The 72089-nt window shown below is 34.8% G+C and overlaps 1 pseudogene; it reads right to left on the bottom strand.

The window, feature by feature from the left end:
- Nucleotides 1-24905: 24905 nt before the first annotated feature.
- On the bottom strand, nt 24906-50927 carry LOC115291207 (annotated as a pseudogene).
- Nucleotides 50928-72089: the final 21162 nt, after the last annotated feature.

Genomic DNA, 72089 nt, shown 5'->3' with positions numbered 1-72089 from the left:
GACAGCTCAGAGCGTGGAGCCTGCTTCAGATTCTGTGTCTCCCTCTCTCTCTCTGCCTCTCCCCTGATCTTGATCTTAAAAATAAATAAAAACATTAAAAAATATGAAAAATCACATGTCCTTGAAGGTATAATCATGTTTGCCAAAACTCTGTAAAGATCGAGAAAAAAAAGTCCAAGAGATTTGTAATTAAATGAAACTAAAGGGCTTACTCCAATGAGATTCAACAGTGGATTTTGATCAAGTTAATAAAGTCCATTAAGTAAATGAGGTCCTTCAGTGTTCAGTAATGAAAAAAATTGGGCAAAAGGAAATCTGTTTGCTTTATAGAAATATTAATACATGACAGCATAGTGGTTTTGTATAATGTGTGTAGTAATACCCCTAAATATTCAAACATGTTTAGCACCAGGCACTAAGGATTCAGAATTGGGTAACCATCCCAATTACTAGACAAGAAAAATAAAGTAAATGAATGAGAGGTAGCACTGGGAAGAACAAGAGCACAAATTTCACTTGTCTGCTGTGAAAAGGAATTATTTTTGGAAAAGGTATTGAGAAATAGAGGGGTCCAAGCTTTATTTATTTATTTTTAAAATTTTAAAATGTTTTATTTATTTTTGAGAGAAGAAGAGAGAGAGCGAGAGCAAGAGTGTGAAATAGAGCGAGCCCGGGAGGGTCAGAGAGAGAGAGAGAGTGAGAGAGGGAGATGTAGAATCTGAAGCAGGCTCCAGGCTCTGAGCTAGCTGTTAGCACAGAGCCCGATGCGGGGCTTGAACCCACAAACCATGAGATCATGACCTGAGCCGAAGTTGGATGTTTAGCCAGCTGAGCCACCCAGGCGCCTGGAGGAGTTCAAGTTTTAAAATTGAATATACAAATATTCAAGGGAGAATTTTACTGAAAAACGATATTGATAAAAAATACAAAATACATTTATAATTAAGGCTTGTATGATAAAATTTAAGTGGAAGCAATATTTAGATTTTAATTCTATAATTCTTTATTATAGAATTTCTTTAAGCGTAGATTTTTTTTTACAACACAACATTAAATGTTTAAAATTTAATATGCTGAGAGCAAATATTTGTTATATCTGGGAATAATGGGAAGTTTTATGTATTCTGCTGGCTCTGTATCTCTTAATAAAGTAAATTGACAATGTTTTTTTTTTTTTTAAATAAGATTAGGGTGCCAGAGTGGCTCAGTCAGTTAAACATCTGACTTTCGATTTTGGCTCATGTCATGACCTCCCGGTCCTGAGATTGAGCCTTGCATCTGGCTCTTTGCTGACAGTGTGCAGGCAGCTTGGAATTCTTTCTCCCTCTCTCTTCCTGCTTCTTCCCTGCACTCACTCACTTTGTCTATCAAAGTAAATAAATAAACTTAAAAAAATATAACATTGGCTTTGATTAAGTTGTCGTTAGCACAGATGAATTAGACAGAAATAACCCCAAGCCTCAGGATGTATTCTGTGCCCGCATTCTAACTTTCACTCTAACACTCAACAATTTTTAATTGTGTATCTAAGTCACTGTTACTATTTACAGTTTCTTTCCCTACCTATTAATCTAAGTACTTTAATTTTTTTTAGAAATATACTTTAAAGATCACTCTTTGTAATATTAAAGCTTTAATAACAAAGTAATGCTTGATGTACATGTGGCCTTTACGGCTTATGAAGCTTCTTCATGTATAATCTCATTTACTCCTCACAGCCATCCTGTGATGTGGCAGGGGATTACTTTCACAGCTTTATAGGTGATGAAATTGAAACTCCATGAGGATAAATTACTTGCTCAAGGTTGCATTGCCAGTAATTATCAAAATTGAGACTTGGACGCACTATTAAAACTAGTGTGTGTGTAACGGAGTTTAAAAAATCAGATGCCTGCAGTGAACCAGGCATGAAAGCAAATGGGTAAAGCTAAGCAAAAGAGACTGGGGAGTGGTGTAGTTAAATGGGAAACATATGCCCCGTCTGAAGGGCGCAACAGCGTGTTTGGTGTAACTTTGGTTGCCTTCGTCAACTCTGGATGTGGGGTTGCCAGACTTCTTCTTCTTCTTTCTTCTTTCTTCTTTTTCTTCTTCCTTTAATGTTTATTTATTTTTGAGAGAGAGACAGAGACAGAGCATGAGTAGGGGAGGGGCAAAGAGAAAGGGAGACACCGAATCCAAAACAGGCTTCAGGCTCTGAGCTGTCAGCACAGAGCCCTGTGTGGCTTGAACTCACCAACTAGGAGATCATGACCTGAGCTGAAGCTGGATGCTCAACTGACTGAGCCATGCAGACAGACTTCTAACTTAAGAGAAGCTCACAATCCAAATTTTGTGTGAAATGCTTTGTTTTAAATATAGGCAACCAATTCAAAAGAGAAAAATGAAAAAATGTTCCAAGCAAGACAAATTAGAAGGCTGATCTCATAGTCAATTTACATTACATGTCCTTCATTCTTAAAGGGAGCATGCGTAGGGGGAACCCATTATTCATGTGGCTATTGTAAGATGTTAGAGATATCACCTTAAATCCCATTCGCAAGTAGTGACCCAGCATTTATGACTAAAGAGGTATTAAGTGAGAATCTTGATTTTTTTGGTAGACTATTTTTTCATTTGTATTCTTTCATTTATTTAACCCAAATATACTTCATACCAACCATGTGCCTGCCACTGTGATGCATAGAAGAAAATTATATAGTATTTGCCTTCAAGTCTCAGCCCATAACCTTGTAGCACTCAATATGTTTCTGTAAACAGGAGGTGTTGGAAGCAAAATGGAAAGCTTCACTGTCAAGACGGAATTTGGAAATAGGTTTCCTACACAAAACCATAGTCTTTTTTACACGGGAGCTAAAGGGTGCTATATGGGTATGCACCTATACATGTGTGAATAAACAAAAATTTATTCTAAACAAATGATTCCCGTATAATTCTTCTTCATATAGGCAACCATAAATTAAAATTTTGCCTTATTTAAAAATATAATCTTGTATAGTGCCTTCTTATTCCTGGGGAGGTAGAATAATACCATATTGAACATTTAATAATCACAGCCAGGATTTTCAGAATCTGTGTTTTCTAACCATGCTTTCAATATTTTCTTTTTTGATGCCACAAGAAGGCTTTCACATGCATACTTTTATCCAAAGATAAATTAGCTTTTTGAAAATTATGAAATGTAGAATTAAAAATTAAGATTGTGTATGTTAACTCTTTCATGTTTGTAGAGGTAACAGACACATGTATAGATTCAGAGTGGGAAGATGAATTGCACTGAGTCCAGTAATGAAAACCTGTGATTGTATTTCTCTGTTCCGCTTCTGTCAGAGAGTTCAGGGCCTAATTTGAAACATGGCCTTAGTGATTAGATTATGGTTTTCTTCCCTTCAGTCTTGATTTTCTAAGCATGTATATATACATATATATATATATATGTATATATACACCTTATATACCTTTCCATTATGTGCATATGCATACCAGACATAGAAAATCTTATAGTTTCTCATTGCTCTGATTATTTGAGTCTTATTTTAATACCTTGAGAAATCATGTATATCTTCGTTTCAAGTTACGTTTTATTTTTATTTGAAATAAGCTAGAGGGGTAAGAGGGAAAGGACAGTTGAGAAAAGAAATATGCCATTCTCTAACACACACACACACACACACACACACACACACACACGGTTAAGTGGAGTACAAACTGGTCTGTTTTCTGTCTCTCTCCTTTTTTTTTAATGTTTAGTGTGTGTGTGTGTGTGTGTGTGTGTGTGTGAGAGAGAGACAGAGAGAGAGAGAGAGAGAGAGAGAGAGAGAGAGAAAGAATATTCCAACAAGCAGGCTCCGTGCTATGAGTGCGGAGCCTGACACGGGCTTGATCTCATGAACTGTGAGATCATGACCTGAGCCAAAATCAAGAATTGGATGCTTAACTGACTGAGTCACCCAGGTGCCCTTAAAGTAGTCTGTTTTTTCTTAAGCAGTAGAGTGAGTTCACATGGGAACTGAAGAAGATAGGACTTAGGGTTCCCATTTCTCATCTTTTAGCTTAAAGAGGACATTGTTTTAGACTGAATATCAAAACTTGTTTTTCTGAGAAGGCACTATCCATATCCATGCAAAAAACATTTTTTGCATTTTCTGATAGTTAAAGACAAGTTATAAAGCATGCACATGAAGGGAAACTTATGAATCCAATGTGTTAAAGCTGATTGTTTCAATGTAAGTAATAAGTCAGTTGTATTAGCCAGGATATCAAACATTTGTAAACTGCTCTTTCTGTTCAATGAACTGGACCATCTGGATGTGGTGGAATATGGTCCAGGGATTAGGAAGGGGGATTTTCTCCTGATAAGATTCTGTGTGTGTACTTAAAAATTTAAAATTTCTGTGAGGGACTTTTGATGTCTATTGTTTCTCAATCTCATTCTTTAAGATGCTTTATTAAAAAAAGGTGATCAAGTAAGTGTACAAAACACTATTACCCATTTCCTCTTGGAAGTGAAAACATTTTAAAGTCTTATGATAGTATACCTACCATTAAGAAGGTGTTGAATTTAGTTCAACCCAGTGTTTCCCCACATTATTTGACTGTTGGCCCCTTTCCTCCTAATAGTTGTGTTAATATTTCATTGAATTAGTGTTCTGAAGAAAACTCTAGGTAAAAATAGCTTTGAAGGTGTGGAATTTTATTTAAACTTATTTCATATTTCAATATGATTATAACAGCAAATGGGCAGTTATGGTTGTAATTGCCAACTGTTGTTGAAAAATAAATTCATGTGAGTGAAGAGTCTCAGTTATTTGTAGAAACAAACAATGGAAAATATAGGAAAATATAAGAGGAAATACAAAGCTTTGATGAAGTTATGTTTTTCTTTTCAGGTGTAGCCATTGATTGTTTTATCATGCCTTATAAAAATAATTTACTGTGTTTAGCCTAATTGTTTTATTTCTACATTTCATTCCATTCACTTATTCCACTCCTTACTAGGAAAACACTGATCAGATTTTTTAGTAAAGTCTTTGGTATTCCCATACCTTCTTTAGGAGAAACAAAAACAAAAAACTCTTCTACGTCACATAAATTTTGATTTTTTTAATCATTCTGGAATTGTGCTACCATTTAGAACATGAGTTAAGAACTATTCATGAAACTTTATATGTCCATGTGGCATCATTGAACCAAAAAATCTTGCTCAGTTTTTATCAGTGCTTATAAGTAAGCTCTTTTGTAGCCAACAAACAATTGCTGCTTAATGCTAGTTTTAGCTTCATGTAGGCTATTGGCATTTAGCAAGTTAACTGAGGAGACAACTCAGTTTATCCTGTAGTCTATCGTAGGGACAAGTTAGACCCTCAGATGGATATATGCAGTCTGTAGTAAAATCCATACTGCATATGAACAAACAGTGATAGGAATAGGTATCAGAGAAAAGTTGAAAAATAATTTTTGAGTGTCTCCTACTAATAGTTTTTTGATTTGTATAGCATTCTTTAAAATCTATTTATATAACAGATTTTTTTCAATCAAAGAAATCAGGCATTATTCCCATTGTTGAGAGGAAAAAACTTGGGACAGTAATAATGTTAAGTGATTTACCAAATATCAGGTGGCTATTAAAGGGTTAGAGCTCACACAAACATTTTCCCCCTAACCTCTTGATTGTACTTTTTCTAAAGTTAGACCTTATTGCCCTTAAAATCATGTACAAAGAATATATTCTATTTTTCCAATCTCTGCTTATTAAATGTTTGAATAAGTGATGACTTCCTCCTTTAGTTTAAAATTTCATTCAAAACCTTATTTTTTTTTAACCTATGCCCCACATATCTATGGAAAAGCAAACAAATAATATGTTTACCACCCAACGAAATTTAATAGTGAGCACAAGCAGGTAATCCAGTGTACTACCAGTACCCCAGAAGTCCTTCAAATACCCATCCCAGTTACCAGTCCTTTCTTCCTAAAAATAATCAGTATCCTGAATTTCAACATCATATGTTTTTCCTTTATAACTTTACATAAATAAAATTATGTTGAACTCTTGTTTCTGGATTACTTTATGTACATGTTCATCCATGTTGATGCAGGTCGTGAATCAAGAAACATTCATGTTTATAAAGATATGTGATTTATGGAAAAGAAGATGGTGAAGAATAGTAGAAAATTGGTAAATTTTCTTCAATAAATAGTGCCATAACAACTGAATCTTCATATGGGAAAATATATTTTGACTCTTTATACCAGGCACAGAATAATTCCAGATAGTTTATAGACTTAAATACAAATACAAGGTTTTGGGGTGCCTGGGTGGCTCAGTCATTTGAGCATCTGACTCTTGATTTCTGCTCAGCTCATGATTGCAGGGTTGTGGGATTGAGCCCTGATCAGTCTCTGTGCTGAGGGTGGAATCTGCTTAAGATTTTCTCTTCCTTCCTCAGCCCCTTCCTCCCATTCGTTCATGTACACTTTCTCTCAATAAATGAATGAATGAATACATGAGTAAATAAACACAAATATTTTTAAACACATTTTGACATCTCTGAAATTAGGCCATACTCTAAAGCCAAGGGTGTTTCAAAATTGCTAGTTTTTAGGCTGGGACTGTGCACTCATGACACTGCCTGTACATGCACCAACTTGTCATAGGTATTCATATTAGCATCACTTCAACTGAGTTATATGTATTAGTGGTATTTTAAATTTGTTGCATTTGTTATTTAAAATATCTTCAGAAATATTACACTATGAGTGGACATTGAAATGAAGCTATTGGGCACATGGAAAGAACACAGTTGAGTGTACATTCAATATCAATGAAGCCAGTACGCATCATTGGAGGAATAAATACAAGTTTATATTTCCTTGCAAAGTGACAATAAATTGCTTTGCATGGACCAAGAAAGGAGAATACCCTGAAGTAGATGGTCTATTACATTTTGTTACTAAGATTTATGTAAAGGATTGCCCATCATGCACAGAGAGTTGGAATTGAAGGAAAAAGAAATTGCCAAATCTCTCAGAATAGATAAAAGGAATTTCAAAGTAGACAGTCTATTATGACTGATTTATGTATTGTGAAAGTTATTGAATTTATTTTAACAAACTTCCTACTGCCTTAGAACAGAAGCTGCTTAACTTCCAGCAAGATAGAATTCTGTTAAAAAAATGAAAATATAAGTTGCAAAAATAGGGGAACATCACCAAAACTCACAGAATTGGTGTTAGCTGCTTGGAAGAAAATTCTACACATAAAAATGGAGCACTCTTCTAAGAAATACTACATCATTGTTTTTGATGTGTAAAGACATTGTGTGGAAAATTAGAAATGTTTACAACTCTGGGTCAAAAAAGATGCAGAAGATTTGGACTCTAAAAGTGAGAAATTTGGGGAATACCTTTATAAATTTATAACCCTTATATTTTATTTGCTTACGTATGGAAAGACTGACACATTATAAAAGTATGTATAATAGAATATTATCTAATTTTATATTCAAATAAGTGTATATGTTTATAATAGAATAATGTTTTAGCTATTTTCAAAAAGATTAATAGAAGGAAAACTATTTTATTGATGTTTATTAATTTAGATAAGCTATTAGTCAAATACTTTAAATTCCTCAATGTTTTTGGTATCTTTTCTGACTGACAGAATGCAATTTTCACTGAATAAGGTTAACTTATTCAGTGTTAATATATGCATTTTGTTTCCCACAGAATCATAAGATACCCTATGATTGTTCATTTTTACATTGGGAAGTTATTTATGTTCAATAGATATGGAAAACTGAGTACCAAGATACAGTGATTTCTTCAAAATCATAATATTTGTTAAAAATTTGTAGGTTGATTTTTAATATCGGCTTAGGAAGATCTTTATTCTCTTTTTATTATAACAATATTCATGTCTGAGGATGTGAAAGAATGATTTATCCATACTGTCATACAACTTTAACAGTTCATTAATGGACATATTTTATTCTTTCTGCCTTCATTATGGGAAATTCATCTGAAATAAATAGTCATTTCCCTCTGCACAATGCTATTAAGAAAACACATTGTATTTTTGTAGTAAACAAGAGGAATGTTATTTTGCCTTACCAATACTAAGAAAGTGTATTCATTTTTTTGGAGCAAGAGCAATAATATCCTGTGTTAAATAAAAAGCTATTGACCCAGAAACCTTTGTATAAATATAATTAGTTTATCTTAAAAGAAATATTGTGTTTGATTCTGTAATTCCTTCTAGGTTATTAATATGAAAGCATTATTTAGAACTGTCAGGAAAAATCAATATTGAAACACTTAGGTACAGGGTAAAAATGGTATATCATTATCGATGATTATTTGATGGGGAAAAGTGTAGCTTCTACATGTATAGAAGTCTTACTTTCAATTAAGTATGCTTAAATTAAAAAATTCAGCTTCATTAAGGTCTTTGGCACATAAAGTGTTCATTTGTTTGTGGTTGGGACATAATCTATAATTATTTTATGAGAAAAAATCTTGACCTTGCTCATAGTTTTTTCCTCAAGTGGCATCTATTCAGGATGGGTTTAGATTAAAAGTCTTAAATGTCAACCCCAGAGTCCACTTACTTGGTTTTTATTAATAATATAGAATATTATATTCCATTCTTAGAAAACATTGCTGAACTCATAACTACCCACCTATTGTGAATAAGTTACCTAATAATATTAAATGACAGTTGTTTGAAGAATATGCAGTTTAATTCTTTTGGGTTATTGACGATGATTTTAGCTTTTCTTTTTTTCCTTAGCTGATGACTGATGGATAGAACTTTTTTTAAATTTTTTTTTCATGTTTTATTTATTTTTGAGAGAGAGAGATAGCATGAGCAGGGGAGGGTCAGAGAGAGAGGGAGACACAGAATCCGAAGACACCCTCCAGGCTCTGAGCTAGGTGTCAGCACAGCGCTGGACACGGGGCTCGAACCCACAAACCGTGAGATCATGACCTGAGCTGAAGCTGGATGCTCAACCAACTGTGCCACCCAGGTGCCCCAGGACTTTTTTTTTTAAATAAGGTTTATTTATTTTGAGAGTGAAAGAGTGTGAGTATGAGTGGGAGGGGCAGAGATGAGAGAGAGAGAGGTAGAGAATCCCAAGCATGCTCCACTCTGTCAATGCAGAGCTTGAATTCACAATCATGAGATCATGACATCAGCCAAAATCAAGAGTTGAATGCTTAACTGACTCAGCTGCCCAGGTGCCCCAGAACTTTTTCTATTTAGTAACTGTTTACCACAGTGACTTAGAACTAGGAAGAACTGCACCTGGACAGGACATATCTAAAGGTTGGGGACATGTACAGTTTCTGCAAGTAGCCCTGATACATTTAGGTAAAACTTGTATTTCTTCTCCTCAAGGTGAGAAGTGAAGACATAGCAATTAGGATGACACAAGCTCTTGCTCCGTTTCTTTATCTCTACTGTAGGAATAAAAATAAAACAAAATTAGAGTTACTTTGAAGTTTAAAGAACTCATTTGTCTAAAGCTTCTAGCTCAGTACCTTATGTATGGTAAACAATATGTACTATCAATTGTGATTATTTTATAGTTAATATTATTTTAAACTTTAGCTCAGATAAAACTATATTTTTAGAAGTACTTCTATGTCATTATAAAAAAGTTATTGAGGATAGTATCAAAACTAGCTTCTCATTTGTGAGGACTCACAGGAAAAACTTGGAACAACTTTATCATTCATTTTCTTTTCTTATTAATCAGAAAGCTTAAAACATAATTTAACCTTTTCTAGGTGACTCATAGTTATTAAAAATATCAATTAAGTGCAGAAATGGGGTTGTATACTGAGGTCTATTGAGTTGCAAAGGAATATTTGTCCCAACAGAGATGAGTGAGGCAATATAACTTGAATAGAGTTAATAAAAGCGTTCCTGTTCAGAGAAAACTTGGGAATAGATTAAGTGTGAGATTTTATGCAGTGGGATGGTTTTTAGGGAAATAATCAAAATCTTAACTTATAAGTGTGCAGAGATTCCTTTCATAAAATTTTAGTTTGGTTGTTTTTTTTAAATTTTAACATTTATTTATTTTTAAGAAACAGAGACAAAGCATGAACAGGGAAGGGGCAGAAGGAGAGGGAGACACAGAATCCAAAACAGGCTCCAGGCTCTGACTGTCAACACAGAGCCAGACACGGAGCCTGAACCCACATACCCCAAAATCATGACCTGAACTGAAGTCGGAAGCTCAGCTGACTGAGCCACCCTCGTGCCCCAAGCTTGGCTGTATTTTTATTATATTTGAATTATTTACTTCAATAAAAAAATTGCTTATTTAGGGCCACAGTGTATGACCATGTTGTGTGTGCTCTGTGCAATTACAGTTGAGCCATTCACAGAAGCCAGGAAATAAGTGGTATTCCTTGAAACTGTTCAGTGCACAATCTCTGTGATCTTGGAAGTGGTTCTGCATTTATTATGTACTGATATCTATGTGTTTTACATAGACTATCTACATAAAACGAGATTTTTTTAATGTTTATTTTTGAGAGAGAGAGTGAGACAGAGACAGAGACAGCGAGACAGAGTGTAAACGCTAGAGGGGCAAAGGGAGAGAGAGACACAGATTCTGAAAGAGGCTCCAAGTTCCATGTTGTCGCACAGAGCCCGACATAGGACTCTAATTCATGAACCATGAGGTCATGACCTGAGCTGAAGTTGGACACAAAGCAAAAAATAATTTTTAGTTAAAGCTATATTGCTATTATGTAGTTACTTTTCTATAACAAAAATTTCAATATTAAATAACATAAAAATTGCTTACAAATTTTATGTTAATTAACATGGCTTAATTATATATTCCATTGCCCTTAACTAACATAAATTTACTTTGTAGAAAAAAAGAAAATTAAATGTTTATCTAAATATAATAGTGCACCATGGGAGAAAGCCATGCTTTTGCATTGAAGTTGACTCCTTTTGAACAGTGAGTGAAGAACAAATAAGATGAAATGGATTTAAATCTTTATAGATATTGCCTTCCAAACATACATATTTATCCAGTTGTGCAAAGAACACTGAAAAGTATTAGAGACCTTTGTTTATAATATTTATCATATTTCCTGGCCAAATGCAATTCAGCCAATACCTCTGAAATGTGACCAAAATATATCACCATTGAGAAAATAACATTACATCAAAAATAGTAATTGTAATTAAATGGAAAAATATATGTAAAATCTAAGTTTAATGCAATTAATAAAATGACATTTTTTCTTCATATCTCTGCAAAATTTTAGTACCAAAAAAATTCAATTTTGTTCTACATATTCCTGTGACCACTTGACATATTTCATATAAGATCACCAGATTGTGGTTAAGCAAATGGTCTCACATGGACTCTAACACTTTATCAATGCATAAATCATGAACTATGAGAATCTTTTAATGGGGTTTTAGAAACACAATCTCATACCAATAAGCAGTTAATGAATTTTTAATGACTATTTTCAAATACTAGCATCAATTGACATGGGCATAAATATTTCATTCTTAGATGTTAACAACATAAAGTGCCTTTTTGGTGACATCAGTTAAATATGGTTATGTGTTTTTAAATGTATATACCTATATGTTTTATGTGTTATTCATTTAGTGTGTCATGGTGGACAGTTTAACGAGCTGTATGTTTAGTTTCTGATATTTGGGTTGAATAATAATGCTGTTTGGTGCTCATATCTCTGGCAGTTGCTGTGCTCCTGTGCCTGCTGCATTGTCTCATAATTTAAGGGGAATTATTGATTTACTATCTCACTGGGTTGAATGTATTTGGCATTATATATGCCAAATGATGCAAATGTTTTCTGTTCTTGAAGTCATTGATAGATTACTGGAACCAACAAAGTCCCCTAGGTCTTCATTCTGTCTTTCAGAGCTTAAGATGGAGGAATTTATAACATACAAAGGAACGTGTGCCATTGTGGTGATCCACAAGGCTAGCTCACTATTTTCATTTTGTAAATATCAGCACCATTTTTCATTTAAGATAGACTCTAAACACAGTCTTGTGGAAATTGTGTCCATGTCTTGAACATTTATGCAGTAGTTCTCAATAGGCTTGGAAGAAAGAGGAAATTAAAGTAACTGACCCACAAATTAAGGGAAAGATATTTCCCTTTTAATTATGACAATTATGTAGAAAATTTTTGTTCAACCCTAAGAAAATAAAACAAACCAATAGCTCTGTGGTTATGAAACGAAATTGCTGGATTTCCAACCTAGAAGAAACTCACTGGGCATGGAGTCATGAACCTAGGTTCTATGCCTTGTTGTGCATCTAGGTATTGACTGAATTTAGGGAAGATAGGTCATTTAGGCTTCAATTTCTTTTCTGGATCCTCTAGCCCTCAGTCCTGGGTGTGGAGCAGATAGCTTCTATGCTTCCTTTAGGCTCTAATATTCTGTATTTCTATAAGGAACACTGCATAAGGAATTTAAATGTCTTTACTAACCTCTTTTGGGATTAGATGAGCAAGTATAGAAATCATTTTCTGGACCTTTATATATATTCTTATTTCATAGATAGCAGAATAACTATTTAAAAATCTAAACATTGTATTGACTTATATATGAAGTATGTTAATTAAAATTAACTAAAATTAATTAAAAATGTTAAGCTTCGGATGCCTGGGTGGTTCAGTTGGTTGTGCATCTGGCTCTTCATTTAAGATGGTATCATGATCTCAAGGTTCATGACAGCTGTTAGAGCTGAGCCCACTTGGGATTCTCTGTCTGCTTTTTTCTCTGCTCCTCTCATGTGCGCTCTCTCTCTCTCTCTTTCTCAAAATAAATAAACATTAAAAAATGTTAAACTTCATAATTTTTTTCAGGATAAAGATTATACCATGAATTCTCTACCCATCAGTAAACAGAATATTATTACTATTCCAGAAACCCTCCTTCCTCCCCCAAAATAGCCATTATCCTTATTCTTAACACCATAGATTAGATACACCTCTTATTGAGCTTTATGAAAAATGGAATCATACAGGGGTGCCTGGGTGGTTCAGTTGGTTAAGCATCCCACTTCAGCTCAGGTCATGGTTTCATGGTTTGTGAGTTTGAGCCCGCGTTGGGCTCTGTGCTGACCGCTCAGAGCCTGGAGCCTGCTTTGGATTCTGTGTCTCCCTCTCTCTCTCTGCCCCTCCCCTGCTCATGGTCTGTCTGTCTGTCTGTCTCTCTCTCTTATACATAAAGAAACATTTAACAAATTGAAAACAAGGAATTATACAGTATATGCCTTTTTGTGTCTTTTTCATTCAGAATTGTTACTGATTCACTCATTTTTCTGATAGATCAGTAGTCCATTTGTTTTCATTACTATATACTCCATTGGAAGGAATGTGTCAGTTTATTTATCTTGCTGACAACCTTTTGATTGTTCCTATGAATATTATTGCTCTGGATATTTGTATTCATGTATTTTAGTTAATATTATGATGAATTTAAGGGGGGGATAGATACCTAGCATGTAATTGTTAGACTATATGATATGTATATTTTCAGCTTTACTAGACATCCATGTGTTTTCCCATATGGATGTTAAAATTTACATACCCAGCAACAGTAAACCATGCCTACAGTCATAAGACTTGCTTTTAGACGAGATCAGACACATTCAGGGTGGTATGGCCATAGACACAATACTTTCTTTTAAACATTTGGTATTGTCCGTATGTTTAATGTTAGCCATTCTGGTGGGTGAATGTGTTTGTTTTGTTCTGTTTTGTTTTTCTGGATAACTGAAGAGATTGATCACCTTTTCCAGTGTCTATTGGACTTTTGAGTCAGGAAAGCCAAATTTTAACAATGGATTTGCAGTATAATTGTCAGTTTTGTGAAAGTTTATATTCCTTCACGTTAGCTACAAAATAGTTTAGTTTCCCCTATCTAAAAACCTTTGAAACCATGGGAGTCAAAAGTTTCCGTAGCCCAACCATACAGTAGCCTCAACAGATGATGATACAACTTTTTCAGAAATATCTGTACCATTTCAAGTCAACCCTCATTCCATTTGAGAAAAACTCAGATTGTTATAAAACTATTTCTTTTATGATTCAAAATCTGCCTTTATATAATTTTCATCCGATAACCCAAATATTGTTTTCTGAACAATGCAGAATATATACTCTTTTCTCTCTGTTGAACCTTTGCATATTTGAACAGAGTCTTCCTCTTATGCCCTTTAGGCTCTGAAGGTCTGAAGGCTGAACCTAATTCTCATGAATATTTCACATTTGTGTTGCTTGCTAGACCACTCATTCACTCTTCTACACATATTTCTTTGGACACACTTGAATTTATCATTGACTTTTCATATCTGTGTTATTTGAAATTACACTTACTTTTCCACAAATCATCCTAAAATGCTGAATTGCAACCACTATGATCTATAAGCGATTATTAATTTTCAAGGTTAAATAAGTACTGTAATGTGAAGCAGCTCTACTATCACAAGAAAAGAAAATATTCAATAGAAATGTAAGTTATGATTAAAGAGCCAAGGGCACAGTCTATTTATGTAATAAATAATATAGTATGTAACTGGGTAGGGAATGAAACTGGTCATTGAAATCACATGTATGTATGTTTGCAATCCTATCTGTTTGTATTCCTATTGATTTTGCATTAGTAGACTGTGAATTTTAGGCAATAATCTTATTTTATATATCTCTTTTCCTGGAGAAATTAATTTTAATATGTTTAACATGAAGAAAACACAAGGCTACTAGAAGTATTGGTACATTTGAGCATTATGTATGAAACCCAGGCCTAGTGTTGGTGTTGTTACTTTTATTTGTTGACTCATCATGTGGCAGGTTCTGGTCACTTTATACTATTTCAGCTAATCTCCACAGTGTCATTATTGCAGTTTTACAGAAGAAAGTAGATGTTAGAAGATAAATAATTTGCTCAGTATGATAGTGCAAGTATTTAGCTGAGCAAAGTTTGAATCCAGGCTTGTAAAATTCAAATGTCCATGTTCCTTCATGCATATTTTGCTCTTTTGCACATGCAAATGTTTATGTATTGTATTCGCTTCCTAGAGATGCTCTAACAAATGCCACAGACTGGATGGCTTAAAGCAATGGAACTTTATTCTCTCACAATCTGGAGACCAGACGTCCTCAATCAGGTTGTTAACAGGGAAGAATCCCACTGGTGGCTCTAAGAGGAAATCTGGTCAGTACTTGTCTTCTCCTTTCTTGTGGTAGCTGGCAATCCTTGACATCTGTGGTTCATAGGTGCATCACTGTAATCTTTGTCTCTGTCTTTGTCTTTGTCTCTTGGCATTCCCTCTGTGTCAAAATTTCTTTTATAATGATACCAGTCATTGGATTTAGGGTCCACCATGATCCAGTGTGATTTTGACTTAACTTGTTTACATCTGTGAAGATCCTTTTCCAAATAAGGTCATATTAATAAGAATTAGGAGTTAGGACTTCAAAGTATCTTTTGTGTGGAGAGACACAATTTAATTTACATGTCTATGTAAAGGAAAATGCATTACTCACACACTGATTTTTATTTGGATATAGTTAGCATGGAACAGCAAAATAATATATAGGTACCAGATGTTTTTATTAAGTCAAACAAAGATTTTGATAATTAGCATTCTCATTAAATTGTGTCTATACAATATTCATAGATGTATTGGAATTGCCAATTTTGAGAGCATGAACACAAATTATTTTTAACTACTTGCAAGCACTAAAAGTGAATTGTAAGTATTACTTACAAGTATTGAATTATTACTTCTGAAACAAATACAGTATCTTCTCTAATTTAAAAATAACTACACTCCTGGGCACCTGGCTGGCAGAGCTGGGTAGGCTTCCTGCTCTTGATCTCAGCTCAGTTGTTGATCTCAGGGTCATGAGTTAACACCTCTCAATGGGCTCTATACTGGGCATGAAGCCTACATAAAAAATAATAATAATTTTAAAATAAAAATAACTATACTCCAGTATAAATCTTGTTATTTAAAAAGCTTTTAATGTTTATTTATTTTTGAGAGAGAGACCAAGCACAAGCAGAGGAGGGGCAGAGAGAGAGGAAAACACAGAATCTGAAGCAGGCTCCAGGCTCCAAGCTATCAGCACAGAGCCTGATGCGGGGCTCAAACTCACAGACCACAAGATAATGACTTGAGCAGAAGTCAGACACTTAACCAACTGAGCCATTCAGGCACTCCTAAATTTTATTATTTTTAAGGAAGTCAATATCTAAGAGTGTGTGGGTGGCTCAGTTCGTGAAGTGTCATAGTTTGTGAGATTGAGCCCTGCATAGGGCTCTATGCTGACAGAATTGAGGCTTCTTGGAATTTTCTCTTTCCCTCTGTTTCTTTTCCTCTCCTGTACATGTTCACACACACTGTCTAAAAATAAATAAACTTAAAAAAATTCAATGTCTTTATAGATCATTTTCTTGGGGAGTTGCTTAAAATTTATGATTTCCAATTGTCATTAAATGCAGTATTTGTGTAGTAGTATTTGCTTTCTCTAAATGAACTAAAGTAGAAACAACCTTTGAAAGCACAAATAAACATTTATGGATAGAAATTTGATTTATCTGCCACTGCAGAGCGTCAGCCATCATTTCTTTTTAAGAAATATTTAATTGTGATAAAAATGCATAACTTAGAATTTATCATTTTTATGATTTATAAGTATACAGTTAAGCAGCATTAAATATATTCACATCATTGTACAACAACATATCTCTTGAACTTTTTATCTTGCAAAACTGAAACTATACACATTGAACAGCAACTCATTTCTCCCTCCCCTCAGTCGTTGGCAATCATTATTCTACTTTCTATTTCTATGAGTTTGACTAATTTAAATTCTTGACATAAATAGAATCAATAGCATTTGCATTTTTGTGACTGGCTTACTTACTAACATGTCTTCAAGGTACTTTCATGCTGTAGCACATGACAGGATTTGCTTACTGTTTAAACCTTAATAGTATTCGGGGGGACCTGGGTGATTCAGTTGGTTAAGCTTCCGACTTTGGCTCATATCATGACCTCAAGGTTTGTGGATTCAAGCCTTGCATTGGGCTCTGTGCTGACAGCTCAGAGCCTGCAGCCTGCTTCAGATTCTTTCTCTCTCTCTCTCTCTCTCTCTCTCTCTCTCAGTCTCTCTCAGTCTAACCCCCCCACTCTCTCTCTCTCTCTCTCTCTCTCAAAAATAAATAAACACTTAAAAAACCTTAATAGCATTCCATGGTTTGTATATACCACAATTCCTTTTACATTTATCTGTCAGTCGATACAGATTGCTTCCACCTCTTGACTGTTGTGAGTAGTGCTGCTATGAACACAGATGTGCAAATATTTCTGAATTATTTGATATGTGTGTGTATATATATTCCTTAAGTCCTAATATAAGGATATTCTAAATTTTGTTATTGACTCAGGAAAGCAGGAGACAACTGTGTGATTCACATATTCTCTGTTCTTGTTTGACTCTACTGCCTCAACACAATGTATTTCAATGTTGACTTCTCCTCTCCCACACTGGATAATAGCTAAATTTTGGTTCTCTACCATCTAGGCTTGGAACATAGCCATTTCTGTAAAAAGCTGTAAAGTAGAACAGGCTGCAAATGTCAACAAAAGTCTATTGGGGCACCTGGGTGGCTCAGTCGGTTTAGCATCCAACTTCGGCTCAGGTCATGATCTCACAGTTTGTGGGTTCGAGCCCCACATTGGGCTTGCTGCTGTCGGCTAGTCAGTGCAGAGCCTGCTATGGATTCTCTGTCCCCTTCTCTCTCTGTCCCTCCCCTACTTTGCTCTCTCTCGAAACATAAAACATTAAAAAAATTTAAAACGTCTGTCTACTCAAAGGCATTTTGTCAAAAGATATGGACAAAATTCTGATTCATTCAACATTCAGCATGTTTATTGACACCTATTATGGGTCATACACTATTTATTCTTTAGGAATAGAGCAGTAAGTCAGGAAAACAAAATCCCTGCCTACTGGAGCTTATATTTTTGTGAGACAAATAAATGTATATGAGGTATCTGTGTATTATATGATAGGGAGAAATACTTGTTAATAAGAAAAAAATAGTGGAGAAAAAGAATAGAAAGTGTTAGGGGGCATAATTTTACATAAGGTAGGGAAGAGAGGTCTAGCTGAGGTAAACTTTTGAATAAAGATTTGATGGTCAAGGACTGAATCATTGGGTTGTCTAAGAGCATTGCAGGCAGTGAGAGCAGCAAGTACAAGGGCCATATGGTGAGTAAAGCCTCCTGAGGGCAGCACTGTCACTTAGATAGAGGGGTGGGAAGAGTGGGAGCAAATAAAGTCAGAGGAAGCGAAGGACTTGTAGATCATTATAAAGACTTTGCTTTGTAGTGTGATTGAAATGGGAAACCATTGTGGACATTTGAGTAGAATAATGACATTGAGTAGAATAGTGATATATGCTTTCAAAAAATCACTTTGCTAGATTAATCAGTTACCTTAAAGGATGGTCAGTCTCGGTTAATGATGCATAGAATTTTTTTATGAAAGAAAGAAGACATTTAGGCATAATTAGGCCAACAAAATACTTTTTGCTGAGGGAATTTCAACATAGATCACTAAGTAGGTTTTACAAGCCCATTTTACGGAGTTTTTCAAGATGTCAGTTCTAATAGGTAAATGACATCTTCTTCCATCAAGAAACACAATTTGACTGTTACAAATTCAGTTTCATAGTGGAAGGAAGAATAAAGAATAGGCAGATTTGGAAGAAACATTTGCTTTAGACTGGGGATCTGGGATAGCTTTATAGATAGGAATATATTTGACTTGGGCCTTGAAAGAGTAAAAGAAAACTGGCAGGTTAAAAACCTGGAGAGTCAGGCATTCCAAACCAAGGCACAAAAATGCTTTGTTACTTTAGGTAACGAAATGTACAAATACTGTGATAATTGAGCTTCTTAGTTTTAAGGGAAAATGCCCCCATACTTATTTACCTTAAATACCCTACCATTTAACTCTTTCCCCCCCATATATTTGTGCTTTTTAAAGGATTTCTAACATAATACTGAAAGTATTTATTGAATACTAACTTTTTGTGGAAAAACTCAAAGAATTCCCTTAGTAAACCATTTGCATTTCTTTTGGACCCAGAGTAGATGTAGAAAGAAGCATGACTGGGATGATGAAGGAAATGTGTTTTTTTTAATCTGTCATTTTTCTCTCCCTTTACTTCCTTTCTCCCCCTACTCTTTCTTTGTCTCTGCTATTTTCTCTGACTTTCTCCTCTCACTCCAGAGTCTACACTGACCTGGATGTAATAATAAATGTATGTTATTTATGCTTGAATCTGACTTTATTTTTTTAACAAGGTAAATATTTTCTGAATTCTCTAATTTAAAAAAATTGAATAGTCACATTAATTTTTATTTTCTGTGTTAGTTTTCCTGGACAGAAAAAAATTTCTCAACTTATTTATAGGTTATATAGGTATCAGTATTGATACCTAGCTGAATAGAGTTCACTTTCTAAATGTAATTTAACTTTTGCTCCATTCCTTTACTGATTTAAAGATTTCTGCTATGAATTTTTGCTAAGATTTCATTCATATAAATGTTATACATTGCCTTACCTTTATTAAATAGCTGTTCTTGAGTATATAATGTGAACCTCAACAGATGTTCAGTTAGTGACTTTTGGTAAGTATTCTATTTTTAAATTTACTGTTTAGAGAAAAAAAAACCTATGGAAACTTTGAGATTATTTCTAGTTGTGAAAAGAGACTATTTAGGGATGACATTTGCACCTGAGAGCTGCAGCACACATGGGTTCATTTAGTTAACCTTCATCTGAATTGCCATCTTCTGCGTTATCCTATGAAACAACTGGAGAAGGAGAAAATGTTAATAAGGAAGCTTTTCAGGATTAATTTTTTTCATTTTCAGAAAGTGAAGTGTTTGCCACTTTCCATGTTAAATAAGGTCCTTGCTTGGCAACATAGGTTTTGCTGCAGTAATTGTGTGCTCGCAGCAAATACTTGATGGTGAAGAAGACAAGTGCAAAAAGCAATTTTTGCAACAGCCAACCAGAACAGCCTGTTCTGTTCCCAATAAATTAATGGATTTAACCTTGCAGCTGTAGCAGTGTTATTATGCAAATATACTCAGTATTATGAAAGCCAACTGATTCTCTATAGAAAAAGTTGTTTCTTTCTTCCTCAGAATTCTGAGAGACTAGGTAATTGACACATTGTGTAACCATGTTAAGTGAAGAAAAAAATATTTTCAGTAAATCTACTGAGTTTATTTTATGTTCCAGTGTTTTCAGCAATTTGCTGAGGCTTTTACTTTGAACAATAATATTTAGCCCAGTAAATTCAAGTGTCCACAGACTACCTCCTAGAAAAGGAAAGGAAGGAAAAATATTTTATGGCTCTCTGTGTTATGTTTTTAATCCAGGCAGAAATTAAAATTTCCTTTAATGTTATTTAAGTGTAATGGTCTGATTGTACTGAATATCTTGGAAGCAATAGATTTGCATTCTGACCCATGATAGCCTAGAGAACGGTGCACTAATTATTTGATCAAGTTGATAGCCACTTTGGTTTTTAAAGCTGATCTTAGATTTATACCACATATAAAACACTTACAGTTGAAAACAGTTGAAAGTTCACACTTGGTAATTGACCAATTCTTAAGATCACTCAAAAGACTCTTCAGTAGATTGAAGTTCCATGGCTAATGCAATCTTTGATTTAAAAATATTTAAAAAGTGAAAGTATAAGTGAGAACATTGTTGGCTTCATTGTGGCAAGGCTCTACAGCTGATGGGGAAAATGATGGCCTTGGGAATCTGTTCAACCATGTATATGAATAATATGCAATATATTATATTTTGCTTTATCATAGCTGATAGTCACCTTGGATAAGGTTTGTACTATTAGGTCACATAAAATACATTTTTAAAAAATTTACTTGAAAGTGTTTCAAAACCATTCTGTCCATATTCAGGTATTAGGGATTATAATAACTCAACTATATAGTTTGAAAGAACTCTACTTTGGAATCTGAAGTCCTAGATTTTTGTGCTTTGAGTTTTTAACTTCTTAAAACAGCTTCATCTAAAAATAATAATGCCTTAGAATAGATTTAACTAAAGATTTAACTAAACTAAGAATAGATTTAAATATCTGCAGAGGAGTCTATCAACCTTAAGTCACAAGATAAATATATTATTCTTTAATGATATTAATCTATGCTTATGGTCTTTATCTTTAAGTAAAATATTATAAACTAACATTTCACCTCAAGTTAATAATTCTTGCATTTGCAGTCCAAGCAAAATGTTTGGAAGTTGCTATCTGTTAAAAGTTTTATCAAATAAGTCATTACATACATATAAAAACTAACAATGAATCACATATGGTAACTATGACATTGCCATTACTTTTCAAAAAACTCTTTGTCATGCATATCCTTTGCACTACTTTCCATCCATCCTTTTTTTTCTATGTTTTTATAATATCCTGAGTACTTTTGTATCCAGTACTCAACTTGTATTTATATAAATTATTCTCCTCATCACATCACTGTTTTCCCCTAGTCTAGCAGTGACTCAATCCTGAATTTGGGATTTTTTTATTACATTACTTTTAATTTTATACAGTATGACATGCATGTTTGTGTCCTTAAACAATATATTGTATAGTTTTCATGCTTTTGGATTCAAGATCAAGTTGAATTTCCTCTTTTTGGATTTTTTCCCATTTAACATCATATTTTGTCATTCATATTAAAAATTTAATGTAATTATACATTACATATGTATGTCATGTCATGCACATTAATTATGTAATTAACCAGTGTTTACCTCTGTATTATATTTTATCATATGAATATGCCATTAGTTTACTTTTTTTTCTGTCAATGACATTTGGTCTCTTTGGGTTCTTTTGTTTCTTTTCTTTTGTATTTCTAACATAGGCAATTACAGCTAGTTCTCATTATTCATGCTAGTTATGTTTTATAAAGTTGATTATATCACAGAATTAGCTAATACCACATCATTGACCCCAAGGGAAATACAGGGATAAGTTCCTGGGAACCTCTGGTCTCAACATTTTCTTCAGTCAATCAATACATAAACTTGTTTTATGTGTGTTCCTGTTTAAAAACACCTTATGTAATATATATTGTTGATTCATCAACATTGAACTCATGGCCAACAACACTATAACTCATGACTGAATGAAGCTTATCCAACACATGAATTTTCTCCATGAGGCACAACACAGCTTCTTGCACTTAGTAACACCAGACAGCACTTCAGTACTTCCCCAGGGGCCATTATAGACAGCAAAATCATACATGAATAGCACAAAAATGTCCCCCAAAAATGTGCCACTCAATAGACTACAGGAAAAACTCTTGTTTATACTATGAGAGGGCCTCTTTGTTCAACTTCAGGTGGGAATGTATACCTAAGATGATGTAAATTTTTCACTTCTCTTTGTATATATACGTCTTCCAATGGCAATAGAAGCATATCAAGTTACAAATCAATTTTAAAGAATAGGTGAATCCACAAATGGAGAATTCATGAAAGAGAGTAGACAATATATATTTTAGTAAAGTGCTTATTAAACACTAGCATGATAAAAGTCAGACTTCTGGTGCCACCCACATCCCCCCCCCCCCAAGGTTTTGATTTAGTAGGTCTGGCATAGGGCCTGAGAATTTGCATTTCTAAGTAGTTTTGCAACGCTTTTTCTTAGTAGATAGATAAAACAATTCTCTAAGGCATATGCCTTCCTGGAGTTGCCAGCTCAAAGGGGTGCCAAAATTTCTAAGTTTAAGCACTTTGTGCTTACCTTCAACTTTACATGAAGGATGACATATTTTTTCCCAGACTGGTTGTGCAAATTTACATTGTGTACCAATAGTATTTGATTATTCCTATTATTACCAGTATTGGATATTATCAGACTTTTGAGATTTTGCCAGTCATTTGATTTTTATTTGTGTTCCTGTAATTAATGATAAAGTTGAATATCTTTTATGTTTATTTACCTTAACACATTTTGTGCAAACTACCTGTACAGTTTATCTACACATTTGCCAGTGGGTTGGGCTGACTCATGTAAGTACATGCATATTTGGAATCATTTTATCATGTATTAGTGTATTTCACCTTTTGTGAATATATGTGTATATATATGTGTGTTTAATATATATGTGTATATATGTAATTATATATATATTTACATTCAGAAAACTTAATTTTATCAAATATTCTTTAATTCTACAGACAACAATATGATATACATTGTATAAGAAGCATACAGTAGTTTTGTAGTACTATCAAAGTGTATACAAACTGGAATACAGAGATTAAACACTGGTGTATGGATGGCATCCTTGAGCTTTGGAAAAACTTCATATAAAACTTGCAATTCAAATACTAGCCAATCTGGAAGCTTTACTCCTCATAATATATAAATGATATTTTGAGATGCAAAGTATTTTTTTTTACTAAACCATGTAAACATTTAAAGTAATTCTTAAAAACCCAACTTTAGAATTTATTAAGATTAGCTATAAAAATATATTGGCAGTCACTTTTCTTAGAAATGTACCATTTACTACATTACAAAATAGTCTCTAACATAAAATTGTCTTAATTACCATACTATTTTAGAATCTGATAAACCTTACACTAAATTGATTATAAAATCCTCTTGGAAAACTTTGGTATGCATCCTCAGAAAGTGTTTTAAAAATACACTAATATCGGGGTACCTGGGTGGCTTATTCAAACATCCAGCTTTAGCTCAGGTTCTCCTGGTTTGTGAGTTCAAACCCTGCATCGGGCTCTCTGCTGACAGCTCAGAGCCTGGAACTTGCTTCAGATTCTATGTCTCCCTCTCTGTCCCTTCCCACTCACACTCTGTCTCTCTGTCTTTCTCACAAAAATAATGAAACATTTAAAAAAATTTTTTAAATACTATAATATCATATCAAGAGCCTATAATCATTCCTGTCTATTAAAGCACAACAGAATAGGTAATGTGTATATTCAACTGCATACAGAATATAGAATAAAAAAAACCTTATTATATATTTGTAGAAAATCTCCATCCCCAGAGTAACCACAAACCAAACTATTTAAAAGTATCAAAAGTTTTAAACAGAAGTTCGCTTTCCATTCTGATAAAAAAAATGTTATAAAAATCACCCTAGTCCATTCATGTGCCTCAGATGCCTTTGAGGACAAAGTCTCTAAAATAGTTAAACCCAAGTCTCAAAACCTGTCTCAAGTCCAAGAAACAAACTTTTAAAAAACCATTTGAATGATCTGACAATAGAACAAGTATATATAATGAGAACACATAATTTATATGTTTAGTTATGTATTAGCTTTTTTTGTAATTTAGAATTTCTTGGCAGAAGTAAAACATAAACACACAAACAATTGAAAAAGGTAAATTTTAAGAAACCATAAGAAATGCAAACCTAGAAGGTAAACTGATTTATTTAAAAAATCAATTTACCAAATTTCATCTTCTCTGGCATTTTTGGGTTATTGTCATTTAGGAAATTCAAATTGGTAAGATATCACAACCTCCACTTGAGTGGGCTTCATTTTTCCAGTGTCTAGCTGTGCCAGAGACTTCCTTGAGCCCATTTTCCACTTTATCTTCTGTCACCAGATCTCTTGCATAAGATATTTATCTTTGAGTTGCAAAAGCCTGAGGAAAAGCTTCATTTTTCACCTGTTAATTTATAAAACTCCACTAAAAGGAAAAGAAATCTATCTAATTTTAGGTAATGAGATCATTACCTGAGCTAAAGCAAAAATATTTTCTTTCTTAATCAAACAGTTTTATTGGAATAAAGGTTTTTCAAAAATTTTAACTCTTCTATTCGAGTTTTATTTTGATTTTGTAAGACTGCAAATCCATTTTCCAGGCACTGCACGTATTTCTTCTTTCTGCGACATTCTCAAACAACTTCTGTGTTTTTCATCAACCTATTTCTCTTTTCAGTTAGAGGTCATCTGTCTTAGTTGTCTGAGATGTAAGTGTCACAGGAAATATCATTACTATAGTTTGTGGCAGCTAAGTAGCTGAAGGTGTGGTGTTGGTCTGGTATGTGTGGATATCTCCTGATGCGGTTTGTACAACCGCCTGGTTACTTGGCACAAGTATTTACTGTCCATCAGAGGTTGGTGCATCCTGGAGAATTGTTGTCCCTTGCTGAGTACTGCCTGAATTTGTCATGGTTAATGTCTGAAGTCACTGTACTCCATCTGTGCCTGGACTGGCCAGTTATAAGGCTCCATTTGGGGCAAGGGCAGTGTACTGTCCACTGCTAGTTTGATGGATGGGAGTTGGAACAGACAGAAGTGACAGCAGAAACTCCAGGGTTTTATCTGTCTCCTTTTCTGCCCCATGTATCTTCAGAAAATAGACCTTCCAACATTCTGTAAGATGGGCCCCATGCTAGGGTCTCACAGGCTTTCTGTAAAGAGCCTGTACTGTCTGATGAGCCCTGAGACTCCTTATTTTCTGATAAAGATGATACTGTTTGCACATGTGGTGGGTGAATTACAGAAGACCAAGCCGTCTGGATGACCCCCTCAACCTGTACATGCTCTCCAGAAAGAGGTATAATTGTCACTGACTCAGCTCCCCATAATGCCATCTGCTGAGCAGTGTGAGAAATAGGAGCTCCCTGAACTGTTGAACCAGGTTGCGGTGCTGTCGCTAAAGTGTTGTTACTCTTGTGGGAATCTTCCCTAATCAACTGTGGCTGCCCTCACCTTTTGTTATATATTGATCATTATCTCTAGGAAATTTTGGTTGTCCTATATTTCAAGGTGACAGTTTTATTTGTCATATCACAGACATTGATCAACTTTGATTCTCTTGTAAGCTGTCACTTTGCTATTTGAAGATTGTCTACTTTTCTCTTTGGCTGCTTTTGAGAAAATTTCTCTTTGTTCTTCAGTTTCACTGTGATCTGTCTAGATATAAATTTGTTTACTTATACAATTTAGACATTGTTGAACATCTACAATCTCTGGTTGGCATTATAATCAGTTCTGAAAAATGCTTATTCCTTATGTCTTCTTACATTGTTCTATTCTTTTTCTCTTCTCCACCTGTCACTCCAATTGAATTTTGATTTCTCTCTCCATCCTTTGTCTTACTCTTTCTTGCACATATTCTGTTTCCTTGTCTCTCAGTGCTGCATTGCGGAAACTTTTCTCATATATGTTTTCTACCTAAATGATTCCCCCTTGAACTTTGTCAAAAGTGCTATTGAAACTTCAGGAGTTTTAAATTTAATTATATTTTTGTTGTGAAGTTTTTAGATGGTCCTGGCTCATGAACTGACTCAGAGTTTTAATCCCTTCTTACGTTTCTTTAACCCTATTAAACAGACATGCTTTATATTTCATTTCTGGTTCCTATTTTATAATACATATGTGAATCACATTTGTGTCTCACAATTATTTTTATTGGCCAGTGCTGCCCTAGCAATTGAGCAGCCTTTCTAGAGTATGAAGTAAACCAAAAAGGTAGTAGGACCGTAGGAACCTGTTACCAAGCACCAGATTTGAATTAACTGAAATTAATTGAAAAGAAGGTCTTTTGACATGTCGGAAAGGGACACAGACAATAAATTCACAAATGCATATCTAAGTAATATACTATCAGGTCATGGTAAATACTATGAAAAAGCCAAGGTTGATAGATATAGAATAATTAGAAGAAAGAATAGGTAGTTATAATAAACTGTTAAGGGAAGACCTCTGAGGAGAAATTTCAATAGAAACAAAGTAAGAGTGAGGTCATGTGACTATCTGGAGGCAAAGGTTCTTCAAAGACAGAATAGCATGTGCTTTGATGTGGGGATTTGTACTCGCAGGGCACTGACAGCAGTGTGAATTATAACAGCTCTTGAGGAAACATTCGGGCAGCAATTATTAAACATTTAAAATACAAACTTTTGCACCCCAATCCCACCTCAGAGACAGGGGCAAAGTCATTGAGCACATTAATAGGTATTATATATGTATGCAGATGATTATTGTGGCAACATTTTTAGTGGCAAAAGACTGAAAGCAAAATAAATGTCTATCAGTAGACGTGGATAGCAGTATAAATATACTATATCATGTAATATACAGCTAAGAACTACAAAATATAGACATAATTGCTAATATTGGAGATGTCTGTGGTAAATAGTAGTCAAAAAATGAAGGTATAGAAAACTGTATATATACTTTATGTGTGTGTGTGTATACATATATATATATATATATATATATATGTATATACGCACAGTTTATTTGAGGGGGGGGGTGGGATCCCAAGCAGGCTTCTCACTGTCAGTGCAGAGACTGATTGTATATGAATCTACTGATATGAATCACTAGTGGTGAGAGGAACAAGCTAACAGAAAAGAAAATATATTCATTACAGATTTTCATGGTATGCTCACAATCAGCTTTGTAAAGTTGTATATGCCACCTACATACAGAAACAGTGGCATCCTTCTGTTATGTCTTGGATATTTACAAAATATGGTTCTCTTCTCTTCTCTTCTCTTCTCATTTTTTTGTTAAGTTTTTTTTTTTTAAAGACATAGAGAGAGCATGAGCAGGGGAGGGGCAGAGAGAAAGAGAGACACAGAATCCGAAGCAGGCTCCAGGCTATGAGTTGTCAGCACAGACCCCCACGTGGGACTCGAACTCACAAGCTGCGAAATCATGACCTGAGCTGAAGTAGACTGTTTAACTGACCGAGTCACCTAGGTGCCCCTAAAATATTGTTTTTTTTAAAATTATTGTCAAATTGGTTTCCATACAACACCCAGTGCTCTTCCCCACAAGTGCCCTCCTCCATCACCACCACCTCTTTTCTTCAGTCCCCCTTCCCCTTCAACCCTCCATTCATTTTCAGCATTCAATAGTCTCTCACGTTTTGCATCCCTCTCTCTCCCCAACTCTTTCCCTCTTCCCCTCCCCCTGGTCCTCCATTACATTTCTCCTGTTCTCCTGTTAGACCTATGAGTGCAAACATATGGTATCTGTCCTTCTCCGCGTGACTTATTTTACTTAGCATGACACCCTCAAGGTCCATCCACTTTCCTATAAATGGCCATATTTCATTCTTTCTCATTGCCACGTAATACTCCGTTGTATATATATATACCACCTCTTCTTGATCCATTCATCAGGTGATGGATATTTAGGTTCTTTTCATGATTTGGCTGTTGTTGACAGTGCTGCTATGAACATTGGGGTACATGTGCCCCTATGCATCAGCACTTCTGTATCCCCTGAGTAAATCCCTAGCAGTGCTATTGCTGGGTCATAGGGGAGTTCTACAGATAGTTTTTTGAGGAACCCCCACACTGTTTTCCAGAGCGGCTGCACCAGTTTACATTGCCACCAACATGTAGGAGGGTGCCCGTCTCTCCACACCCTCGACAGCATCTATAGTCTCTTGATTTGTTCATTTTAGCCACTCTGACTGGCATGAGGTGGTATCTCAGTGTGGTTTTGATTTGTGTTTCCCTGATGATGAGTGATGTTGAGCATCGTTTCATGTGCCTGTAGGCCATCTGGATGTCCTCTTTGTATGTGAGGGCTTTTTTATCCTTACCTGCTTTCAGAATTCTCTCTTTATCTTTATATTTTGCCAGTTTCACTATGATATGTCATGCCGAAGGTCGATTCAAATTACAATCTAAGGGGTTTTTTTGTGCCTCTTGAATTTGAATGTCTATTTCTTTTCCCAGATTTGGGAAATTCTCAGTTATAATTTGGTCTAGTATTGTTTCAGGACCTTTCTCTCTGTCTTCCTCTTCAGGAATTCCAATGATACAGATGTTGTACTGTTTGAATGTATCACTCAGGTCTCAAATTCTTCTTTCCTGCTCCTGGATCAATTTCTCTCTCTTTTTTTCAGCTTCCTCTTTTACTGTAACTATATCTTCTAATTCACCTATTCGTCTCTCTGCCTCGTCAGTCCTTGAGGTGGCTGCCTACATTTTATTATTCACCTCATTTATAACCTTTTTAAACTCATCACACCTATTTTCAAAGTGCCTAGTAATTGTCTCAGTTGCTTCTTTGATGCTTTTTTCAACCCAGTGATTAATTTTATGACAAGCTTTTTAAATTCTTGATCTGGTATGTTGTCTAGATCTGCCTTGGGCAGTTCTGTGGCTGTGACTTCTTTCTGGAGGTTCTTCAGGGGAGAGTTCCTTCATTTTGTCATTTTTGCTAGTTTTCTGTTTCTTGTCAGCTTTAAAAAGCTCCTTGTGCACTGTGCACCTGTTAATATTGCTCTGTTAAAGGAGGCTTATTGACTGTCCAGGGCCTGTTGTTTCAGGAAATATTCTTTTAATGGTGTCTCTCAGTTATTCTTGTTGTGCCTTTGAATATTTTATTTTCCTACTCAGCAATATTTGGGACTTGCCGTCATGCACACTTTGGCTTGTTTCTCGGGGTATCCCTAAGAAGGAAAATAGACAGACAAACACAGAGGGAACAGAAGCACACAAACACACAGACAAATCAAACAAACAAATAAATTAAAATGGGGAAAAGAAAGAAAGAAAATGGAGAGGAAGGGGACAAAAAGAAGGAAGAAAAAAAATAAAAGGGCTCAGAGACAACAAAGGACAATGGACAGTCTAAAAGTGTATGACCAGTTGAGGGGAGAGAGATAAGGATGAGATACAGAAGAATATATCTGGATGGCAAGAAAGAAAAAAAAAAGGGAGAAGGGAGAAAGGAAAATAAGGAGTAAAAATTAAAGAAAAATTTTAAGTAAAAAAGGTAATAATAATAAAAAATAAGTACAAAAAAAAGAAAAAAAAGAAAAATAAAGCAGCAGCTCCCCCTTGCGAATAGGCGTAGTTTGGTGTAGTAGGTCTCGGGAACTGCTCTCAGAGGCTCTGCCTTGGTGGCTGCAGAGAGTAGAATGGCAGCACCCCAAGTTCCATTGGAACTAAGCAGTGCAGGCCACTTTAATGAGTCTGATCTCCTTGTGCCGCAGCTGAGCCAAGTTGTATTTTCCAGGCCTGCCTTGGTTCAGAGTCCTAGTCCATGCACTATTATGCTGCTACAGATGAGATGTACCTGCTTTGGAGGCTGGCTTCTTAGGGGAAGGGAGCAGTTTCTCTAGGTGCTGGCAGGGATTTTTGCTGCTGCTGCCAGAGGTGAGGTCCACACCCTCACAGACCTTAGCTGACTCCCAGCCCCCAGCAAGGATAATGATTGCGTAGGGGGAGGGATCAGTTTCTCTTGGCTCAAGCCAGGATTTGCGCTGCCACTGCCCCAGGCAAGGTGTGCTGCCTGAGGCAAGGTGCGCAGCAGGAAGTGAAGGGCATGCCCTCACAGACACCACTGTGGACTCCCAGCCCCCAGCTGGGATAGAGATCGCGTAGGGGGAGGGAGCAGTTTTTCTTGGTGCAGGCAGAGTGCTGCTGTTTCCCAAGGTGCAGCGTGCTGGGGAAACGAGCTGGGCGCTCTTGCAGCTGAAGCACACCCTGGCCTTCACCTCTGCCAACTCCCTGCCAGGATCGTGTAGGGGTGGGGGCTATTTTTTCCCTGCTGGCACCTGGGATTCTGGATTCGCGCTGCCAATGCTGGAGTCGAGATGCGCTGTGGAAATGAGGTGTGTGCTCCCACTCCTGCAGCTGAAGCCAAAGTGCGTGCCCCTGGGGCCTCCATTGCTGTGGCTGCTGACTCTCCGTGGGGATGGTGCAGGGCTGGATGCTGTTCTTTCCTTTGTGCCACCCGGGTTTGGGATTTGGGCTACCCAGCATTTATATATGGAGTAAGAGTTTCTCTCTCTGAGCACAGTTAAATGTTCTTTATCTCTTCCCCAGAGACAGTATGAGCGTGTTCAGTTTCTCTGTCTCTTCCCTTTGTCTCTCAGGGACTCCGCACCCTTTCCCTGTGTTGTGCTGGGGCTCCCACCTCCCCTAACCGTCTTGGGCTGGCCCGTTTTCCAATCTCCCCTGTTCGCACTCACTCACTCAGTCATCTTTGAGGTTGTCTTCTTTCTGGAGTCTGTATTTTCTCCTTCAGCTCTTGCAGATGAGGGTAATGTCCTTCTCAGTTCGATAGATGGGCAGACGAAGTTTACAGAGCTCCCTTGTCTCCGCCATCTTGGCTCCTCCCCTAAAATATTGTTCTTGAGGAAAAAAGAATTCTAAAAGTATTTGGCAGGTTGTATTGCTTATTAGAATTTAATACACTTAAAATCAATGCCCCCAAAAAACCTATAACAAAAACAAAAAACCTGAACCAAAAGCCTACTAACATTACTTATAAACACAGTAGCAAAAACCAAACCAAACCAAAATAAGACAAAAAAAAAAAACAAAACCCAACATACTTATCTACTCTTGGATGAACAATTTAATGAAATGTATTTCTAAATAGTCCCTGGATTAAAGAGGTATTTTGCATAATGGACAGCAAAAATGTTACTACCAAAAATACTTTGTAGTGAACTGCTAAAGCTATACCAGCAAAAATAGATAGCCTTAACTATTTTTAAAGACTCAACACAGGTAAATTAAACATTCTAATTAACAATAAACAATAAAAATAAAGGAATTAAGTATAAAACTAACATACATGGAATAGAAAACTAAACATATAGAAATGATAAGCACATCAAACTTGGTGTTTTGAATGTATTAAAATGAGAAAATAATAAGCCCAGTAAAAAAAAAAGTGAAAGTATAACATCAAGATATTGAAGGAGAAAACCATGGTATAGAAGATTTTAAAATTAGGAGATATTTCTATAAAAAGCTGAAACTACAGAAAATTACAAATTTTCTAAATTAAAAATATTTAGTATCTTTTGACTTACTAATTACAGGTTTCTAGTAGGATATGTTCTAGTAATGGAAGGATGAGTTTATATTGGGAAGTTAGAAATGTATCAATATAATCTATAGTAACATCACATTAATAATCAGAATGCATATTGATTTATGTATAGAAATTGGGAAGCATTTGATAAAATGTATGGATTCTTTTTTCATCATCTGCACACATTTTGGAAATTGAAAATCTATGTACAATATGAGTCAAGAGAAACTGCCTAAACATGATAAAGAATTTTTTCTAAAAATGAATATTTAACTATAATGAAATTAATGTTAAAGTAACTGCATTATAATGGAAAGGACCAATACATGAAGGTTGAAAATTAGCAATTATATTCAGCATTGTTTTTTAGGTTGTTGCTAATACAATCACTACATATACCCATGTGATATGTGATAGTAATCATGGAAGATAAGAGATAGAATTGTTATTTGCAGATGATTCAATTGCATGCCTAAAAATGTAAGAATCAGAACAAATAAACAAGTATAGTAAATAGATTAAGGCAAAAATATTCAAAATTCCTCACCTCATCTTTTTACCATCATGAACCTTTAAAAATTGATATGGAAAATTAAAATGTCATTCATAATAATGTAAAAAAGTATTAAACATTTAAACACTTAAAAATAAATATCACAAAAATATCCAGAATCCTAAATTTTATGATATTATTAAAGGATAGAAAATCATGTGATAATTGTGGATGCCTGTTATGAAGACATTCTGTGTTCCTACATAGAACAATTTAACACTTAAAATCTATCCCAAATTAAAGTGGTGAGATATGATCCCATTATTTGGACCTTAAGGCGTGGGAGGAAACCAATGCTTGTTCACCCTGGTTACTTGAAGTGGTAGGATTAGAAGGGATAGGGGAGTGCTATGTAATACTTTACACATCTTTGTTGCATTTCTTCAATTAGCTTTTCACTTTTGCTGGAGTAGGAAGTTTTGTGTGGGCTTTGGATGTGCACAGACTCTATCTTATCCACGTTTATTCTTTATTTACCAGCAACATTTCCTTGAGAAAGTCATTATACTATCTGTGCCTCAATTTCTACCTCTTTAGTGAGGTTAATAATGGTTATAACCAGGGGCTGTCTGGGTGGCTCAGTTGGTTAAGTATGGTACTCTTGGTTTTGGCTCTGGTCATAACCTCAAAGTTTTGAGTTTGAGCCTTGGTTTAGGCTTGGCACTTTTACTGCTTGGGATTTTCTCTCTCCCTCTCTGCTCATCCTATATTTACACTCAAAATACATACATACATACATGAAATAAACTTAAAAAATCAGTCTTTAGGGTGCCTGGGTGGCTTTGTCAGTTAGGCATGGGACTTTGACTCAGGTCATGATCTCATGGTTCATGAGTTTGAGTCCAGCATTGGTTGAGCTCAGGTGAGCATGAGCCCTGCTTCAGTGAGCATGTACCCCATTTTGGGGTGAGCCAACTCTTCTGTCTCTCTCCCTTTCTCTCTACCCCTTGCTTACTTGCACCCTCTCTCTTTCTTAAAAAAAATGGTTATTACCTTCATATGGGTGATGTGAGGATTAAATGAGCTTCATGAAAATCTAAGAACATAACTAGTTTAGCAGAGTGCACACTCAGCAAGTGGAAGCTATTCTATCTCTGATATAAGGAGCCTTATTCTGTCTGATAGTGCTTCTCCTCCAATTCGTTCATGTTTAATAGCTCCCCGCTCCTCCCCCAGCCAGCTGTGGTGGAGAGGAAAAGACATAGGTCTAAATACATGGAGCACTGAACTTAATAAGTTTGAATACTAGAGGATTGGTACAATACTGCATAAATAATGTTTTTAAAAATAGTTGACCAAGTTGTTACTTTAATTTTCATAAATTTTCATTATAGGCTGCCTGACAAATTATATCTGTGATAGCTTTTAAAATTGCTAAACCAGTCAAGCTGCTAGAATTGCAATGTTGCTATCTTTAGACTTATGTGGACACAAAATATATGGACACTAGCATATTATTTGACTTCATAGCATTGATAATGTGTTTTTACTCATTTTCAACACATCTCATTCTTTTTTTTGCCCCCTCTTAAGTGAGTTTGCACCCAACGTGGGGCTTGAACTCACAGCCCTGAGATCACGAATCGTCTGACAGGTTAGGCTTAGTCAGCCAGGTGTCTCCAATACATCTCATTCTGGAAGCATGTGAAAAATGCAGAGTAACTAGATATTTTCTACTGAAGAATATTTTTAAAAGTTAGCTAATGATTAAAAACCACTTCATGCCAATTTCCTTTACAGTTTTTCAAAGTGTTATGAAACTTGTTTTTGTTCTCAGTAGATTTAAATATACTTTGATTACATCATCTGCGATGTATATTTAGCCTTAAAGTTAATTTCTCATTTGAAAGCACCTCAATTTGAAAAAAAAATGTTTCCTTTTTTAAGTCAAGCTCCCAAATGCTTAATAATATCATGGCTATTGAGTTCATAGTGGTAACTACTGCTTGTGAGGCTCCTTTGCCCTGGGCGTTGTTTGACTCTCCAGGCATGTTCCAGTGTCTCTTGCCACAGTGACACTCCCATTAAAAAGGGTACTATGGTAAGTTTATTTATTCTTGACTTTTATTGTTTTGTTTACTTTGACAGTTGTCTAAAGACAAATATTTCAGAAAGGACTCTTGATTTTGCCCAAAGTGTTACAGTTTCACAGTTTACCTGACACTATGAAGAAATGTGTCATTATTATAGTTTATCTCATTTTCCTTATTTTATTATAAATTTAGAAGTACAAATTTAACTGACAGAATCTGCTTTTGGATATTTTGTGCCATGTTCAAAATTGCTGCCCTGAAGACTTCAAATCCGCACAATGACATCTTACTTAGAAAATAATGGGGCACCTGGGCGGCTTAGTCAGTTGGGCATCTGACTCAATTTTTGTTCAGGTCATGATCTTACATTCATGAGATCAAGCCCAGATCGATGCCCAGCATGGAGCCTGCTTAATTTTCTCTCTCTTTCTTGCAACCTCTACCACACCGCCTGCCCCCTCCTGTACTCAGTCTCTCTAAAAATAATAAAGAAAATAACATAATAACATGAATGTTGGTTATGAGATTAAAAAAAGACATGATAAGAGGTACAAGTAAATTAGTCATTCACTGAGGAAATATTTTTAAAATTCAAAGAGTTGGTGCTATAATTACACTAGTGAGGAAAAACAGACATAGGATCCAGAAATCTACCTTTGTATAGCTTACATTCTAATGGGATTTCTAATATTGATCAGGTAAAATCACACATATACACAGGGAGGGATAGGACTCCTCTAATAACGCCAAGGGTGGGTAGGCTTAGAGAGACTTCTTCTGAGAAGAGGAAAGTGTATTCCAGGCAAAGGGAAGGGAGTAAGTAGGAGGGACTGGGGGAATGCTGAGAGAATTGGCTTTATGAGACAGAAGCTGAATGATGGTGCAGAAAATGAAAAGGGATTCAAGCAGAACCAGTGTTTGGGACAAAGGACTCAATGACTGTTAGATTCCTTCTTGTCAGTAGCTAGCCCGATAGTTAATTATCATTAATTAGTCATTATCAAGGTTTCTGTGTATAACACATACAAACACATCTTAGTGTCTATAAAACATTTAAAACAAACATTTTAAATCATGCTGATGATTGGGCACCTGGGTGGCTCAGTCCAGTAAGCATCCAATTCTTGATTTTGGCTCAGGTCATGATCTCATGGTTCATGAGATTGAGACCCGCCCACTGTCAGGTTCTGCGCTGACAGCATGGAGCCTGCTTGGGCTTCTTCGCCTCCCTCTCTGCCCTCTCCTGTTTGTACTCTTTCTTTCTCAAAATAAATAAATAAACAAATTTATCAAACAAAATTATACTGATGATTAAGAGGGGCATAATTACTTTATGAAGTATAAATTTGTATATCCTTTAATTCATTCCTTTTATCCCTTGAGAAACCTAAAAACATTTTAGCTAACTAGTTCACGTGGAACCTGAGTATTTTTATATTAAAATTTTTACTGTCTGCCCATAGTATCAACAATATCATTATACTTTGGTTATCATAGAACATTAAATTAATTCTCTTATTTTTAAATTAATGACTAATTTAAAATTTAAATGTTGCCTATAATTTTCATGGCTCATAAAGACTTGATATCTAACCAACTTGTATTTGAATAGGCTCTTCTGTTATGGGACACAAGAGTTCTCTGCATGGTAGGAGTAGGACTTATCAGCATTGGGGCTTGCTTCTGGTAGAGATATATATAAGTATTGTTATATATCATGCATTGGTTCCCAGTTCCTTCTAAAAATGGTTCATCTGGCTTGTTTTATTATTAGATGTAGGATGTTTCAGTTACAAAATTGAAGACAATTATTATCTTGATAATTGAGTCTCCTGTGTGAGGGTATATACCGTTTAAATATTTCAGCATCAGCTTATTGATTTTATTCAGGGTCAAAATTAGAAGCACCATTGATAATCTCAATACAGCATGATTAAGAGTTTAAATGCATGGTACAACATTTAAATATTTAGTCACTGAGTTGACTCTTACAGTGTCAAGGGGAAAACACAGTTAATAGGATAATAAGTACCCAAGGTAATACTAAAGAAGAACTAACAAGTAGACTCATGTTATTTATGTGTCTTAGTCATATTATTTGTTTCTCATGTAATGTGCAGTTATGAGAAATCATTTTTTATCTTAAAATTTATATTTTAGCATTGTTAAGAACAAATATTAAACAAATACTAAATTTTGAGCACTTCATATATTTTACTTGTTATGGTGTGTCCACTTGGTGTTAGATTCAGAGAAAATCCCAAATGTCCACAAATAAAATTCAAGAGAAATGGAAATTTCACCATTGGTGAGAGTACTAAAATTGCACCTTTTATAACCACGTTATTTTCTCTAGTGTTAATATGCTTTATTTCAAAATTGAATGTATTAAAGAAGTCATTCTTAAATTAAATAAGAAAATAACTGAATTGTAAATGTACCAAATATTATATAAACTTCATATCCTTAATGCAGTTATACATACATACATTCATACGTACATACATACGTACATACTTACGTAGAGACCGAGAGTGAGAGCATTGACGAGGGAGCTTACTTCTGGTAGAGATACATATAATGTATGTGCATGTGTAATTAAATGTATTTCTAGCATTTTCCAGTCATTTAGTGTTTCTTGGACTTTACCCTAGTAATATGGAAGAGAAGAGTTAGAAGAATATAAGTAACTTTTGTAAAAGAAAATGTTAGTTCAACGTGACGATTTTAGTCTTAACACTAGAGAGTAATATTCATCATACCATACAATTTAAAGTGAAAATGACAATCTTTTTCTTCCACCAAAGCTATAGAGTGTTCACAGTTTGGGTTGTTTAAAATAGCCTAGGTTTTTAGGATTTTATTAGGGAGAGTTTTTAAAGGAACATTCATATTTCAATTTTTAATTTAATGATTAGGCTTCAATGCTTTACATTTAGGGAATGCATAGGCTTCAGTTTTCTCTCATGTGCAGGTACTTATGAAAAGAGGTTTGTTGTTTCATCCAATAAATTTGCATGTTAAAATCACAGACTCTTCTTATAGACAAACTTCTTTGTATATACTAGATTTACATTTTTCTAAGATCCTGAAATTAATAATGGGATTGTTATAGGACCTTTGTATGTCGTGCATTCAGAATTTGGAGATTCAGATGGAGTAACTAATAAATAATTAACCTTTACTTGATCAATAGAAATCATAGATTAATCACGTCTGAATGGTTACTCAAACTATTTTAAAAGAATAAATAATCATAAACCTTTGCAAAATATCAGTTTACAAAGTTCAGTTAATTGGTTCATTGATATTTTTACCACAGGTATCTGTTAACCTTATCATAAAATTGAATTTAAGTTTTGTTAAGCTACTTAAGAACTGTATGCAGTCATGATGAATGCAATTGAATTTCTATAAAATAGTTAGACTTTACAGCTATTCTCAATATTCTCACCTAGATTAGTGAGTTGTTCTCTTTAATTTTTAAAATATAAGTAGTGTTTCGGTTCTACTTTTCTAAGACTAATATGGCAACTTTTTGAAGAGGCTATCTTTCATGACTGCATTTCATGATTTCTAGATGGTACCTATGAATATAGCAGTTATGTGTTTATTAAATATGTGGTTCTTTTATTTACATGTATTTATTTACTTATTTATTTTTATAATTTATTCATTTTTAATTTACATCCAAGTTAGTTAGCAGAGAGTGCAACAGTGATTTTGAGAGTAGATTCCTTAATGCCCCTTACCCATTTAGCCCATCCCCCCTCCCACACTCCTTCAGCAACCCTCTGTTTGTTCTCCATATTTAAGAGTCTCTTATGTTTTGTCCCACCTGTTTTTTTTATTATTTTTGCTTTCTTTCCTTTATGTTCATCTGTTTTGTGTCTTAAAGTTCTCATATGAGTGAAGCCATATTATATTTGTTTTTTCTGACTAAATTTGCTTAGCATAGTACACGCTAGTTCCATCCACAAATGGCAAGATTTCATTCTTTTTGGTTGCCGAGTAATACCCCATTGTATATATTTACCACATCTTCTTTATCCACTCATGCATCGATGTACATTTGGAATCTTTCCATACTTTGGCTATTGTTGATAGTGCTGCTACAAACATTGGGATGCATGTGCCCCTTTGAAACAGCATCCCTTTATCCCTTGGATAAATACCTAGTATTGCAATAGCTGGGTCATAGGGTAGTTATTTTTTAAAATTTTTTGAAGATCCTCCATACTGTCTTCCAGAGTGGCTGCACCAGTCTGCATTACCACCAGCAGTGCAAAAGAGATTATTTTTCTCCGCATCTTTGCCAACATCTGTTGTTGCCTGAGTTGTTAATGTTAGACATTCTGACAGGTGTGAGGTGGTATCTCATTGTGGTTTTGATTTTTATTTCCCTGATGATGAGTGATGGTGAGCATTTTTCTTTGTGTCAGCTGTTCATCTGAATGTCTTCTTTGGAGAAGTGTCTATTCATGCCTTTTGCCAAATTCTTCACTGGATTATTTGTGTTTTTGGGGGGTGTTGAGTTTAATAAGTTCTTTATAGATTTTGGATACTAAGCCTTTATCTGATAGGTTGTTTGCAAATATCTTCTCCCCTCCTGCCAGTTGCCTTTTAGTTTTAGTTTTGCTGATTGTTTCCTTCACTGTGCAGAAGTCTTTTATTTTTTATTTTTGTTATTTTGATGAGGTCTCAATAGTTTATTTTTGTTTTTGTTTCCCTTGCGTTTGGAGACATGCTGAGTAAGAAGTTGCGGCAGCCAAGGTCAAAGAGGTTTTTGACCTTTCTCCTTGAGGTTGATGGCTTCCTGTATTACATTTAGGTCTTTCATCCATTTTGAGTTTATTTTTGTGTATGGTGTAAGAAAATGATCAAGGTTCATTTTTCTGCATGTCACTGTCCAGTTCTCCCAGCACCACTTGCTGAAGAGACTGTCTTTATTCCGTTGGATTTTCTTTCCTGCTTTGCCAAAGATTAATTGGCCATACATTTTTGGGTTCATTTCTGGATTCTCTCTTCTGTTCCATTGACCTGAGTGTCTGTTTTTATGCCAGTACCATACTTGATGATTACAGCTCTGTAATGCATCTTGAAGTCTAAGATTGTGATGCCTCCAGCTTTGGGTTTTTTTTTTCAAGATTGCTCTGGCTATTTGGGGTCTTTTCTGGTTCCATTGAAATTTTAGGATTGTTTGTTTTAGTTCTGTGAAGAATAGTGATGTTACTTTGATAGGGATTGCATTGAATATGTAGATTGTTTTGGGTCGTATTGACATTTTAACAATATTTGTTCTTCCTATACAGGAGCATGCAATATTTTTCCTTTTTTTGTGTGTCTTCAATATTTTTCATAAGATTTCTATAATTTTCAGTATATAGAATTTTCATCTCTTTGGTTAGATTTATTCCTAGATATTTTATGGTTTTTGGTACAATTGTAAATGGTATCAATTGTTGATTTCCTTTTCTTTTTTGCCTCATTACTGATGTGTAGAAGTGCAACTGATTTCTGTGCATTGATTTTTATATCCTCTGACTTGCTGAATTCTTGGATCAGTTCTAGCAGTTTTCTGGTGGAATCTTTTGGGATTTCCTTGTAGAGTATCACATCATCTGCGAAGAGTGAAAGTTTGATATCCTCCTGGTTGATTTGGATGCCTCCTATTTCTTTTTGTTGTTTGATTGCTGAGGCTAAGACTTACAATACTATGTTGAATAACAGTGGTGACAGTGGGCATCCCTGTCTTGTTCCTGACCTTAGGGGGAAAGCTCTCAATTTTTCCCCACTGAGGATATTAACATTCTCTGTTTTTCCCCATTGAGGATGATATTAGCGTTGTGTCTTGCATATATGGCTTTTATGATCTCCAGGTATGATCCTTCTGTCCCTGCTTTCTTGAGAGTTTCTATCACGAAAGGATGCTCTATTTTGTCAAATGCTTTCTCTGCGTTGAAGGAGAGGATCATGTGGTTATTGCCCTTTCTTTTATTGATGTGATGTATCACATTTATTGTTTTGTGGATATTGAATCAGCCCTGCATCCCAGGTAAAACTCAAAACCCATTCCTGTTCAAAATTCTTAAGAACTATGGAAGTTTATTTCGTTATCTTTGTAAGGAACTTGAGTCAAACCAAGAAGCTGCATCATTAACAGTGAGATATTAGGTGAATTCCCATTAATGTTAGAAAAGAAGAGACAAGGGTTTTCTCATTACCTGACCACTGTGATAAAGTGAATCTTAGAGAAAAAAAGTACTTTGCTTCTGTATTGTTTCTCTTAGTTAAAATATGGTTTCTTACTCTCTAAATGGTCTAGAGATAATGTTTTATGGGAAAAATTTTTGGAGTTTGGATCCAGCACTAACTGGCTGCTTATACTTGTTCTAAACAACATGTTATCTTCAGACTCCCCTGTAAATTGGTTATGTCAAAAAGCAACAAAAATCTGTCATAGAATTGTTATAAGAACACCCTGAGGATAATAGATATGAAAACACTTTATGAGTCATAGGATAGTACTAGATTTGGTATGGTTATTAATAGTGAAAACAATAAACACAATATTTAATTCATTTTTTGCTACTTATGTTGTTTTATTCCCCCTTCATTGAACTTCTACTTGCTGATATTATTTAGAATTCTCTCCAAAAGTGCTGCATTTTCTGTCTACTCTGCCCTGACATTTTTGTTGATCTTTTTTCTATACTTGATTGCCCTTTTTCAATAATCTCTGTTCATTAAAAGAGTGCTCAGCTTTCAAGATCCACAAGAATATCAATTGTTCCATGAACTAGTCTTGAAATTCCCTATTCCTAACTCCTTTACTGTTTGGAGAAATCTCTTCCTTTATTACCTGTCATGAAAATTCTCCCATTCTTATCAATCCAGCCTCTGATTCTCTTGCCTCTCCAGAGTAGTCTGTGAATGTTGTCAGGTAGCATATTATACATGCAGAATGCCAGGTCACACCCCAGACCAAGATTCCTGGGAGATCCCTATGCACATTACAGATTGAAAAACACTGCCTTCATTAATTATAAACTCCTTTGGGAGGCATGATGAAGGAAGAGCTTCTCTGTCTTGTCTTAGTATCCTCTATAAGGCTTTCTGTTATCCAGTGATTTGCAGATAATAGGTGTTCAGTAAATGAGTGTTGAATTTTATTTTTAATATTTTGAAGTCAGAAAATCCAGTATCAAAAACTCAATTTTTAGAAAAGGATGTTCTAAAGTCAGAACAAGAAGAAAGCTATTCTTTATTGATGCTACTCACATCAACTAATCAATATTTCTTGGTCATCAAATACTGTACTTTTTCATGCATAAGATATTAGTATGGATCCTTGATCTTATAAAAATGATCTTCAGTCTAACCTTCACCTTCAAAGAATTCATTTAGATAACTGAATCAAAATGCAGTTGCTTTTTCATTTCTGTAAATATTTAATATGTGCTATTAGAAGTCATGACAGAACTTTAAGGCATTGTGCATCCAAAAATGACTGGTAAATATTAAGATGTGATTTCATTAAATTATTTAAACAGATAATTTATTTGCTTGGTTTTATATAAAATGGTGAATAGAATCATATGAGGAACAATTTCTCATTTATAATTAATGTGCAGTGACTTTATACTGTAAGAAACTTTATTTTCCAGTGCATGATTTTAAATTGTGATTTTTCCCTTACATACCTTAATTTATAAGATTTTTCTCTCTAGAATTACACCAAAAAGTAAAAAAGGTTTGAGTACCATTAAATCACATTCACCTGCCTTTATACACTAATTGCTGTGAATTAAATTAAGCACATCCCTAATTGCAGGTGGTCTCTTTCCATTGCATAGAAAGTTGCAAGTCTCCTTCTCTCTGCTATCAGCTGATATGTGCTTAGGGAACAAAAACTAATTTTAACATTAGCCCAAGCAAAATGTAATTAGGACAGCTAATCTGCTGAAAAATTCCCCCAGTAAAAATCTTTTTTATGTAATGCCATTTTAATGGAAATGACATTTTTATGAAATGCAAGTGACAAAGACTTGAATGATGCCTTCGAGCTTTTTATTTAATTTTATGTGTTGTGTAATTTGTTAATAAAGGGAGACTAGGAGCACTCTCAACATTTTGGTTATGGAATAGATTTTAAAGTAGAATTCTTAATGTGAATGTTCAATTTTACTTAAAATAACTTTTTAAAATAACATATTTGAGCCCTAATAGATACTGTAGAAAGATAGTGTGTGTGTGTATGTGTGTATGTGTGTGCATGTGTGTGTGCACAATGAAAGCCATAAGTAGAAGGGCTTTGGTAATTATGTCATGTTTCTCATCACTGATCCTTTCCATTAATGTAGATGATTGAAATTGACTTTGCTTGTGTGACTTCCCCTTCATTTTTTAATTTTTAAAATATATTTATTTTATTTTATTTTTTAATGTTTTAGTTTATTTATTCTTTGAGAGGGGGAGGAGGGAGGGAGCATGAGCAGGGAAGGGATAGAGAGAAAGGGAGACACAGAATCAGAAGCAGGCTTCAGGCTCTGAGCTATCAGCACAGAGCCCCACGCGGGGCTCAAACTCATTAACGGTGAGATCATGACCTGAGCTGGATTTGACCTGAGCGTGACACTTAACCGACTGAACCATCCAGGCATCACATCCTCTTCATTTTTTTAAAACAGATATTCTGAATTTAGGACTTGGGTATTAAAGGAAATGTAAAGGGATTAATAATTCTCTTAAAAATAACTGATAACTACCAGAATTTGTAAGTTCTTCATTTATGTTTGGAGCTATATTAAGTATTTTAAGTTTTGCTTGTTTGATTTTTTAACCGCCATGTGAAGATTATATTCATTTCATAGTTCATGAGACTTAAGCTCAGGGATATTAAGATGCAACTAGTAAATGGATCAGTTGGGATTTGAATCTCTATTAACCTCAAGACAATTTTAGTATTCTAACCAATACGTTCTAGTGCCTCAATAAAAATACTTGTTTCTTAATGTTAATACAAGAAACATTACATGACAGAGTAACATGTCCATATGTCACCATTTTTCTCTGAATTGTGTCTGAAATGAGTTTTGGCCTTTAGTTTTGGTGTGACTACAGTGTAACATATGATATAAGTTTCATATACCTGCTTCAAAATCCAAAATTATTAAATGTTTAAACCTTCTGTGAAACATATAAAATACAGATTTGTTTTTCATTTACAAACTTGTGTTTATGTGAGACCAAGGAATTGTCTAACTAAATGGTCCTCAGAAAGGCAGTGCTAATAACTTACCAATTCTTTGCCAAAACTCAGATTCTTCTTGAAATGATTTTTCTTTCTAAAGTTAAGAATGTTTCTTCATTTTGGTGACCCAGGCTGATTTTACCCTTTGACTTTAATTTGAATATGATAAGAGTTATAATCTGAATTTTGATTATATTATAAACTTTTTTGGAGATTAAATAATTTTGATTAAAGCATCCAGCACTTCAGTTTTCAGGAGTTAAGTAGACAATTAGTATTGACAAAGTTAGGCATATGAATCATGCCCTGCCATTTACCAATTGTATCTACTAGGGCAACTGTTTCCAAACAACACAGAAGCATAGTAAAACTACTAGGAGGGCCACTGAGGAGCATCACAGGATATTTTAATTTTTCAAGGAAAACAAAAAGATACTGGACATCTGTTAGACATCTGTTGTTCATTGTGCAAACTACTAGCTCAAGAAATTTATCCTTTAAACAATAGGTTGTGCTGTATTCCTTTCAATGATATCACATATTTACAAAGCTGGATTTTACAAGTTTACGTGATAAAGCAGTTACCGAGTGAATAGCAATATGATATAGGAAATGAGAGTGGTTGTTTGCACTGCGATTTAAGAAGTATTATGATCCACAGGAACACAAATCCCATAGTTAAGTAATTAGGTATTTCAGAATGTAATTAAAAAATAGTAAATGTAGGTGAATTTTTTAAATAGCTGAAATTATTAGGATATAAATATTGAGTAGACTGGATCTAACTAAAATACAGAACTGTTACCTATTTCATATGTTTATGAATGAAATAAGCTATAATGAATAATTTACATGCCATACATTTCTCAGTAGTTTTAGTACATTCACAGGTTTGTGCAACAAATACCAAAATTTATTTTCAGATTTTCATTACCTCCTCTCAAAAAAGAAACACGATATCCATTGTCAGGCATTCCTCATTCTTTCCAGCCTCTAGACTGAGGCAATTACTAACCTATTTTCTCTCTATAGATTTACCTATTCTGAGCATCTCATCTAAATGGAATCATACAGTACAGTGTTTGTGACTAGCTTCTTTACTTAGCATAATGCTTTATAGGTTCATCCATATTGTAGCATGTATTACTATTTCAGTATTTTTCATTATTGAATAATATTCTATTAGGTAACTTAACTTATTCATTCAACATCTGATAGGCATTGGGTTATTTACACTTTCTGGCTATTAGGAATAAAGCCACTGTTAACATTTGTATACCAGTTTTTGTGTGAACAGATGTTTTTGTTTCTCTGGATAATATAGCTTGGGGTGGAATTGCTGAGTCATAACTTTGTTTACTCATTTGAGGAAATGCCAAACTGTTTTCTAAAGTAACAGTGTTTTGTATTCTCACCACCAATATATCAGGGTTACAATTTTTCTACATCCTGCACAACATTTATTATATACTTTTTGAATATAGACATCATTGTGGATGTGAAGCAGTATCTCATTGTGGTTTTAGTTTGCATTTCCCTAATGGTTAATTCTCTTTTACTGTACTTGTTGGTAATTTGTGTGTATTTGGGAAAATATCGATTTAGATCCCTTGTCCATTTGTTATTTATCTTTTTTGTTGAGTTGTTAAGAGTTTTAGATACTTACATATTGACTCAGTACAAGTCCCTTATTAGACATGTGATTTACAAATATTTTCTCCTTTTGGATGTCTTCTCATTTTTTGATAGTATTCATTTATGCCAGAAAATTTTTAATATTAATGAGGTCCATTATCTAGGGTTTTTTTTGAAGTCATATTTAAGAATGTTTTACCTAATCTATGGTCTTGGACAGTTTTTTCTACATTTTCTAAACATTTTATTAAGCTCTTATGTTTAGGTCTGTTATACACTTTGAGTTAATTTGATGTGATGTATGAGGAAGCGGCTCAACTCTTCATTTGTACCTGTAAGATTTAATAGATGGAGGCAGAGATGGGAGGAAAAAGACTACGTTATGGAGCCAAGAAAGCCTTTATTGGGATCTGCGATTCCCGGGAGAGGTCCCATGGCCTGGGGAGTGGGGAGTCGGGGAGGTCACGCCTGATAGGCAATGGGCGGGGGGTTTTATGGGTGAGGGGTTCTGGGTTTGATCTTGGGAGGGCAGATTATCAAGTAAGGGCATTTCAGGGGTGTGGCGGGATGGAATAGGTTGCCTCCTCTGTCAGGGTGATGGGAAGCTGGAGCTTCATGATTGGCTGTGTCCAAATGGGGCAGGACATCCCAGGTCTGGGGGGGAGGTCATCGTCTGTGCACGTGTTCTCCTCCCAGCCCCCAGAGAAATGGCCGCTTGGTCGCCATCCCAAGGCGACTTCCAAGGTGACTCTTACAGTAGCTATTGCCCCTTTTGCCCACAACATTTGATGAAATAAATTTTCTTCCACTATTTACTTGTCTTAGCTCCCTTATCAAAAATCAATTGACTAAAATTTAGGGTTTACTTCTGTACTTCCAATTTTATCCCATTGATCTATATGTTTGTTTTTATGCCAGTACCATGCAGTCTTGGTTTATAATGTCTGTAGCATTGTAGTAAGTTTTGAATTTAGAAGTGTGGATACTCCGCCCTTGCTTTTCTTCAAGATTTTGACAATTTCCTTTAATTTTCATCGGAATTTAGGATCAGCTTATCACTTTGAACAAAGTAGTCAGCTGGGATTTTGATAGGGATTACATTGTATCTGGAAACCAATTTAAGGAGTATTGATATTTTAATAATATTATGAGTTTCAATTTATGAATGTAGGATGCCTCTATTTAAATCTATAATTTCAGGGTTTTTTGTATTTTTCACAGAAAAATATTTTACTAGTTTTATTAAATTTATTCCTAAATATTGTATTAGTTTTGATACTATTGTAAATGTAATTGTTTTCTTAATGCTGATTTTGGATTTTTTCACTGCTAATGTATAGAAATATAACTGATTTTTATATTGATTTTATATGCTACATCTTTGAACTAATTTATTATGTATTGTGGTAAGAACATTTTACATGTGATCTACTCTCAACAAATTGTTATGTGCATAATAATGTTGTATAGATCTCTGGTACTTAATGATTTTGCAAAACCAAAACTTCATACACATTGAAATAGCTCAACATTTTGCTTTATCCCAGCCCCTGGAGACCACTGTTCTGCTCTCTGATTCTATGTATTTCAATATTTCAGATATTTTCATGTAAGTGGAATCATGCAATGTGTTTCTTTCAGGGACTGGCTTATTTCATTTAGACTAATGTCCTCAGGGCTCATCTTATTGTTTCATATGGCAGAATTTCCAGCTTGTTCTTAAGACTGAATATTCTATTTTATTTATATATACATTTTCTTTATCTATTCCTTGGTTGATGAATCCTAGTTATTTCCATATATTGTCTATTGTGAATAATGCTGTTATGAACATGGAAATGCAAATATCTCTTAGAGGTACTGAATTCAATTTTGGGGGGGTAAATACCCTAAGGTGATATTGCTGGATCATATAGTATTTTTGTTTTTAATTTTTTGAGAGGCCTCCATACTATTTTCCACAGTGACAGTACTATTTTACATTCCCATCAACATTGAACAAGGGTTTTATTTACTCTGCATCTTTGCTAACACTTGTTATCTTTTAAAAAATAAGAGCCATTCTAACAGGATTTCCCCGATAATCAGTGATACTGAGCAATCAACACAATCCTTATCAAAATCCCAATGGCCGTTCTTTTCTTTTTTTATTACAGAAATAGAAAAAAATCCAGAAATTAATATGGATCCACAAAGGATTACAAGTACCCAAATAGTTTTAAGAAAAAAATAAAGCTGGAAGCATCACACTTACTGACCAAAAAAATATATCACAAAGCTACAGTACCTAAAGCAGTATGATGCAGGCCTAAAGACAGACATATAGACCAATGGAACAGAATATGCAGCCTCTATTTAAACCCTCGAATGTATGGCCAGCTGATCTTCAACAATTGTTTCAAGAGTACACCGTGGGTAAAAAATAATCTCTTCTATAATTGCTGTGGGGAAAATGGAATGTCCACATCCCAAAGAATGAAGTTAGAGTTTTAACTTACACAAAAATCAACATAAAATGAATTAGAGACTTAAACATAAGGCCTAAAACTATAAAACATTTTGAAGACAACATAAGGCAAAAGCTTATTACCTTGGTCTTGGCAGTGATTTCTTGGATATGACACCAAAGGCACAGAAAACAAAAGGGGAAAAAATAGACAAGTGGGACTATATCAAAGCTTTTACAGAGAAAAAAAATACCACCCGTGTGGACCTATGAAAGGCAACTATAAAATGGGAGAAAATATTTGATAACTATATATTAGGGACTCCTTCAACTCAATAGCAAAAAAAATCAAATAACCTGATTAAATGAAGTGAGCAAAGGGCTAGAATAGACATTTTCCCACATATGACATACAAATGGCTAAAAGATATTTAGTTTTCTCTTTTACCAAGATCTTGAAGTAGCAGTTTAGGTTAGTTATTTGCTGTCTTTCCTCTGTTAATATAGGTTTTTATGTTTATAAATTTCCATGTAAGCACAGCTCTAGACTAATCCCATAAGTTTTAGTATTTAATGTTTTCATTTTCACTTATCTCAAGCTATTTTTTAACTTCCTTGTGATTTTCTTCTTCAGACTGTCGCTTATTTTGGAGAATGTTGTTTAATTTCCACATCTTTTTGAATTTTCCAAGTTTTGTTTGTGTTGCTGATTTTTAGTTTCATTCCAGTGTGGTTGGAGAAAACACTTTGAATGGTCTTAATCATTTAAATTTATTGAGGCTTGTTTTATGTGCTAGTGTATGGTCAATCCTAGAGAAAGTTCTGAGAGAGAGAGTGAGAGAGAAAAAGAGAGAGAGAAAGAGATGAAGGGAAGGAAGGAATGGGGGAGGAGCAGAGAGAGAGAGAGAGATAGGATCCCTTTGCTGACAGTGCAGAGCCTGATGTGGTGCTGGATCCCATGAACTGTTTGATCATGACCTGAGCCAAAATACAGTCAGATGCTCAAGTGACTAAGTGACCTTGGCTCCCCCTTCACCCTGTCAGTTTTAATTCATATTTTGGGGACTCTCTTTTAAGCCATGTACATATTTTTTATATTGCCATATCTTAATAGTTTGAGTTTTTCATTAATGTAAAATGTACCTCTTTGTCTCTAGTAAAATTTTTGTTTTAAAATCTATACTGTCTGAGATTAGTATAGCCACTACATAAGTCTTATGATTGTTGTTTGTATGATGCGCATATATTTTCCATTCTTTTATTCTCAAACAATTTGTATCTTTAAATATAAAGTGTGGCTTTTGTAGGCATTACATTGTTGGATCTTGTTATATCCAGTCTCACAATCTCTTATTTTGATTAGATTTTAAATTCATTCACACAATATTTTTGATAGTTTTTTACATAGTTGGGTTTACATCTGCTCCTTGACTTTATGTATCTTTTGTGGATTTTCTGTTCCTTGATTCCCCTTTTACTTCAATCTTTTGCATTAGATAAATATTTTCTGATGTAACATTTTAATTTTTTAAGTGAGTTTGATAATGTATTTTTGGAGTTATTTTCTTGGTGGTTTCTCTGTAACTTACCATATTCATCTTAACTTTGTAATCTACTCCGATTTATATTTAATTCAGTGAGATATAGTAACATTGTTCCTTTATAACTATCTTTCCTCTCTTATGTCTTACTCTGCTATTGTTATAGATATTACATCTATATATTTTACACATTCAACCATATATTGTTATAATTGTTACTTTATATAATTTAGTAGTTTTTAGAAAAAATGAAAGGATAGCAAATATTTATTTATGACATGTGTTATCTTAATCTTCTTATTTAAAATTTCTTCATCTTATTTGTTTCTGTGGATTCAAGGACCATCTGGTGACTTCCTTTGGGACGGCAGTAATTTCAGTGGGCTCTCTTTTTCTTTTTCATCAATCTCTTTTAATCTGTCTGCCTCTGTTGGTATTGCACCCATCTATTAGCTTCCAGTAATTGCAGGCATAATTTTTGAGGCTGGTCTCTGAGCTTGTTCTCATCCTGAAAGGACTATTCTTAATCATCACATTCCTTGGTTCTTTTTAGTAAACTATTTGGCCTATAGTTTAGCTGGTTGCCCTCTTGAAGCTACCAGCCTTCTCTGAATTGCTTGCCACTAAATATCCTTTGTTTTGAGAGCACTCTTAGACTTGAACTTCCCCACATTATGTTCAAAATAAAGTCAGTTATCTTGGGAGAACTTTAGATCCTTCTGGTAGGATCCAAACAGAAGGATTTCCCTTTTTCCCAGGGTAAAATTCTCTGAACAACTCCTCAAGATCTGGCCATTTTGCCTGCTTCTCTTGGAGTGTGATTCCTGCTTTATAAGCAAGATGTGATGTGGGATAGCGAGCAGTCATCCATCTTCCTGTCTTGCCCTTGCTAGCATGGAACTTCTCTCTACAAGTGAACTGAGTCAAGGGCTATTGAGTTCCAGTATTCTTGGCTTGCTGTGCCTGTCATAAAGTTCTGTACTATGAGTGGAGGCTGGGTGGAGAGAGTGAATCTTTACCTTCTTGGCCACACTTGCCTGGAATTTAGTCTCTGTAACACAGAGCAGGATGAAAGTGAGAAACACTGGTGGCTGGGCTCTTCTGTAGAGATATTCTAGCCCTTGGCTAAGAGTGGGAGGGGGAGGAAGCCTTGGCTTCATGATTCCATCCACTAAGAGTGGAGCTTTCATCATGGGAAAAGAGGAGAGAGGGAAGAGAAGTAGGTCTGGTTCAAGTACATGAGACTCTTGATGTTTATAGTGAGATTCGGTAGACTTTCTTAAATAAGTATTTCCTTTTCTGCTTCATAACCTTCAGACAATTTCCATAAATGTTAATATTTTTTTTTTGTAATTTTTATCTTTAATGATTGTCTCATTGGAATGAAGTTCTGAGGAGCACCGCATGCTGCCATTTTGCCAGCTGTCTGTTATCTGTGTCCTTTAGTGTCCTAACCGGAGGCCGGCCAGGTCCAGTGCTCTCGACCCTGAGTTCGGTGGTACCTGTTTACTTCGCCTTCCATCCGGCAGGGCAGAGAATCATCGCGGGTTCTTTTCCTGAGGGAGGGAGAGAAAAAGGGGGCAGGAGAGGGAGACGCAGAGAGTGAAGACAGCACTCATGGTTTCCGATCAGGCAAGAAAGAGAGCTTTATTCAGAAAACTGTCTCTTATAAAGGTTTCAAGGCAGGAAAACAAAGTAACTGACCTAGGTCAGTTACCAGGTAAACAGAGTTAAATGAATATCAAAAGAAACGCTCAGATTTGCCTCAGCAATGCTGGGAAGGGGGGGAGTTAGCACTGAATAATCCAAAATACGGTTTTGATCTTTTGTGCACCTTGGCCACTCCACGTCTGACCCAGCATGACAGAAGCCAAAGTTATTTTGACCAGGAAATAGCAGTCTCCAGCCTCTAGTTGCAAATCTTGTTTACTGGTTTACTCTCCAGAGAGTGATAATCCTTGCCTGAGGCAGACAGAAAACTTGGCAGCCCCCGACACTTTAGTCTAGGGACACCATAGAAAAATTGCTGGGTGCTCAGGTGCTATGAACAGAGAGAGTTTGGGAGCCTTTACAAGTTACTAACCTTTTCCACATCTCAAAATTTACATCTTTAAAAATAATGAAATACATCTCAGACACAGTTTTTAGGATTAAGTGAAATACACTTAATGTTTCTGATATAGAAGAAAGAAATAACAAATTTGACTTTATTTATATCTCATGTTATGTATATCCTATACGAACACACAAAAAATCATGTGTAAATGTTTTAATTATAATTATAGCTTTTAAATATATCTTTCTTCCTTTGTTCCATTTTCTTTCCTAATTCACTCTAATGAAAGTGTCATTGGTGTGGAGTCATTTGGAGAGACACAGATGAACTTACGCTTTCATGAAATTCAACATATAGATTATAGTAGTAACCAGTGAAAGAATAAATGAAAATCAGTGTCTCTTGCATTCCTTTAAGTCTGTGATCAAAGTGGAGGCCTATGTTTATTATATCTTTTGGAGATTAAGACCCTGTAGGCAATAATAGTCCACTACTGCCCTTGTGAACATCAGGTCTTCAAATCTTGTCATTACTCACCAGGATTCTGTTGGCCTTGATCATTATTGCCTAATTTGGGTTCATTAAGAATTGAATGCTAAAGCCCATGCAGCTTGAATATATGAAAACCTACTGTTTTTATGACATGGAGAGTTTACTACATTTCATTCAAATTTTCAAATGTTTCTTACTGAGTAGAAGTAGTCTATACCACCCTGAGTCTTTATTAAAATGCATTTTATCTGGAAGTTCTAAGAATATTTTCTTAAATATTGTTTAGAACATAAATTTTTCTGGGGCACCTGGGAGGCTCAGTTGGTTAAGTGTCTGACTCTTGATTTCAGCTCAGGTCATCATCCAACAGTTTGGTTCGTGGAATTGAGCCCTACATGGGGGGTAGTGAGGCTGTGGCTGTCAGTGCAGAGACTACTTGGGATTCTCATACTCTTTGCCCTTCCCTCACTTGTTCTCTCTCTCTCTCTCTCTCCCCCTTTTTCTCTCTTTCTCTCTCTCTAATGAATGAATGAATGAAAGAAAACAATTCGTTCTTCTTTTAATTCTTATTTCATTAGCAGGAAATTTGCCCACTCTAGTATTCAAGTTCTGTGATGAGAAAGCTAATGCAACTCTTGTTTCTTACTGGCACAAATAGGAATACAATTATTATGGAGAGTTTAGTGTGATATGACTGAATGGCCTTAAAGTTATATAAAAATTTTAGTTAGTGTTCATAAGTAGGGAATAAAATTGAAGAAATAAGAAAGGGAATAAAAGGAAAAATAAGGGAGAGAGTTATAGGAAGCAAGAGATACAGAAACTAAGCAATGAAAAGAAAATTCAAAATTCAAAATAATATGGATAATGTTTACATGGTTTAGAGTGTTGTATATATAGTTTGCTTGACAATCTCCTTCTCTAGTCAGGAGTCATTTAGCTAAAGAAAGGGGAATCCACACCTACTTTACATTTTAAAAAAAGGGCTTATAAGGATCCTGGGGAATAGCATAGAATCCAGTTGATAGCAATATTACTGGGCCTCTTGGGGACTGGTATGCTGTAGTTTCTTTTCTCTGTTTTGACACACACACAACAGAGCTTCCAGTCTTTTCTTGTTTTGATGGACGTAATTAAGGTAATCCCTGCCTTGGAACAATGACTAACCATTTTTTGGAAAGTAGACTTCTTTGAGCAAATGTTGAGGACCTTGTCTATGTCTGAGAGTGGAGCAACAAGCAACAATGACAGTATCACCAATCCATTGTTGTAGACCAGTAATTCCCTTGCTGTTTTAAGTAGTGCTTTTATGCTAAAATTTTACACAGAAAAAAGAAATACATTAAAAAAGGAATGCATTTTTAGAGCAGGTGTGAAAGACCTACCTGTGCCCATTAACCTTATTTGTTCCATCTATCCTCCAAAAAGCACTTCCCCAACTCTAGAGGTACTTCTATAGAACCCCAACATCTCCAGAACTGTAATTATTTTTTTTTATTATTTTTTAATAATAGTTTATTGTCAAATTGGTTTTCATACAACACCCAGTGCTCTTCCCCACAAGTGCCTTCCTCCATCACCACCACCTCTTTTCCCCCCTCCCCCTTCCCCTTCAACCCTCAGTTCATTTTCAGTATTCAATAGTCTCTCAGGTTTTGCGTCCCTCTTCCCAACTCTCTTTCCCTCTTCCCCTCCCCCTGGTTCTCCATTAGGTTTCTCCTGTTCTCCTGTTAGACCTATGAGTGCAAACATATGGGATCTGTCCCTCTCTGCCTAACTTATTTTGCTTAGCGTGACACCCTGGAGGTCCATCCACTTTCCTACAAATGGCCATATTTCATTCTTTCTCCTTGCCATGTAACACTCCATTGTATATATATATACCACACTTTCTTGATCCACTCATCAGGTGATGGACATTTAGGCTCTTTCCATGTTTTGGCTATTGTTGACAGTGCTGCTATGAACATCGGGGTACCTGTGCTCCTGTGCATCAGCACTTCTGTATCCCTTGGGTAAATCCCTAGCAGTGCTATTGCTGGGTCATAAGGGAGTTCTATGGATAGTTTTTTGAGGAACACTGTTTTCCAGAGCGGCTGCACCAGTTTACATTCGCACCAACAGTGTAGGAGGGTGCCTGTCTCTCCACACCCTCACCAGCATCTATAGTCTCTTGATTTGTTCATTTTAGCCACTCTGATTGGCATCAGGTGCAATTATTAAAACACTGTTTTTAGATTAGAAGCAAAGATTTTTTAGTCTAACTTGTCCAATGTTCAAATACTTCTATATACACATAACATAATTAAAAATCAAAAGATTTTAGGAAGGCAGAGAAAATAGTTTTATTGTCTGTTTCTTTCCATTGCTGCAAGTCTCGTAGGTGAAATACTCAAAAACAGAAATTTATTTACTCCAAAAATCTTTACTGAACATTATTAGCTATATTTTTTCATGGCATAAAAATATGAGTAAGTTAGGACCTCTGTTACTGTATGTCCAGAGTCTATAATAAAATTGTATATAGTGAGAACATTTTTATTTCATTATGCTTAATGTAAAATGGACAGCTATTTAGAACCACCTAAGAGAAAGAACTAGCAAAAGTTTTAGTACATGGGAAAATATTGGTACTTTGGAATCTTCTACTTTCTTTTTTTTTTTTTTTGAATAATGAACATAAGACCAATTTCGGAATAGCCATAGAACTTTTGGTATCTTAGTTGCTATTGACTTCTCACTTATTCCCTTATATGACTGAAACATTGGTTTGCCTACAAAAATGGAAAAATGTCTGCAAATTTTATAATTTATACCACTAGGTTAGTGTGCCAGTGTTGTATTGAAATAAAAAGGAGTAAATCTTTCTACTTATATTGGAAAGGCATTATAGGAATATTTGTTTGTAAAAATATGATTTTAAAATGGCAAAATGTTTTAGGCACATGTTTGTGTAGCCTAATGTATCTTTATAGAACTGTAGACATTAGAACTAAAGGGAACTTTTAATCCATTGTATAAATTGTAATTGCTTATGAAGTATCCATTCATCACTTCTTAATTTGCAACAGAAATATGCCCAGCTTTGGCTAATGGATCCTGAGGAGGGGAAAGACCATGCCTCTAAGGGATATTTAGAAATGTATGAAGATGTTTTAGAGTCAAAAGGATTGAGAGATAATAAAGACATTCAGTGGCCTTGGGTTGTAAATGTCAAGTGTCCAGGAGCATACAGAACTATTCTGAATAACACAGAATTTCCCAGCCTAAAATACCCCTAGGATTCTCATAAGAAACACCGGTTTATCCAAACCCTGCTAATCATGCTGTTTTCTTTGTCCATTTTACTTTTTAATGAGTATATATGTGTGGCCCAATTCTTGATAGTGAGATCCAAGGAGGAGTATCTAGCGGGTGAGTGTGATGGGAGGCCTCAGGAAAAGAAATTCTTGCTGGTGTAATCTAGATACGACTCAGTGTTTACCTAAGCATATGTAATACCTGGAGCTACAACAGCAATCTTCCTGCAAGAAAGAGCAAAATCCACTGGCCAAATTTGGAAGAACAGACATATCGTAGCACCCGGATATGTGTTGATAAGTATAACTAACATTTCTTGTTGTATGAGTGGCAGGCTTCTGTTATATGAGGGAATAAAAACCATTAATAGCTATTGTTTAAGCTATTAATGGGAGTTTTGATACCTGCAGTTTCTCAAATGCTTGACAGATACAGCTGTTGCTTCATCAGTGGGTCAGTCAGGTATACCCCCCAAATGTTAACTAGTCTCATTTAATAGATGGCTTGAAATACAGAAACATTTTCCTCCATTATTAATCTGAGGTTCTCAAACTATGCTATATAGAATTTCCCCTTACTTGGGGGAAAATTATAATTGATTATGTTTGAAATCTAGGCATATCTGATGAAAAATAATAGACACACCATGATATTAAAAACAGTATTCTGAATAGGTTTTTAAATTATTCTACAGAGTTCATCACATGATTTATAAAGGTTATGAAAATAGCCCTTCTTTGAGGTAAAACAGAATTCAAAGCAGCTGGTTTTTTTTTAATTTTTAATTTTTATTTGAAAGAGAGCATGAGCAGACGAGGGGGGAGGGAGAGGGAGGGGGGAGAGGGAGGAGGGGAAAGGGAGAGGGAGAGGGAGAGGGAGAGGGAAAGGGAGAGGGGGGGAGAGATAGAGAGAGAGAGAGAGAGAGAGAGAGAATATATGAATCTTCAGCAGGCTCCACACACAGCTCAGAACCCAATGCTAGGCTTGATCCCACGAACACAGCATCATGTCCTGAGCTGAAATCAAGAATCAGACACTCAACCGACTGAACCACCCAGGTGCCCCTCAAAGCAACTGTTTTAGGCAGGAAAAAAAATGAATAAAGCAAGCGTTCTAATCCAGTAGACTCTTGTAATTCAGCAGCAATAAAATATAATTTTAAAATGTTAAAAGCATTGATCATTTACCAGTTGTCTACCAAATGTATAATTGAACAAAATTTTCAAATATTTTGTATGATTTTGACTTTGTAGTAGAAAAAAACCTCAAAACATAAAGCTTCTAGATGATAGCAAAACCATCATTTGATTTTATATATCTATATCTATATATTTTTTAATTTTTTAATTTTCTTTATTTTTGAGAGACAGAGACAGCACGAGCAGGGTAGGGTCAGAGAGAGAGAGGGAGACACAGAATCTGAAGCAGGCTCCAGGCTCTGAGCTAGCTGTCCAGCACAGAGCTCAACGCAGGGCTCGAACCCACGAACTGTGAGATCATGACCTAAGCCGAAGCCGGATGCTTAACCAACTGAGCCACCCAGGCGCCCCTGATTATATTTTTAAGTATACATCCTTATGACCAATTATTGCACCTTGCTGGAAGTCAGTAGGACAGAGAGAGAAAAGTCAAAATAGGATAACTTCTTAGAAAGATGATTAAACAAGGAAGCACTTATATGAGAGATTTCAACCTTGTGTACAAAATAAAAAGCAACATTACTTACATTTTTTTCTGTGCCTGGAATTGTTAAAACGTATAATATTACATTCACAGAAGCGTAATATCCATTAGAAGATCTAATGGTGATGAATTTGAAGGCTTTCAGTAAATCACTTTAGCTCAGATTCCTGAAACATTCTTTTTTCACACCCACTAAACAGACATAATGATAGAAAGATACAAGAGTAAGTTGAAGCTGAAAAAGTAGTGATGTATATGATTGCAGAAAGTCATGCAATTTTAGAGTTATGGGAGGTATTAGGACTATCTAGTTCAGTGTTCGTCACATTTAAATAGTTTCAAGGACTCCTCTAAATGAAAACAATGTATCATGGGACCCCTTGGGTTACCTACATTATACATGTATATGAGTTTAATAAGAAAAACTTGAGACTACACATATATTTCCTAAACTTACAGTTTTTTATATAATCATACTACAGACAGAAATTCCAACAAAAACCAATAACAGTAAAATTAAATTTATTCCATATAATGTATAACATTTTTCCTGAAAATAAATCATTCATATTGAATATAATAGTAGGAAAACAAAGCTTCAGCATTCCTCATTTAATGTATTTCTATTTTTTTTTTGCTTCAAACAACGTTGTTTATAATCATATTGGCAATAAGCTCTGAGACTTTATCTGGCTGTGTTATTTTACCTTTATTTTTGAAAGAAGATTCCTAGTTTTATTATTGTGGATAGTCCTTTCCTCCCATGATTTTGAAGATACTATCCTACTGTCTTCTGGCTTTTGTATTTGCCATTGAGAAATCTACTGTCTTACACTCTATTTTAGGTTTCTCTTTTCTTTTTGATGGTTTCAAAATAATCTTTTTGTTTTTGGGAATTTTTAGTTTCCTTATTGTGTCTCCAGACTTTTATTTATTTGTTATCCTGCTTAGAATGCATTGTGATTTCTGTAGATATGAATTCATTCCTTTAATATCAGTTGTTGAAAATTCAGAGCTGAATAGCTCTTTAAGTATTATCTTTCTTTTATTTTCTTGCCTTTGATCCCATTTAGATGATTATTAGCCTTTACATTTGACCATGAAAATATTTGAAACTCCTTAAATTTATTTTCACTCTCATTGGTGCATCATAGGTAATTTCTTTAGATTTATTATCTGCTTTTTTTTTTTTTTACTTTGTGTGACGTTAAATCTAGGTTGGCATTTAGCCATACATCTCTATTTAAAAGTTAGATTTCATTTATAAAGTATAATTTGATTGGTTTCAACTCTTCCTTTTAAGTTCTGAAAATAAAGTGTTGGCTACTTCTTATGTTGTTATAAGATATTCCTGTAAATATATCACACATAGTTAATCTTTGACATCTAGCTATAAATTCTAATTTATAATTTCTTCCCTGGTATAAAACGTTTTTGTTGTTTCTGCCAAATATTACTCATAGAGTCTTGTTTTTGGTGTGTTTGTCAACTTTGTGAACTCATAAGTGGCTAATTTTAATCTGTGGAACATTTGAGGTTCTAATTTGAAAATGCTTTTCTTTGGAAAATATTATATTTACTATTTGGGATAATTGTTGACCTTAGGAAAACTTAATTCCCCTATACGGTCCCCTATCGGGTCCTGGGGATATCAAGTTAAATTTTTTTTCTTCACAGTTACTGCTGGGAGTAGCTGTTTGAATTCTCCCTCATATTTTCCAGACTGCTTATTGTGTTTGTTCAGTCATCTATTTAAAGTTTGTCTTTTGAATCTGTCCAAGTGACAAAAATTATATTTGGTACCATAGCTAGTTCTTTCACTGTGGATATGCCTCAGGGTTATCTTTTCTACTAAATGGCTCAAAGTGGAAATTTTCCAAGTTACAGCATTTTTGCAACAAAGTTTCTATTTTTTGCAAACAACTGTAAGATTATAGAAATAGTAAAGGCTTTGAGTTTTAAACATAGCACCACTTTGAAAATAACTTGACTAAAGTTGTTTATACAACACTCTATTACACATAGAAGATGTTGACATCTAGTCATTGTAGTTGATTAGACCTATAAAATGACCAAAATATGCTTCTTAAGCTAGTCATCTAAAATCAGTCCTTTCATCTTATAAAGACAGCTATGAGAAAACAACCTTATTTTGATTGCCAGAAAATTTATAGCCAAATTTGACTATCAACTAATGAATATTACTTGGGATGGTAAATGTGTATTTTTCTTTCATCTTTTCTTTATTTACTATTATGTTAATATTCTTTATTCTTTATTCCCTATCCAAGGCATCTTAGAATTTGTACAAATGATGCTGAATTTAAATAAATGAATAATTTAGTTACATACATCAAACACTCAGAAACTTGTATCTGTAGTACAAGTGACTGAATTTTGTTTGGAAACTATTTGCATTGAGAAATTCAGTTAAAGGAATAGGTCTTCCCTGCTACAGACAGAAAAATATTCAAAAATATTGGATTCAAATACTATATTTCCTTATATAAAAATAAAATCATTCTTAGGAAAATCAAATAAAAAACAAAACAAAACAGTTGATTGAAAAAGCAGACATGAAAAATTCCTTGTCCACTTCAGTATTTCTTTCTTTCTTTTTTTAATGTCTTTTTAATTTTGAAGAGGGAGAGAGCACAAGCTGGGGAGGGATGGAGAGAGAGAGGGACAGAGGATCAGAAGCTGGCTCTGAGCTAAGAGCCGTGAGCCCCAAGTGGGGCTGGAACTCACAGATCACAAGATCATGACCTGACCCAAAGACGGACGTTCAACCTACCGAGCCACCCAGATGCTCCTCCACTTTCTTATTTCTGAGATGCCTCCTTTAAAGTTCAAACTCCAAATCCTTTAAATTTATAGTCTTAAACACAGTAAAACTGTATACAATGTTATTAATTAAAAAAACCCTGAAAATGTCATTTTTAAAAAGGATTCATACATGAACTCAAACTCTGATTTCACGGTTTCATTTGCTTCATCCTGTAGTAGCTAAAATAACATTCTGAAATCTGGGGAAGTGTGATCTCTGGCTGCCTAGGATAGAATTTTTTAAGTCTGTCCTGTCCTATGCTGGACTGAGCACTAAGTGCTTTACATTAGAAACTCTGGAAAGGGAGGGTTTGCTTTAATTATCAGTTCCAAAGTCAGGGGACAGAGGCTATGAGATACTAAGCTGTATGGGTTATTGATTGCCAATATAACCTTAAAACTCCTTTGAAAATCTGGATTGGTCAGAATGTTCTCTTGATGAATTGTTAGTACTTTAATGGGATAAACAAGTGTTTAGTGTATCTTGTCCATCTTAATATATCATGATGCTATGATCATTCTTTAAACTGAGTTCTCCTATTATGGCTTCTAGTAATAGTTTCACTCCTACCACCAACTCAGCAGCAATCCATATAGAAGAGAAAGATAAGCATTTGCCTTCTTATTGGTGACAATTCTTTAAGGTCAAAAGCTAAAAATTTCTCTTATTTAGTCAATTGACTACTATCTGATTACTGTCTAGGAAGAATGATTTAAGATAAACCCATCCCAATTCCAAATCAATTTTGGAAGCTGTTCTTCAATGTTCTACTGAATTAAACTTAAAAAAATACTTGTGGTAAGCCGATGCTTTTGTAGTCCTAGTCAGGAATTTGTAACCAATTTATCTTAAATGATTCATCAGGAGTGATGTTGCACAAAGTTAGAAGTTGTATTGATGTAATGTTGAGGTTATTTTCCATGTTTGCTAATAATATGTGCTTTCAATGTGCTCATACTAAAATTGTCAGTACTACTTATCCATTGATGAAACTAGCCCAGGATTCTTTAAGAAAATGTGATATTATCACATATTTTCTTAACTTATCATTGTGCTGAAGTTAAGAAGCTTGATATTTAAGTGTGGGTAGACATTCTCAAATTTCATTAGGGAATAAGTTTTCTACTCTGTGTGGCTGACAGTAGAAGATATTAAATCTGTCTATCATTTATACTCCATAATCAGCAAGAGTCTGGTTTTAAGAAATGTTGTGTATAACTCAGGATCAAGCTAGTGGTAACAGAATACATTTTTGCTTTGTATTGTTTGGCTCCTTCTAAGTTCTTTTCTGTGCCTGTGTTAGAAGGTACTATAATAAAGAGAATAATAAAACATATTACTGTACTTACTAAAGGTTGGGGGAGCAGTGTTACGGATAAGGCTTACCACATGGCATGTCTTCTCTATGAGGACCTATTGAAGGTATTTCTCCTCTGTTTCTATTCTAGGAAGACCTGAGATTTTGCTAAGCAACTGGTTTGGGGTATTTTTTTTTTCAGAATATGAGTAGCATAATTCATTATTTATTTCCCTTGATTGCTAAAATGCTCAGTACAATTTTTAGTTTTCCCCTCAATGACATGAATCTTATAGCAAATATTTCATTTGCCAGTCTTAGTCCTGGCACTTGACTTTTTCTACGTTTATTCTCTTTTTTAGTTCATTTTCTCATTCACTTTTTATCTCATTATATATAAAGTATGCTTAACCAGTAAATGGTTGTCTTCTATTTGAAAAGGTCATCTCTGATGGAAGGCACAGGTCTAAGAAAATGACCTATAGGCACTTGAGCTAGAAAGAGATACCTATTTAGCCAACAAGATCAGCCAATTAACCCTGAAACCCTGATGGTGAGTGGCCGAGAAGATATCTAAAGCAGATTATGTCACATCTATTGTTCATAGCATTTGTTTCCTTTCATTTTGCCCAAAGGCACCTAATTTTACATCCTATAAGTAATGAGGTCCAGAGTTCCAAATATGAGGCTGTAGTAAGACTGGTCTAAATTAAGTTTATATCAGTAAAAGAGAACTGTACATTTGTGTCATATTACTAGACAAATATAAGAAAATATATAGCAATTAAACCATAACAGAGATGCACACATTTTTCATTGTAGCATAATAATGAGGACTATGTTAAAGTAGTGATTCTCCACCTTGGATATATATTTTTCAATGTCAGACAAGTGTTCATTAATAAGAAAAATAGGTTACTGGTGCAGGTCCACCTCTAAGAATCTCTATGAATATTGCCTAGAGATTTATATATTTATATAACTATCTATATCTATACACATAAATTTATAAAATTAAAAAAATGTATATAAAGTCTCCAGGTTGATATACAGCTAGATTTGAGAATCACTGAGTTAATAATGAATTATCAGGACACAGAACAAAAATGTTATTGAAAACCCAGCCTTTGATCCATCTCTGAACTGTTAAATGCTGATAGCTCTCTATATATTTGAGACATTAATATTCCCTAAGACACAAATAAAATGAGTGTGAGATTTTAGAATTTTTTCAAAGACCTTTTTTTGTATAAAAACAGCGAAGACCATGGTACATTTGGTTTCGTATTATGGGAGTTGAAAATGACTTTTCTTCCTCAATGGTCTGAAAACCAAGACTGTTTAAAATAAAGCTCATCCTTATATGTGAGATTTTACTTCCTGAATGCTAATCTGAAGAGTTTAATGGTAGAAACAGGAGGAAGGAGAACAGACCTAAGAGCAACATCTTCCCTCATCTTGCTGGTGACTCAATTTTTTTTAATTGTGCCAATTCCCAGAGAGACTCATTATAAAGCTCAGATTGAAGGAAGTAATTAATTCAGGAAGGTTGATATTGGTTTCGATGCACCAGAGACTTCTGGTGCGTCTGCTGAAGTGTGAAAATAATGCTGTGGACTGCAAGATAGGCGGAGGGAGAAACGACATCCTGGTCTTCCTGTATACATCTCACAATATACAGATTTAAGTATACCTTCCACGTGTAAGGAAACCTATCTTAATTAGAAGAAGGTTGGAAAAAGGATAAACCATTTAATCTTTTGGTATACTAGGCCAAATGTATCCTTTTCAGAGACCCATGATAAAAGGGGCATTTTTTTTCCCCTCTCAATTCTAAAATATATACTCAGTGTAGTAATTACATTTTCAGGGTCTATATTTCATGTATCATGAGTAACTGTCCTTTCTAACTGGTTTCAAGTGCCCCTGATTTCCTTATGGAGAACTAAATACGTAGTAAAATAATGATGCTTTAAAGCATTTCTTTAGAAATGTAGAACTTATAGAGCATTTTCTACTGAGTCCATAGATACATGCACAATTTAGTTTTAAAAAAAGAATACTTTTTTGCAAGAACTGACCTTCCTCAGTGATCAGATGTGTCCTTGAAAAGTTATGCAGTGAAGCACTCTGTTTGGGGGCTTCTCTTTACATTGCCTATTTGAAGTTAAAATTCTTTTTCAACATTTATTTATTTTTGAGAGACAGATCATGAGCAGGGGAGGAGCAGAGAGAGAGGGAGACACAGAATCCGAAGCAGGCTCCAGGCCCTGAGCTGTCAGCAGAGAGCTGGCAGGGTTCGAACCCATGAACTGGGAGATCATGACCTGAGCTGAAGGTGGACGCTCAACCGACTGAATTTGAAATCACATATTTTTTAAATGTTCATACTTGTTTAATTTTAGTAATAGAGATCATTAAACCTCTGATTCAAGACCATTCTGCCATTAATTTCTTTGAGGTTATTTACTAGCTGTAATAAGAAGTTAAAGCCCAGCTTTGTGCAATTTAAATGAAGTCATAGAAGTTAGAGCCAAAGAGTCCATAACTTCATTATTTTATTGACACAGAAGCTGAGAATCAGAGGTGAAACGGCAGTAATAGAGTACTTAATAAGCAGAACTAGGATGAGAAATCACCTTCCAAAAAAATAGAGAAAAAGGACCTGTCATTGAGTGTCCAGTTTTTGCCTGGGAGACTGATATAATACCCACTAAACAAGATAAAGAAATTGAGATCCAGAGAGGTGAAGCAATTTAAAGTTCACAGAATGGTGTATTTTAGAATTCAGATTAGATCACCTGTCTAAATCCAGGGCTGTCTCTCCCAAAACCCATGGAACAGCAGTTCTCCTTCAATCACCAGACTTGCAGGATCCTGCAGTCGGCACAAATATGAGAACAAAATAAGTGATTTGGGCTAATGTATTGAAGTAAATCAGCAGATTAAAGTAGTATGATCCAGTGAGAGCAAGAAGTGATAGGGAAGAATTGAAAAAGAAGTCTCTCTGTCCCCCTTTTCCCTATTCTTTTTTAAAAAGATTTTCTTCTTCAAGTTGAAATCATTTTGTGTGTAGAGAAATGTATACCTGCATGAAGTCTCCATATATCACTGTATAGTTATTGCTGTATAGTTTTCCATATAAGATGATTTGAGTCATTAATAAAGGTAGTTTATTATCAGCAAGTTCCCTTTAGTTTTTAAAATGTTTAAAAAAATTTTTTTTAACATTTATTCATTCTTGAGAGACAGAATGTAAATCGGGGTGGGGTGGAGAGAGAGAAGGAGACACAGAATCTGAAGTAGGTTCCAAGCTCTGAGCTGCCCGCATAGAGCTCAACGCAGGGCTCAAACCAGAAACCGTGAGATTATGACCTGAGCTGAAGCCAGGCGTTTAACTGACTGAGCCACCCAGGTGTCCCACAAGTTCCCTTTAATGTAACAGAACACAGTTCACTAAAAAGACCTCTATAAAATTTTAAAACCAGTATTTAAAAATACCCAGATTATTTTAGAAATTAACATTTGTACCACTTCTCATACAAGCGACACTAAATGATTTTATTAAAAGAAGATGGCATGCATTACTTTTCTCTTGAAAATCTCCCATGTTTAATATATATATATTTTTTTTTAATTTTTATTTATTTTTGAGAGAAAGAAAGAACATGAGTGAGGGACTGAAAGAGAGAGAGAGAGGGATACACAGAGTGTGAAGCAGGCTCCAGGCTCTGAACTGTCAGCAAAGAGCTGGATGCAGGACTCGAACCCCCTGCGTGTGAGATCATGACCTGAGCTGAAGTTGGATGCCTAACTGACTGAACCACCCAGGCACTCCATCCCATGTTTTTATATTTTTATGTTGGAATTTAGAGATCAAAATGTGTATATTTGCAAATGATCCTTTGCAAAGGATGATTTTCTTTATGATGTAAGTTGATTTCAATGTGATTGTAAAAGTAGTTGATTTACTTGGTATCAGAAAGGTATATAATTTTAATGTCTATGTGCTACTTATTCATGAGTTCTTATTATTCTTATACTTTATAAATGAAGGGATTCACAACCAAAGAGGTTAAGTGACTAATAAAAACTTCACAACAAGGCATAACTTAGGTCTTTCTCCTAATATTAGCTTGCAGCTGTTATCATTAAATATCTTGACTCTTAAATCTTTTATTTTTCACTTTTAATTCTAATCCTAAATAAACTTGAGAGATAGAGTGAGAATGAAGCAACAACATCCTCCTGAATTTGAGATATTTGAAGTAATATTACATTTAGACAATGGACTGATGTGCTAATACATTCTGTCAGGAAAGCTGAGTCAATTTGACAGTAATCTTATTAAAAATATCCAGAAATAATTTGCTTTATGACAGAGAATACAGTTTTAATTTTACTTTCGACAGAAGATTCCAGAGGATCTGTTTTGATGTAAACTTTTATTAAAGCAATACTTGAAATGTAATTTATGGTTCTTTTTAAAAGGAAATGTATCCTTTTAATATTTTTTAAACATGGTCTTCAGTATATGTATGAGTTTTTAAAAGGAAGACACTGGCAAGGCTATTAACAAAACATTTCCTAGCAGTAAAAGTTAGAACTAATTTATTTTGCATAGTGATAAATTATCCAACATAGTTATATATATATATATATATATATATATATATATACACATATTATGATAGCTAAGTAAGTAGATACACTATGTGTATATACAGATAATATACATATATACTGACAGAAATAAAGATATAAAAAAAAGTATTTTGTTTAAGTCTAGAACATTGTTAATTTAACTTACATAACAGCATATATTTTGAAGCTTGAGACAAAATAAAACATCTTGCACTTAAAGGATGGAAGTAAAATTTTGGAATTCAACCATGAGATGTCTGTTTATCTACAATGTTGTGAATGAAAAAACCATCATCATTGCAAAAGTGGGCATTGGGAATACAGATGGGACAGCTGTTGTTCTTTAATTGTGATGAGATTAGTAAAATGCAGCTTTTACAACTCATTTAAAACTTATCACTGGGGAATACATTTTAGTACCATTTAGGGTGTCTTCTGGTTAATAAATTCTTGGCTTTTGAGTGCAAGTCTTTGGCTTCAAATCCCAGATACAAGTTTATTAAAAATTGTAATAGTTCTTAGAGACTGTAAAATGAAATGAAGTGCACAAAATGTGTGTTTCTGGTGCTTGACTTTAAAACGAGTTTTTACATGACTTATTTCAATATTTTTAACTGAAGCAGACTGCTGTTGAATTTAAATGATTATTAAATATTTAACTAGAGTGAGAAAGAGGAAATAAGAGAGAATGAGAGAGAAGGGAGAAAGAAGGGAGGTATGTAATTTTTGAAAAAATTTTCTTTCAATTACTTGGTAGGTTTTTTTTTAAAATAAAATATATGCCCTGTATTAAGATATTATGCCAATAATTATAAATCCAATAATAATTATGTAAAACAGGCTGTAACTTTAGATCTGCATTGTAAGACAGCATAGTGTATTTGTAAGAGATTTGTGGGATATCCTATGCAAGAATTTTTAAATATTGATAAAAAATATACTTTTTTTTAAACCAGAGCATTCTGAATGCAACATTGAGTATTTCTACCTTTAGCATTATTCTAAATGTTTGTCTTCATCAAATAAACAGATGAGAGAGAATAATTAAAATCTGTGTTAATGAAAAAGCTTCCCTCCTGAAAATTCAATGTTTATTGCCAGTGAGGGAAAATTTTGAGTCAGCGAAGCAAGAGATCAGTGGCAAAGACTGATCTGAATTTTATAATTTGGAATGAGATCTGACCTAAAAAAGAAGACGTGTCCCCCTTTTGACATTTCTCTTCCCTTAATAAAATAACCTTCTATCTGAATAAGTTTGACAATGTGGAAGGGAGCTAGAAGCGGCAGAACTCACCCAGAAACAGCTATTGAGGCTAATGAATGAGCCTACCACAGATCCATGTATGCTGGCAGAAGACGCAAGACTCCTAGAGTTACACGCAGGAAAAGCAGAAATGCAAGTGGTTTTGCTGGTTGTCCAAACTCAAAATACCAGCAGGAGCCTGCATGAGCAGCAGGTAGACCACCCATGGAGAAACTAGGTTTAGGGGCCCACCACTTTTACAGGAATCAGTAAGCAAGACTGTTCTTTGATGGGGCAAGGGAGGGGAGGTACCAGGTGAATCTCAGATGCATTCCTTTGATGTTACAGCATTTCTCAGAATGCCAGGTTCATAAACAATTCTGAAAAGTGTCTTGAGTCAAGGAACAGCCAAGGCCATAGACTCAGCAAAACAGTAGGAGCATAATAGAACTGTAGGGACTACTTCCCTAGACTTTTCTTCACCTTTTGTTATCTGGTGCTCCCTATTTTTAAATTTTTTTTTAAAAGTTTATTTATTTAGTTTGAAAGAGGGAGATAGGAGAGAGAGAGAGAGAGAGAGAGAGAGAGAGAGAGAGAGAGAGAGCGCTCCATCCCACTGTGAGATTCTGACCCAAGCTGAGATCGTGTCCAACACTCAACCACCCAGGCAACCCTGCCCTGTCCCCCTACCCCTGCTCCCTCCTATTTTTACTTGGAACAACATCTGCTCCAAATCTCATTAAAATCACATTCTCCAGAAAGGCAAAAACTCTGAATTCTTCATAGTCCCAGGTCCTTAACTCCAACATTTGTGCTCTTTCTCTTTGGGAGTACGGTAGTATGATTTGGTTTGAGGAGTCCTTAACATTTTTTGAGAGGTCTAGTAGATTGCTAATACCCATTGCATCTTTTTCACTCCCATTCTTTCCAATGACCCCTAATTTTTCATACATTTTCTTAGACTTGTACCCTACCAGGTTTTGCTTACTCAAAAAGCTATAAATAAGAAAACACAGAAATACAATTTTTATTGGCAAAGATCTTTTCTAACAGCATAGATATATTCTAACAAATGTTAAAAATAGGATCAGTTGGCACATGTAAATATAATGCAACTAAATTTAGTTAAAATGGTTACTTTGGGTTTTAATTATAAAAGCATATCATTGCTTTTAAAATTAAAAAAAAAAACAACAACGAATATTCAGTAAATTAAGTGGAAGGATCCTTGGCCTGGGGTCATTGGATTGCAGGTGACACTGTAGTCAAAGTTGATTAGTTTGCTGGCTAGTAGATACCTTCCTTTTACCACAATAATTTTTATGTGTGTATATTTATAGTCCCTCCATGCCTTATTGAAAAGTCTTCCTAATCAAGAACATTTTTCTTTACTCAATATATACATGTATTTAATATTATATTCATGGAGAAGGTAGGAAATGGATTCTGCATGATAGCCAGAGAAAACAATGGAAATTCTGTTTTTATAAAATATTTATTTCAGAGAGAAAGAGAAAAAGAAAGAGAGAGAGAAAGAGAGAGAGAGACAGAGGGAGGGAGGGAGGACAAGGGGCAGAGAGAGAGGGACAAATCAGAAGCCAGCTTCAGACTCTGAGCTGTCAGCACAGAGCCCCATGTGGGGCTCAAACCCACAAACTGTGAGATCATGACCTGAGCCAAAGTTGGACAGTAAACCAATTGAGCCACCCAGGCACCCTTGGAAATTCTCTTTGAAGATGACAGTTTATGAGATTTTCTTGCTACATGCCATTTTGCTTCCCTGAAACTGACTGTAGTTGTGATGCTAATGCTGATCGTGAGGGTGTATGACATATCACATATTAAACTAAATTATGAAAGTATTGCTCAAATAAAAGTGAGATTTCAAGTAGTAATTAAGAGCTATTAATTCAGTGTTAACCTTTTGGAAATCCCCCTCTCGTAGATGCAGAGCAAGGTTGTGTTTCTCAAAATGTGGTGATAGGTGATTGTATTTCTGAAGACATGCAGTCTGCTGATTCCAGTTTATGTGCCTTTATAACTTGAAGTAGACTGATAAGCAATTGGGTAATTTTGAGATAATCTTAAAAACCGTAAGCCCTTTTGAATATTTTAGTAAGCAAATATTGATATGGTAATCCCATGCTCATATTTACATATATTTTAGTTTTTTTAAGAGAATATTGCTGTTTTGGGAATAGGCAAATAAGAGATGGAAAATATTGAAGTTCTAAAGTATTAAGAGATTAAGAAGAAAAACTATTTAATTCATATATCACAAGCTCCCTAGTGACAGGGAATATTTTTTACATATTAGGTTTATTGGTTGCCTTTATAATGAACATTCAGAAATTACCTATTGATGGTATTTTATTTGCCATCTTTATGGATCTACTGTACTAACTTTGTTGTAAGTGACTTGCCTAACATTTACGTGATTTTTTTGATGGGATGGCTAACCTATTCTTCATTACATTTTACTATTAAATCCACCATACATAAATGTTAGAGTATACACTGAACACAATAGAGTATATCATCTTCAGTACTTAAAATTTGCCTTTCTTGAGAATCACTTGGGGAAGTTTGCTAAAAATGCAGATTCTGGGGCCCACCTATTCAGATTCTCATTCAGATGGGACCAGGAATCTGATTTTTCACGAAACCCAGAGTTGATTCATGGAGATATTTTTAGCATAAATTGAGAAGGACTACTCTCTAAAATTTAAGGAGAAAGTCACTTGCTAACTTGTAACCTGTTTTTTTCTTGTAAGGAGCGCACACTGTGTTAATTTCATCTTTTTAGACATACCCCCTTGAACAACTCTTCTAGTTGTACTTCCCATAGTAGAAAGTGTTGTCTCTATATTTTCTCACTTAACTCCCAGTAAAAACGTATCTTGGGGGATAAGGCCTCTGGCTTCAGGAAACTATAATCGAATTCATCAGACTTTAGCCTTTTGAGATTAGTACTACAAAATAATAATAATAATAATAATAAAAACCCACCATAGTTTTCTACTTAAAGTATTTAATTTTTTAAATTAGAAGCCTTCCCCTTTTATTTATTTAGTACTCTTTCACCATTAATTTTTGAGAGTTTTCAGTGGGTCATCCTGAATATATTGCATTTGCATATTAATACTGGAAAATTTTAAGTGTAAAGAATAATTAAATTTCAAGGATCATTCTGTACCCAAGATAACATTTATAAACCAACTTGGAATTTCTCCTATGAGATATCTGGATCTAAAAGGTTAACTAGTAGAGATTTACTATATGTTTCAAATTAATCTAAGTATTATTGCAAAATTGCCTTCTTTTTAAAGCAGTCATTCAGATTACAAAATCATTCACCTTTGTAGAGTTGACTCCTGTGATACGGTATGTTTAGGAAAAAATTATGTCAAAATACATGTTGTCAGAAATAGTTTAGAAATGCTCTGATTAAATGAAACCATGGTGATTTTGGTCAATGGGCACAGAGCCTTAGGCATAAGAAATATATGTAGTGCCTCAGTGAAGATGATTGTTTTAAAAGCAGCACAGTAGGGATGACTAGTGGTTTCCTTTTTTTTAAACCTCTATTTCTATTTCCCTACAAACAGATTTGGGTGGATCCCTTTCAGTAAAAGAAAAGTTTGGAAGCTGTATTGCCTCATGGATTATCTACCCTCCATTCCCAAACATCTTCCTTTCTGGCCCTTTGCCTTCAGCCTACTCTTTCTTCAGTCAACTGGAATCTGGCCTCTCCCTTCACTACTGCATTGAAACTACTCCCACTAAGTCACCAATGACTTTCTAATTGCTAAACCCAAAGGAAACTTTCCAAGTCTCAGTCAGGGCTGTGCCAAAACTATGTCAGAAACTGTGGTAAAAGGAAAAAAGGCGTGCCCTGTATACACTTACTAAGATATCTTCCCATATTTTGAACAAAGCAGAAAAAGTTAGTAAAAGCTCTCCAATCAGAAAGCGTGATTATTTATAAAGTCCCATGCTGTCCAATTTATTGGCCCACTATTGTCAACCCCAAAACCTGCCAGTGGAAAGCAAAGGCTTTGTGGGTTCAGGAACCGCAGGCTGTCATGATGCACAATAGTGCTGGGTAACTAAACACACAAATTGCAACCTTATCTTTATTTAAAATTTGATCTTTTATTTACCATGGATTCTTTTCTGTTAATTTTTATTTTTAAAATAATGCATTTACTTTTTTATTTTGATTACTGATTGATGCCCCTTAAAGTTTTTTTACCCAAGGTGGATGCTTCTCTCCCACCTAATTCCAGCCCTGCTCACAGTACTTGGCCTCTTTGCGCACTTGGTACTGTTTTTTCTGTCTCTTAAGTCTGTCCCCTCTGAGTTTCTGTCACACTGTTGTCTTCTGATTCTTTTTATACATCATCAGTATTCCTTCTCAGTATCTTTCCTGGGACATTCTTCTCTTTTAGCCCGTCAGTATTTGTTGCTCTCAGTAGCTCATGCTCATTGCTCTAAGCATGCTGTTGTTTATACTCTCCTTGGCTGCATCTGCTCATTTCTAGTGCTATTGCTTTTATCCACGCCTTCATTATTTCATGGCTGAAGAATTGCAATAGGCTGCTAACAAATTTCTCTCATTTTCATGCTGGCCCCTTTCTGATCCACAATGCAGGCAGAATGACTTTTTTCTAAAGTGAATATGTAATTCATTTATTTATTAACCAAATATTTATTTAATTTTTTTCCTGCACCTGGGACTGTTTCATATTCTAGGGAAAAATCAGTAAGTGAAAGAAAGGCTATACTTTCCTGAACTTCTATGTTAATTTTATTTGAATACTGCTTTGAGCTTTTTCTAGAGTTGTATTTAATTTTTATTGAAATATGTCTGCATCATGGGTTGGGTGGGAAGGGGATTTTCTTTCTTTTCTCATATTTTGACTATAGACAGTTTTTAATATTTATTTTTTCCCAATCAGTTGTATATAAATTAGTGGAAGCCTAATTCAGGTTTCTAAAATATTATTTTTCACTAAGGGTATGGAAATAATGACCCATTGACTTTCTAGTACTTAGAATTTTATTCTAGACTAAGAAATACAAGATAATATAATCACCCTTTTTCTTTACTCTTCATTTCTGAGTCAATAGATTGATATA

The sequence above is a fragment of the Suricata suricatta genome, chromosome 5 (genome assembly GCF_006229205.1).
Source record: "Suricata suricatta isolate VVHF042 chromosome 5, meerkat_22Aug2017_6uvM2_HiC, whole genome shotgun sequence".
Classification (NCBI taxonomy): Eukaryota; Metazoa; Chordata; class Mammalia; order Carnivora; family Herpestidae; genus Suricata; species Suricata suricatta.
This window is presented reverse-complemented; position numbering and strand designations above follow the sequence as displayed.